This window comes from Clytia hemisphaerica, unplaced genomic scaffold (genome assembly GCF_902728285.1).
Source record: "Clytia hemisphaerica strain Z4C2 unplaced genomic scaffold, Clytia hemisphaerica genome assembly, whole genome shotgun sequence".
NCBI lineage: Eukaryota > Metazoa > Cnidaria > Hydrozoa > Leptothecata > Clytiidae > Clytia > Clytia hemisphaerica.
The window spans coordinates 1-57,630 of record NW_027104563.1 but is presented as its reverse complement, the minus strand read 5'-3'; the positions used below and the strand labels follow the sequence as shown (position 1 = coordinate 57,630).

The window sequence follows — 57,630 nt, the reverse complement described above, 5'->3', positions numbered from 1 at the left end:
TACCATGAAAAATATCCAAGAGAAATTCGTAGGAGAAACCTCGTCAATTCCTATATGGTAATATTTTATTGTCAGAATGAGACGGTAATTTTAAAGAATTCCTAGATAGGAAAAAAAATTCAGTTCATCATTTTAGAATTTTCCTAGACAAAAAATCCCTAGATGGTAAAGTTATTTCTTCATTACCTAGGAATTTGAATTTTTTTCCCTGTGCTTTGCACTTGCACTTGCACTTTGCACCTAATTTCCTTTGTTTTATTCATAAAATTCTCGTCATCAGATTGAATCATGATTAAAAACTAACTAGCGCTAAATCTGCAAATGCCAAAATTCAATGTGACTGAATGCCCTGAATACACCTTTATCTGAAAGTCCGCCACATAATTTAGCCGTTCAATATACACCTTATCGGAAAGGTCGCCAAAAACAATCGCGCTAACATTGAACACCATTGAACTCTCTAAAGAAGAACTAGATATACCTTATCCAGTAATTTTTGGAGTAATAATACATATGTTTTTCACTTTTGCAAGTTTTTTAGCTGGAAAACTGCATTTTGGACCTTTTTACCTTTTTACTGCCGCAAAAGATTTGCACGGTAACATTGGGCCATTCCAGAATTTGTCCGTTCGGAAAAAATCCATGGAATTTCTGAAGAGTTCTGGGATATCGATATTATTTCCGAGGCAAAAATACAATTAAAAACTTAGGCGGCAATCACAAATATGTTCATTTTGCGTCACCCGACCGACTCTTGAAAATTCTGAAAATTTGAGTCGTTTTATTAAATTATAGCGCGGAAACACACACGGAAAGTTGCTAATAAAAGGCCAAGTACGCTATGAGCGCTGGGCCAAAAAATACTAGAAATCTAATCATCTTTATATCTTCTGGGAGCAGAAACGACTCGACCTGATCTTGTGGCTCTAAGTTCGTTTTGAGGCTCTAATGTATGGAGTTAGATCGCCGCCAAAATTCGATCCTTCAAGTCGTCCCGTCGTACTGGAAGTCCTCCCGTCGCAATTTTCGGTAGTCGAATCATCCCAGGTTTCAAGTCGTCCCGTCGCATTAGAAGTTTACAGGTCGTAATTCTTTTAAGTCGAACCATACCAATTTTTTAGTGGTTCCTATCAGAAGTTAACTAGTCGGAACTTGGTACATGTTTCAATCATGTACGTTTAACTGTTTTCATAAGTGTTCATGTCATCCATCAGGTATATTATGGAGATAAAAATGTAAATTCACATTGTTTTCAATATTTTGACATGGCTCTAATCAATAAGTAAATTTCCACACGTGTGTTTCCACCAGCTTCCATTTTGAACATTGAAGTTTTCCCTGGTTGAGCTCTGCACGTGCACAAAAACTGCACACCACACGAACATAACATTATCTCCACAATTTTTTGATTTTTTATATACAAAACAACAAAGTTTTTTTTCGGAATAGCCTAGAGTCCAACTCTTTGGGATCAATATAAAAGGGGTTGCGCGCGTTTCAGAACTCTTCCGTCCCTCCACTCTGTTTGCATAGCAAAGACATCCGAGAGACGAGAGTGACAAAAAAAGCCGTAAATGTCATGTTTATAAATTGCGAAGCGATCCAGAGCTTCCTCGATTATTGCAAGTTGTAAACAAAAAATTTAATGACAAACAAACGCCGTATGTTAAAGTATGATGAAAACACTATAACACTCTTAGACAGGCAGCTAATTGCATCAAAAAAAGTGAAACAGTGAAAAATTAAGGGACAATTCACAAAGTAGATATTCATGTTACAAATACATTTTTGATACAAATGCACTTACTCGGCGTTCTTGAAATCATTTAAGGTCAATGATATTCACAAAACAAATCATAAAAAATACGATTCATCTCTCACTCAAAATCCGCCATCTTTTACACTTCTCTTCTGCTGTTTCTCTCTTTTTCTCAATCGTTCGATTTCAAAACATACAACAATGACGGGGGTTTGTAAGTTTTTATAAATCCCATTAAAATGTTGATAAACAAATTATTAAACTCAATCTACTTTATCAACTCTTTTTCTTATTTACTTTGAAATAACTCATTTAGCTTATTGTTATCAAACTAGTGTTACATTAGGAAAAGTAGTTAAAAAGAAAAGCAACATGAACCCCCTGAATTGTTTCTATTTACATTTCTAATTATTTTAACGCGGGAAAAAGTAAAAATGTGCGTCTTAGAAAAAAAAATTTCGGAGAGAAAAAGAAGATGGTGTTTTTTTTTTTGTTTTTTTTTCTGTAATGGAACTGCCTTCATCCCCTCCTTCGACCAAGAAGAAAAATAAAAGATTGGTTTTGACTCCTAAGAGAAGAAGTAAGAAAACACAGGAGCTTGTATCGAGATGTATCTTACACCACGCTAACTCTGGAGCAAGTGCCCAAAATTTGAAGTTGAGAAAGTTCTCGCAAAATGCTTTGGATAAAGTAAAAAATGCAAGGTGAGTGAACCTCTTCCTTAATTCATTAAAAGCTGGTTGTTTGATTTTTGACATTATAGTAGTTTTATTTTTCTACTTTTTAAACTTCTTACGTACTTTTTTGGGTGAGAGTGCAACAAACCCTCCACTAGCCTGGGTCCGTGGTAAAAAAATGCTACGGATTTACAACAGAGCAAGCTCTAGCCCGTATCCGCGCAAGAAAGAAACATTAGTCAAAGATTTTCGAGCAGCACATGACGCTCGAGTTTACAGTTTGATTTATAGGCGCGCATAAGAAGGAGTGGATGTGCTTTATTTACGGGTTTATTTATGGAGCCATAGCTTACTTATCTTATCAATAATTTTATGATCTTATTATGTCCGAAATACTAAACCTACGGAGTTATCTTTTCCTTCTACTCGCTTCTTGCTCATTTTTATCAGTGAAATACGCAAAGACGACAAAGTCATCCATCTGGTTCGTGATCTGAATCTTGAGATTTCTAATGAATTGCAATTCCATAACGAATGCTACGGCATTTATACCCATTCGACCACTCTCAAACGCATTCAAAAGAGGTACGCAGAGGAGAAAACCACTTCGAATGACGATGATGATGATGATGATGAATCCGTTACGCAGATCAAACCGGAAGCGAGATCGTTGTGGTAAGCACTTAAATCATTTTCAAGCTTACCTTTCCGAGTAACGGCACGGAGTTTACTCCTATTAAGTACTTTTTTTATAAGGCGAAAGGGAAAAATCGTTTTGATGCTACCCTTATTTTCTTCTAGTCAACATTTTCGAACCAGATTATTTGCATTCAAATTTTTAGGACGGGTATTGGCTGACGTGGAATGTTGTATCTGCTACAAAAAGAAATGTATGAAAGGTGGAGGCTATGAGCCAGTTACGAAATGTACCACGCGACAAGCTGCCGAGACACTTCAGAGATATGCTTTAGCATGTGATTCTAATCCCAATCTTCGCGCATATATGAGTGGTTTGAATTGGAATTCGATTGTCCCACAGGAAATTCATTACCATAGAACTTGCTATCAATCTTTCACACGGCCAATAGTTGAAGCTCCAAAAAGTCCTGAAAACGAGGAATCTTTACTCGCTGTTATCAACTACGTTCAATCAACAGTCTTAGATGAGAGAGAGAGAGTTAGTTACCCTTGACCGATTGGTAGAAGTTTACGAAAATGCTCTCCCTCGTAAGGGCAAAAAGTTGCACAAACGAACTTTGACGGACAAAGTCATTGCACATTTCTGTGGTAAAGTTTCGATGTGGTCACCTAAGTATGGAGAGGCTTTCCTCTTCAATGAAGAAATTGAAAAGGGTGAAATCATTGAGATCCTGTTTAAAAAGATTGAACAGGCTAAGGAGCAAAAAGCACCTTCCTTACAAACACAAATTAAAAACGTGGGAAAATTAATCAAGAAAAACATTAAAAATCTCCCTGATACATACACAAGTTGGCCACCGAATGAAGACGAACTCATTTCATCCAAAACACATATCCCTGCCGAGTTAGAACTATTCATGACGACTGTGCTCACGGCAACTCCTATCTCAAGACTAAGCGAACGTAAGAAAGCCATTATTTCATCACTTTGCGAGGACGTGATTTATAACAGTAGAGCTGGTCGTTTTCGGTGCTCGAAACAAACAAAACTGGGATTTTGTATCAAAAGGAAAACGGGCTCGAAAACACTGGTCGGTTGGATGAATAAGTTCGGCCATTGCATTTCTTATGACGATGTTAACTACCTTGAAACTATTCTCGCAATGGATGCAATGTACAACGAATCAATCCGAAGTTTTTGTCCATCACTAATTCTACCATCTATATTCGTTACGTTCGTCTGGGACAACAATGATATCAATCCGGAATCGATCAAAGGTTTGTTTATTATAGGTCGCTTTTTCATTTTAGTGTTTCTATACTTTACTGAAATGGTTTGCCAATCAATTTACACAGTCATGCGTTAACTTCGAGTCAAGCTAAAGGACTTCATAAAAGAACAAGTTGACCAGCATTGAAGCTTAAATTTTCAGTTTGATTCTTTAAGTGTGTGTGATAATTTCTTTCCTTTTTCAGCTTAGGGAGAAGCTCACCAAATTGGGCCTGTTAATCATAGTTAAACATTTCTTAACATGAATCGAACAATCAAACGAGAAGGATAAGTCAACGCCTAAATACAAACCGAAAACGTTCTTTCGAAGCTGTGGAAAACCCGCTCCTAAAATACAATTCAACAAAGAAGAGAGATGGGCCAGAGAACAAGAAACTACCTAAAGAGAATGAAAGTGACTTGTTTCGTGCTTGCGAGCTGCTGAATTTCTTTTGGGCATTCTTACGGGCTCATTCCAATCTTGTGCCAGGATGGAAAGGATTTAACTACCTCATAACACCAGAGCCTAACGACCAAGTTCACAATATTTGCTACTTACCAGCAATAAATAAATCACCAACCAAGATGGATGCTGTCTTGGAGCTGTTAACCCAATCAAAAATAAAAGCTGATAAACTCGGGTTAGCAGAAACTGATGTTGTCTTGGATCAGGCTATTTATGCCAAGGCTTGTGAGGTGGGTTCGCCATTGGCAGATTCCTCATTATTTAATCAAGTCATATCCCATGTTCAAGTTTTTTTTGGTATGTAATTTTATCTCAAATCGATTTGTCCTTATTTTTTAGATTTTGATGAATCCAGTCTACAAGGAGCTAAAAGACTTCATCGTTCTTCGAATGGGTGCCTTCCATGCACAATGCATTTTTATTGCTGTTATTGGGAAGAGGTTTACAGACGCTGGTTTGAGAGATTGGATTATCGAAGGAGACTTGATTGGTGAGAGAATAAAATAAAGTTTTGAATAATGCTAATAAGATCGTTACATGTCATGAATCCATAACTCGAGCGAACAGCTTAATTCTAAATGGACCTTATCTGTAATCAAGAGTTATTTTAGCATCTAAAATTTGTAAGTAACTTCTATCTGTTTTTCGATTTATGTATATTTTTCCTATTCAATCAGGGAGCGGATCGTTGGAAGGTGTTCTCAACGGCAAGCAATATAACTATGCAACAAGGGTGTTAGAGAACGTGTACGACGCTTTGTCACGCTTCAAGGTGGAAAATTTCAAAGAATGGATCCGTGAAAGAGGCAAGGCCAGCGAAAACATCCTTGAACGAGTGATTTCTTCATCAGACTTTGAGTTGTGTAAAGAAAAGGTACTTTTTGAATTTAATCAGACGTGTTTTTAGCAATGATTTTCATCTTCGGAATAAGCATAAAAGCATAACTTTGAAGTCTTTACCATTCTGGTTGCTCTGCGGTTTAGGAGACAAAGAGACAGGGGTGTTAAGAGTAGTTGTAAGTTTTTTTGAATTATTGTTCAATTTAAGCCAACTCTGGAAGCGCTTTCCGCCGTATTTGACGATACTGAGTTCATTGAACTTATCGAGCTACACGAAAAGGTTTTGAAAAACGAACGCGGTCCAACATCAACGTTTTGGTATTCATTCATTGAGATGATGGACATTCTCTTCAACTTTCAACGGTCCATCAAGCTTGGCGATTGGAACTTACATTTAGAGACGACGAAAAAGATGATTACCGTGGTTTTTCGCGTACGATCGCCCTAATTATTCACGCTTCTTTACGTATTACTGGTCAGACATGGTTCAACTTCCTACTTCGCATCCAAATATCTACGAAGAATTCAAGTAAGGCCAATTAATCATTATTTCACTTTTTCGGTCTTCATATTTGTCTTGTCATCACATACTTTTTGATTCATCCCTTAATTGCTGTTCAAAAAATCTTTCTCGGAAATCTTAAACTTAAGTTACGCTCTTTTTTAGAAACGGGAATTTTGCTGTCCAAAGAACTTGCGGAAAGTTTAACAAGGTTCCATCTGATCAAGCGATTGAACAAACAATCAACAGGGATCAGAAGTGTCATGGTGGTATCAAAGGATATAGCACTTCTCTTGGAACGATTCAACGTTGGGTATTGACTAGCCACATTGCTTCGAAATGTATTAACGACATTGAAAATTCTTTTGGTAAAACGAAGAAACCAACAATCCCTAAAGATTTAGGAAAATCTCGCCACACGTTCAATAACTGTACCGTTGAAAAAGCCTACGAGGTTTTGAATTGCTGGGGTTCCCCTTTTCAAAAGCGGGACGCCCTCATCAATGTATCTTCTGGGCACAAAGCATCTCCTTTGGTTGAAAATGATTTGATTAAGGCTGTTGGAAAGGGTGAGACTGCGATGAAAAGTTTCATTCGTGATCGTATTGAAACGTCACAGAAATTGTTCTACGATCCGATCACCAAACTGAAGCTCAAAACGTTTTCCTACATGACAACGAAGACAACGATGAAGATTAATGATAAATTAGTGACACTTGCTGCTGAAAGGTCGATGTTTGGTCGGCTTCTCGTCATCGCTAAATGTGAGTCAGGAATATCCCTACGTCAGGTGCTCCAGTATTCCCTCAGTCCAATTCCATGGGCTCTTGGTCTTCCTGATGGTACAATGGTGAAAACAATGAAATCCAAGCTGATGAGTAAGTAGAATGATAGCCTTGCTATTTTTGTTTTGAGTTTTCTGACTTATTTATGTCAATGTCAAATAAGAAATATAATTTTAATTAAGGAGTGATTATTTTCTTGTTTTGTCTCCTCCCCTATTTTCAGCTGTTTTAGAGAATCTGTAATCAATTTCTTTTTTGCTTTACCTTTAAGCTGCGATCGAATCTGAATGTTCTGGTCCAGTGACGTATACCCTTCCGAACGACATCCCCTATATCTTTGATGGAATGGTCCTTCTCCAACAAGTTGACCCGAAGAAAGTTGAAACGTTTGGTGATGTATCCAAATCAATTCTCGAGAGGATAGCAGTCAGCTCTATTGTATATTTTGTGACAGACCAGTATAAAGAAGGTTCGGTGAAGTCTTTCGAAAGACAGAGAAGACAGAACAACGGTACAATCAAAATGGAAGTAGGAAAACATCGTTTGTGTCCAAAACAATGGAGCAAGTTTTTTGCAGATTCATCCAACAAGTTGGAGCTGTGTGATTTTAATTTGAAAGATTGGATTAATCATCACTCAAACATCATTGAAGGTCGGACCATCTACTTCAACTTGGGATCAAAATTCTTCAAGCTAACTTCATCTAACGGCCAGGTTTGTGATATACTTACTATTCTTATAGCACTTTAGTACAAAGTTTGTGAAAAAGAATTAATATTTAGTAGATTATAGCTAATGATTTTTCTTGTCTCTATTGTTCAGGTACTCTGTGAAGAAGAACTCAACCTATCGACGGATCAAGAAGAAGCCGACACTAAAGTGTTCCTGTGTGGAAAACATGCTGCTCGTCAACATCTAGCCGAGAAAGTTTGCATCAAGACCGTCGACAGTGACATATCGATTTATGCCATCTATTTCCAATCCCATTTCAATGGAACAAAGTTGTACGTCGAGACTGGTTCGGGTGAGAATCTCCGAACCCTTGATATCACGGCCATTGCCAAGCATCTTGGAGAAGGTTGTTGTAAAGTGTTGCCAGCACTCCATGCTTTCACTGGCAATGACTATACCAGCGCTTTCCATGGTATTGGGAAGGTCAAAGCCATGAAACTGATCAAAGACTCAAAGAAATTTCGGAAAGCATTCAAACGAATCGGTGAGAGCTTTGATTTTAATGCGAAGTACTTTCCCATCATCGAGGAGTTTGTCTGCATGTTGTATGGTGCAAAAGGATGTACAAACGTCAACGAGGCGAGATACACAAAATTCTTTTCCGCCAAAAATGGTAGCACCGAGCCTCAAAAATTACCACCTACACGAGACGCACTACTTCAACACTGCAAACGCGTCTCCTGCGTCACTGCCGTCATCAAACGATCCTTGGAGAACAATCCCAATATTCCAGACCCTGATGGTTATGGTTGGTCGAGAAACGGTGACACACTTAGTATCAAGTGGATGCTTCTCCCCCCAGCACCTCCGCAAATCTTGGAACAAATTTCGTGTGGCTGTAAGAAAGGGTGTACGACCCGTTCCTGCTCTTGCAGAGCCCACGGGATTAGTTGTACAGAGTTTTGCAGATGTAAAGGGTGCACAAATGCCGCAAACGAAGACCACATTGATCAAGACGAAGGCGATGAACACGAGGAGGGCTTCAATGAGGATCAGCTCCAAGACATGTTGGAGGAAGAAGTGGACGCGAACACTGATGTTGATTTTGACGTTGATAACGAACGCTTTGAAAATGTTTTGAAAGTGTTGACATGATGAAATTTAAACTCTAGATTATGTATATATTATGTATATAATGATTTATATTGTATGTATGGGTGGGTACTTTTTCTATTGTCGGGTTTTCGGATTTAAAGTCTAAAGCTGTGCTAGTAAAGTACTCTTGATCGAGTTACAATTTTTACTTTTTCCTCCCATTTTCTTTTAAACCCATAGTAGTTTATGGTATTTCTCATTATTTTTTAGAATTGTTTTTAACCCAACTTGAGTGTAGATAGTGATTTCGCATTAAAAAGGTCACAAAACTTTTATTTGTATTGATTTTCGCAGAAAACGACATCCCTCAGCAAGAGGTCACGTGACATATTTCAATGGCTTATAACTTTCGATAGAACAGACCTTTTTCTTAATCTACGTTCAAATACGCGTCGATCGGTATATAATATGTCTATGTTTGGCGTCAACAATTTTTCGTTTTGCTTGTGACGTCATCAGGTAAGAAAATATTACCGGACGCGTCCGGTAAATATTTTTTCGGACGCCGAGTAAGTGTTTTCGGATCAGTAGACATATAGGAATAAGAAAAACAACTCGGCATTTGTCCCAAAGTCATCCAGATTTTGGATGTCGTCAGCTGCCTGTCTATCTCAGGGGATCTTGAATTTAAAAAAAGTTTTTAAACGCATGCAAAGGAAAAGTTATTAGTTCACGACAAAAGTTTTCCACGTTTTAATAGCATGTTGAAGAAAATCTCCTAATTCATGGCAAAAGTATTCCACATTTTGAACGCATGCAAAGGAAAATCTCCAAATTCATAACAAAAATATTCAACATTTTAAACGCATATGCGAAGAAAGAGTTCATAAAATTCACAACAAAAGTTTTCCCCATTTTAAATGCATGTGAAGGAAAAGTTAATAGTTCACGACAAAAGTTTTCGCCTTTTAAATTAAACGCATTTAAAGGAAAAGTCAATAGTTCACGACAAAAGTTTTCCACGTTTTAATAACACATTGAAGAAAATCTCCAAATTCAGGGAAAAAGTATTCCACATTTGGAACGCATGCAAAGGAAAGTCCATAATTCACGACAAAAGTTTGTAAGCGGAAGATAATTTCAAAGTTTGTGATAAAAGTGTTTGAGTATGCAGTGCCATAGGAAGCATTTTCATATTGGGGGGGCTGAAGTTTAGTGACAACGCGAGGGCCAACCATGGTTTGGCCCGAGGGAGGGAATTTTGAAAATTTGAGCTCTAGATTGCTTAAAAATACACTCAAAACATGCACATAAAAGACAATTATGACAAATCAAAAAAGAAAAACTTTGCATTTTGCAAAATTACCATTTTTGAAAAAATTATTGGGGGGGCATAGCCCCCCCCCTTGCCCCCCCAGTTGCTACGGCACTGGTATGTGTGTGTATATGTGAGGTGATTTTCAATTGTCTACATCCATATTCAATGGGATTAGCTAACTTTTTCAGAAGTTAACGTTCTTCGTTGGTCGTATCCCATGAGCGTTGTGTCAGTACATTCGGGTTGTCAGCGCTTTAAATTGGCCGCTATAGAATTTCCCTCACAAAGAGGTTTCACTTACCAGATGACTGACTGGATGAGTGTCATTATTGTTGTAGAAGAAGCACCAAGTAAAATTCAATCATCAATAATCAGTCAATTTCGCTACTAGGCTCAAATTTTTATACTTACTTACTTGGATAACTTGGAACATACATACAAAACTGCAGTTAGTTTGTTCTGAAAGTTGACAATACCATCCTGCTGTTTTTTTCAACAGGAAGGAATAATAAGAAAACTTCATCATCATTAACTATTTCTTGTGTTGTGACAATCACACAAAAATCATGATCCAATTCAACTCTTTATAAAGCACAAAAACCAAAGAAAAATTGTCAAGGAGCAACAGTTGTTGTACGAAGGTGGTACTTCCCTAGGCTATAGTTTGGCAACAGCCTGACAGCAGTTTAATCATCATGTAGAAGGTGTAGACAACTCTCTTTGTTCTTGAACCAGCAGAAGAAGGACTATGCTGGCAAGAAGAGAAAGTTTTTTGTAGGTAGGCAATAGCAACCGGTTCAAATGAATAAACGCGCGGGAAAACGAGGAAAACAAACCAATCATAGAAGTTCTCTTGCTGCAATATGAGGATTTAGTGCGAAAACGGAGCGATCTGAGGAAACACGAGAGTCATGTAGCAATGCACGAAACAAAAAAGTTTAGCCATATAAGGCAATTTAGTATATCGCGCGCACATTTTACCAAACGAAATACACGCTGCGCGCGCAAAAATTTTGGAATGTTTCGACTTCCAAAAGATTCCGACTTGCAAACTTCTAATGCGACCTGCGGACTTCTAGTGCGACGGGACGACTTCTAGTACGTCGGGACGACTTGAAGGATCGAATTTTGGCGGCGATCTAACTTCATACCAATGGCTCTCTGTATGGGATGGTTGAGTCAGAGTCTTCCTCTTGATCATTAGTCTCAAGGAGACTTTCTAAGTCTGAGTTGTCATTGACTTTAAATTGTTCGTCAGTTCATAAGAGATGTCCTCTGTTGCGTCGGATGGTCGTGTTTTTATCAGTTCTTATAATATACGAACATGGCTCTTTCGTTTGATTTAGAACCGTGTCACGTCTTGCCCAGGTGTTTCCATCGTGGAAACGTACGTGATCTCCTGGCTGTAGAACTGGCAGGGGTCTGCCTTGTTGAGTCGAAGGCTTCTTGTTTACTTTGGTTGGTCTTGATTCTGTGTTGATGGTCGGAATCAAGGTTCTGACTGTACGATTGAAGAGGGCTGTTGTTGGTGAACAACCCGTGCTGGTTGATTTCGACGTTTTCAGCTGGAGAAGTGCGAGGTGGAGATCTTCTCCGTGGCTTTTTTCAGCGTGCGTTTTACGGTTTGTACGGTTCGTTCAGCTAGTCCGTTGCTTTCAGGGTACTCCGGGCTGGTGTAGGTGTGTTTGATGTCCCATTCTTTGCAGCAGGTTACGTATTTGTTGCCAATGTACTCTGGTCCACCATCTGAGACAATTTCTTTTGGTATACCGTAACGGGATAGCATCGCTTTGGTGTGTTCTGCGACGGTTCTACTTTGGGTGTCTTCGATCTGGCTGAGGTCGATGTACTTTGTTGTGTAGTCGACAATGAGGACGAAGTGTTTGCGTTTGAGGGGAAACACATCGGTGGCGACTTTGGTCCAAGGAGTGTCCGGAATTTCCTGGTGGAGTTGGGGTTCCTTGGGTTGTTTTGGTTTTGGTTTCGAGTACGCCCTCTCGTGCATCTTCTGGATCGAAACCAATTTGTGGCAGACCATATTGTTTAGCACATTTTTCGCCTCTTCCTCAGTTTCTTCCTATGTTTAAAGCAATTCAGATTTTATTACGTATATTGAATATTAACACCCTTATAATAAAAAATTAAAGGATAAAAAATTCTCCGGTCTCATGTTCCGAGGGAAGAATTAAGTGAAAAGTCGGAGAAATTGACCCTTACAGGGAACGTTTCAAAAATATTTTATCCTTTTCGTTTTGAGTCTGCTAAATTACGTGGGTTACGTGCGTGTCGTGGGTTCGTGGGTCCGTGCCCTCGTGGGTGTTCGTGGGTTCGTGCCCTCGTGGGTGTTCGTGGGTTCGTGCCCTCGTGGGTGTTCGTGGGTCAAAATCGCTCGTCGGTCCAAATTTTCCCGTGGGTCTAAAATTTTCCGTTGGTCAGAAATGTTCCAAAAATCCCAATACTGTAAGATCGTGTAAGATATGATATTTTAAGCAGCGAGAGCTGTAAACATTGTTTACATTTCGCTGTTTCATATCTATTCTTAAATCCATCATCTTCTAAAACCCTAAAACACTTAATAATGATTCAATTATTTCTTTTGTAAATTTCTTTGCGATTCGCGTGTTTCGATATTTGAAACCCTTGCGCAATTTTACCGTCCGAAGGACCGCATTTCAGCTAAGTTGATAAAGAAGAATTGTTAATGTTATAACCCAATAGACATGACTTTTTATAAATACTCAGGAAATGTTTTTATTTTAATAATTTTAAATTAAACGATTCTTTTAAAAGACTGTGACCTCTTGTATTAATTGTGTGGTAGGAGGAACATGGTAAACCGTAAAGGGAGATAAAAATAAGATTCCTCATAGTGACGTTAATTGGGCTATATATATTATAAAGCTTTCGATGGAAGTCGTTTTTTTAAGGTCAGCGGTAGAAATATTAATATTAAAATCAGATCAGCTGGAAATGTTTTTTGACATTTTCCATTTCGCTCTTTCTTCTCATAAAAACTATTGAGTTAATTATCACAGGAAAAAGTATGGAAATCACATGCTTAGTAAAAATGATTTCTGTGCATGTGATTCTGAAAAAAATCACAAGCGTGTGAAAATGTAATTCACAAGCCATCTTTTCTCGACTTAAATGGAGTGTCTGACTAGATCTAAAATCACAAATAGGATTGTTTTTCTTTCTTAGAGAGAGAGGTTTAATACCCTAAAATTAACTCACTTCTATTCTATTTAACAAGTGAGAAAAGATGGATTGTGAATTACATTTTCACACGAATGTGATTTTTTGCAGGATCACATGCTAGGAAATTGGTTTTCACACGCATGTGATTCACAGATTTTTTCCTGTGTATAGGGTGAGAAGAACGAAGAACAATGAGGAAGTTTTTCAATTTTAAACTTTTACAATTTTTGCTTTACTATAGGTCGTAGATAGTGTTTTCGACTACTCTAAAAAATACCCGATGACCCATATGAATTTTTATTTTTTATTTTTGGAAAATTATTGGAATTCTTAACCCACGTGATTTTTTTGGACCCACGAACCCACGAACCCACGAGCAATTTCAACCCACGTGATTTTTGTTTGGACCCACGAACCCACGGACCCACGAGATATTTTGACCCACGAACCCACGAACCCACGAGACATTTTAACCCACGAACACCCACGAGGGCACGAACCCACGGCACGCACGTAACCTACGTAATTTAGCAGACTCTTTCGTTTTATAGTGCCTCAAGGTTACTTTCTAACCAAGCAAATGTCTGTTTTTCTTTGTTTATCTTTAGACGAACCTCAAACGACCCTCACTGTCCACACACTATATTTTTTCCAAGTGCCCTTTGCAAACACTGAACTATCTTTTGTTGTTGTATATGTTATCGATGAGGGCAGGAAGCTTGATGAGAATAGATAGCTTACCTTTGATGGAACTTTTGCCAAAAGAGGGGTGAATCAATGGGGGAAATCTTGCAGGTTCTGAATCCGCTAACTAACGACTCCGACTTTAATTTCTCATGCAGCTTGAAAAGCATAGGGGGAATTCTTGTTTTGGAATCCGACCTGGTGGATTCTACAATGAAAGAAAAACAAGAAACCCATACACATGTTTTATGTATACAAATTTAGCATTTTGAGCTTCCATTCTGGGTAATTTGACACCACCCCTAATATCATATTATTTTCATGCTATCGCATCCCTTGTCGGTCTTTATAATAGGGACTCTCACAAAACACAAGTCAGCTTTTCATAGAGTTTTCGAGTTACCACAAGTAGTCAAGTTTTTACCTCGCCACTCTGTGAGAATCTTTTTCCACTCATCAACCTTAAATCCACGGAAAACGGCACAGTCAAGCGGTTGAGCCAGGTGGGTTGCGTTTGGCGGGAGTGCAATGAAAAGGATCTAACGCTTAACACGTTCCTGAAAAAGAAGTATTTTGGTTCACAAAGTATAACTTATCTTCTTTAACACAGCTGAAGTAATCTGTGTCCATTCATGGATTTTTAAGACTGCCGGTAACCAACATTAGCATACTTATCTTGTATCGGTCCCCTAGTTCAGTTTTCAATTAGATCTTATCATTGTAAAGATAGCTGGTATCGAATCACCATCGATACCAATAAGATAGGGTTTGATACATACCTCAAGTATCTCGAGAAAGAAATGTGCTCCAAGGTTGTCTCTGATCAAGCAAGTAGGTTTGTTGTTATTGTTGACGTGCTGCAAAAACACCTTAAACAAGCACAATATTATTTATTCTCGAATAAATGCTTTGTACCCAAGTAAAATTATACAGCTCTACCTTTTTCAAGTGAATAGAAACAGTTAATCCTAATATTTTCATAATCTTTTTGAATTAGATCTTTGAATCTCGTTTATAAGTAGAAGGAACAAGCAAAAAGACAGTAAAGACAAAGAATCTAAGAAGAAAATGATGTTTGATATATAATATAACTGCTTACTACATGAAAAAACCAAATGCTCAAATGCTTGGCCATCAAACCATCCGTAGTCTGTTGCTTCAAACTCGGTGCCTTTTGGTGCACCTATTGTCCACTGGCCATATACATGCGCCGACTTGTAAATGACCGTGGGTGGGAGGTACTTCCCAGACGCATTACCACAATACATTATTACACTAAAAACAACAAAATTATAAAAATTAAACTTTCGATGACGTAACAGTAACTCTGAAGATTTCTGGAATTTTACGCTTTTGGAAATGTTAGCCTTTTGAAAGAGCAATCAAATTATTTTTACCTTGTATTTAGCATCGACCACTAATGAGTGCCGGCCAATAATGAGAACCACGGCGTTAATTTGAAGAGATACTGTATGACGTCATTAGACCTTTTGAAATAATACACCGTTTGACAGTGTCGACTGCTGCGCACGCGTATGAACAATTTTCCATTGTTTTGATTTCGGCAACCACGGTAAACTTCACTCTCCCTCGTAAAAAAATGGTAGGTAAACATCCAGTTCTCATAAGAAAAACCCAGCAGAGAAATGGTAGGTAAAGAACTCCTTTTAATCGTAACTTCTTTTCCTCTAGATGAATTTTTGTGAAATTTTCAGGAGAGATACATAAAATTGCCATTAATATCATTTTCAAATATGTAAAACATTCTCTTTAAAGGAAAGAAAAAAAATGGCAATGTTTACATTTCTCTAACCTTCCACAGTACTAAAGTGAGCATTTTTACCTACCGCCTCTACGGTGGAGATGGCGAGACTGTTAAACGTTGTATTGGTCAAATATTTAGAGGCTAGCATGGCTCCATTGCTGATATGCTCAATAATTCTTTAATCTAAAATACTACCAAATTGGGACAGATAGCAACGTGCAAATTACCTAAATGACTGCTTGGAATGCTCAACAAGCTTTTCAACGCGGTCAAATTGTCCGCTCCCCACTAAGGCTCGCTATTTCCCAGGATCATCTTGGAGATTGGTCTCGTCATAGTTGAAGATCAAATCGGGTTCGATATCCTTGATAGCGTTTTCAAGTTCTTTGTGATAATCCTTAAATAAAAGGTGAACTTATTGGCCAAATATGACTTAGCTATTTGTTTTGTTTAATCATATCAATGTCAATAAGCAATGTCAAATATTTTGCAGATTCGATGTAGAATTCTTTTGATGACAAACTACGTTCATCAGTAGGGTCTTTTTCTCGCAAATTCGGCATGAAAATTATTATATGCGCGAATATTAGCTCGAAAATTAAGCTTGTTAAGAAAATCTGAATAGTAATCAAGCAAAAAAAAGAACATCCTATTTAAAGCCAAAGTTTTCTGGTTCTTATAAAAATGCGTGTAATTAATAAACATACTATGATTTCTGAAATCATTGTGGCAAGAAATTTTTGGGAAATTACAAACTTATTATTTCTGATGAGTGATTTATTAGAAAGCGACTTAGAAGCAGCAACGATCCTAGTTTTTACATTACTTGTATTTCATAGAACATGTGCTGATATTTTTGGAAACAACTGAACGAGAAAAAAGCAAAAACTTTAAATTTCCACTTTACGAGAAAATCCAGGTTAAATTTCTATCCAACCTCATAATTCGCGAATTTGAATTCGCATGAAATATTTCATTAAGTCAAACTCGCGAAATTAAATTCCTGATTTCACTCGCAAAAATTTTCTGGCCGCAAAAATTCCTGACAACAAAGGAACCAAATCAATTCTGGTCTGGTTTTATACTCGTCGATGCTGTTTGGAAGATTTGTTTTCGAAAACGTAATATTCGCACATACCTTCAAAGTATCTCTTGTTACGACACATCCTTTGCCTTTTACTTTATCAGCGGTTCGTAACGTGACTTTATTTCGCGATTGAAATCCTCTCAACCATTTCGGATCGGGCAGGTTTTTCATTTGCTGTAGGCATAAGGGACTTCTGTTTATTTTGATCAGGCATTTTTGCACGAGTTCCCTGAACTCGAGTGAAGTTAATGGCATCTTCCGTTTCGCGGTAATTCAGTATCTAGTGTCAGAGAAAATTATTTTTTACATATGTTACATATCTTCTAATTCCCACGAAATATTTCATTAAGTCAAACTCGCGAAATTAAATTCCTGATTTCACTCGCAAAAATTTTCTGGCCGCAAAAATTCCTGACAACAAAGGAACCAAATCAATTCTGGTCTGATTTTATACTCGTCGATGCTGTTTGGAAGATTTGTTTTCGAAAACGTAATATTCGCACATACCTTCAAAGTATCTCTTGTTACGACACATCCTTTGCCTTTTACTTTATCAGCGGTTCGTAACGTGACTTTATTTCGCGATTGAAATCCTCTCAACCATTTCGGATCGGGCAGGTTTTTCATTTGCTGTAGGCATAAGGGACTTCTGTTTATTTTGATCAGGCATTTTTGCACGAGTTCCCTGAACTCGAGTGAAGTTAATGGCATCTTCCGTTTCGCGCAGTAATTCAGTATCTAGTGTCAGACAAAATTATTTTTTACATATCTTTTTACATATGTTACATATCTTCTAATTCCCACGAAATATTTCATTAAGTCAAACTCGCGAAATTAAATTCCTGATTTCACTGGCAAAAATTTTCTGGCCGCAAAAATTCCTGACAACAAAGGAACCAAATCAATTCTGGTCTGATTTTATACTCGTCGATGCTGTTTGGAAGATTTGTTTTCGAAAACGTAATATTCGCACATACCTTCAAAGTATCTCTTGTTACGACACATCCTTTGCCTTTTGCTTTATCAGCGGTTCGTAACGTGACTTTATTTCGCGATTGAAATCCTCTCAACCATTTCGGATCGGGCAGGTTTTTCATTTGCTGTAGGCATAAGGGACTTCAGTTTATTTTGATCAGGCATTTTTGCACGAGTTCCCTGAACTCGAGTGAAGTTAATGGCATCTTCCGTTTCGCGAAGTAATTCAGTATCTAGTGTCAGAGAAAATTATTTTTTACATATCTTCCTATACACTTTTCTAAAAAGAAATTAATTTGAAAAAAGAAGAAGAAGAACTATAGATAGAAAAGAGAAAAATACCATGGGGCACTGAGACAGCGGTGTAAAAATAATCGTAGTGCATCTCCATATATCAAAATCAAATATGAAGAAATTTGAAATAATTTTTCACGAGCTTTCATAACTATCATCGAGCCTTTTTTCATTCGGTGTTCGGTTGGTTTTTGGAGCACTCAATTTTGTCTGCCTAATTTACAAGCTAAGTATGTCATACATAATTTTACTTACTACGACAAAGCGTTGTTCTTCGGCACGTGTGAGAATTGTAGGGGCCCCTTTATCTCCCAAACTGCTCACACCACTGTTTCTTTCGCTTAAGGTGGATCTTGGTATACAAAAGTCTTTTGCAGCTTGGGTAATCGAGGAGCCAGCTCTTATTGCTTCCAAAGCATTTTCGATTTTTTGCTCCCTTTCCTCTTTTGACGGCCCAAACGTCCGTGGCATTCTACAAAAATCAAAAAGTTTACCTTCAATCAAACCTGTTCGCTCTGACTCGTGACCTCAGGGGGATTTCAAAAACTTAACTGGGTCACGAGACAAGGGTGTATCAAAGAGGAAGTGAAACATTTACTTACAGTTAAAGCTCAATAGTAGAAAAAAGTCAACTTACGTGCGGGTAAAACGCTGTTGTCTTGTCTTCTTGTATCTTGAAATTGGTTTGAGTTACCATTCTCAAAATGATGTTTTCATACCTTTCCTTTACATTTGAAACTTGCAAACCCGTTTTCTATTCAATGCTACAAAATTCTAATGAAATTTACTATTCTAACTTAATAGGGAATTGCAACATCCCCCCGAATGCCATGCAGTGTTCCCTCAAGTCAATCTTTACGATTGTCTGTTTGAGGTACGCCCTCTTTACCACCCATAAGTCCGGATGTTTAAATACGGAAGGCCCGCAATCAAGCCAAGTGCCAGTCACCAGTGTAAAGTAATAAAAACCTGGCTTGATTACGTAACGTTTCAAAATGAGCACGCTCGTACACAGACCTCTTTTATATTTTCGTGTGCTTTGGAAAATCAAAACATATCATTACTATTGATGATGTTGTTAATACTGTTGTCATTTATGAGGTTGTGCATATCGCAATAAAAAGATATGTTTTGTTATAAGAAGAAATTATTGTTATTTGGTTCAATTGGTTCAGTGTATTAAATCTCTCAGTTTAGTTGACACTTTGGTATCTTCGTTGCGTCACAGCGAAAGGTTTGTTTTTATTTTAGTTTGTATCTTTGAAAGACCCCATCGGATTTAGGCAGGGGTGTCGGATTTAGGACCTCTCACGGTATCTGACATGGTAGTGCCATCACAAAAAACACTTTTTCGCTTAGCTTCAGGAAATACAAGGGCTCGGTATTTGCGCCAGTGATCACTGTCGCGTAGGATGGCACATCGACGAAATCAAAAAGTTGGACAGCTCCAGACAATCAACACAGTCACAAGGTATTCTTGACGTCCTTCCCTTTGTGGTAAACAAACAGATGTTGCTTCATGCATTGCAAGATGACGTGCCCCTCCTTCTCACTTTCAAAACGTTTCACAGCGATTTCATCAGCTGAAAGATGTGTGTAACTATATTCTGGCTTATTTGCTGAAAGGTAGTCGACAATCGATTCGCTGTTTAAGAAAAACTGGACATTGCATCTATTGCACCTCTCCCTGGCTCATTCTTGCTTTCTCTTTCTGCTTGTAAGGTACAAAATGAAAGGGAAAGACATTAAAAATACGGTATTATTAAATTTATTCTTTGTACAAATCAAATTTTCAGTTTATATGAAAAGCAATAGAAGGAACTCAGAGATGCGAGTCTTCGACAGTTCAATGTAACGAAAAACTCTTATCCATTTGAACGTTTGGGGATCATAACTTACAGTGTGAACCCCAATCCCCCCCACCCACTTTAAAAGGTTTTTTTTAGCTTTTGAAAAAGAAAAACTAAAGTACTAAAGTTTATAAGAATAATAGAAATTCTAACTTTCATTGGCAAAACCTTTACCAACTAACTGAACATAAAAAAGATGTGATTCCTTGAAAATTTAGGTTATTCTTTCGCAAAATTACCTCTAATCAAATTGCGAAAGACGTTTTTAACGTATTTTGGGTCGCTGGATTTGAAAGGGCCTTCTCCATTGGACCCTTGGAGCATCTAATTTGACATGATCTAAAAAAGTATAAAGATGGTAATTATAAATAGTTTCAAATAATTAGGGAGGGGACACCGGAGTTTAGAAGTTTAGCATACATACATACGTTTTTTGGAACCAAACTCTAGTTTAGCATGAATAGCATAAATTTGACCTTTTTCAAATTGGAGGTATGCTTTAAGTAATCATCATAAGTGTTTTGAGAGTGAAACTATACCTTTTGTGCTCGGTTTTGTGGGAGAATAACGCCACCGAATCATAATTCCTTGTTGTCAAATCATCCATCTAGAAACGTAAAATAAGGCTTGTTATTATACATAACTTTTTTTTTAGATAATTTACTGATCAAATTATTCATCCAATACATTTCTGTACCCTTATGTGTCTAATTATATGGGTGATTACATTTAGCTCAGAGATGTTAGTGGTGAGCGGGGTGATTAATCTGTGATTAATCTGTCTGTTTTTTTGTAATCACTTAGCCAAAAACAAAAATTATTTTTTAAAGAAAATGAAACTCAAATAAAAAACTTACAATTTGCTTTATGTATCCCAACTAGCCAGTCTTCACTCCTCGGCTTGCTCGTGTTTACAAATTTTGACTTGCAAAATTTGCAAGTCTTTGCTGCCACCCTCACTTTCTCCTTACATGTAGAACATTTCTACAATAAAAGTATTTTTAGACAGTTAACAAAATAAACTACATGAACAATCACGAACACGGGTGGTTTCTTTCTGAGACAGCTTAACTAAATGAAACACAAATTACGAGGTAGGCAACTATTAGGTCAGACCGATTAATTTTTCTTTTTATAGACGAAACTTTTAGAAGAGAAAAAATAAAGAATCAAGTGGAAGTGAAGTTGAAAAAGTAAAAAAAAAATACTGTAAATTAGACCTACTTATAACTGAGACGGAAAAAAAGCGACGGATAGAAAAACAACTAAAATTAGCTTTCTAAAATTCTTTTTTCCGGGCGGCAACAAAAGTTTGAACCCTAAAATGGACCCCCAAAATGGACCCCAAAATGGAACCCTTTAAAAAACGATTTTCGGGTCAAAGTCCTGCAGGTTTTGATATTTTATATTTTTTTGGGTGTAGATTCCAAAAAGAATCATCTGAAGTCCTGGATTTTAAGTTACTGGTACATGTTATACTTTAAAATTTACTTTGCTATGTAGCTAATATTCTCCAAAGATTCCTTAAATATGAAATGAAAATCAAAAAAGGTCAATAAAATAAAATAAGTTATATAAGATAGATCCAGTTAAATATTATGCATATGGAAATTAATTGTATAAAACCTAAAATTCTCTTTTCTTTTCTGCTAGTCATGATACAAAGTTTCCCTTGTTCAGTAAATTTTCCTGAAATTCAGGGTAAGATTCGTAACTTCTCTTGGGTATATTGCCCCAAATATTGATATTATCATGCTAAAATCTCCTCTTCGAGCTGATATGTAAAACGAGGCGATCTCATAGTTCTTTTCTAGGTTTTCGATTCAGTACTTGGTATTGTTTACTCTACTATTTCACCCTTTGATACCGGTTGTTGGAATAAATCTGCCCCATATCAAACTAATGCATGGCTTGGTTGTATTGTAATATTATTCTATAGATCATTTTCAAGATTACGGAGGAATATTTGTTTCTCCCAAAACATTTATAGAAGAGAAATGCATATTTGTAACAATTGGGCATCATTTCTCCATCGCCCTCCATTATGTTTACGTTTATGTTACGTAGCATTATGTTGTACGTCAGGAGTGCTTAATGGTAATGATAATTTTGAATGCAGTCTTTGTTTCCATTATATTGTGAAGTGTAGGTTACAGTATTAACCTGAAAAAATATTGATATCTGTTCAATTATTCGTTAAATTTATGTCTTTACATGTTATTGACAAAATAAGCAAGACAAATAATTGAATAAATCTAACCTCCTTTGTCTCACTTGTTCACAAATCCAATCTGATTTGACGTCACCGCTGCTACTACCCGAAATATCAGCAGGTATAGATTTATCTAGAAATATTGATTTTTGGACCTACCCCGGTGGAGGTCCTATAAATTAACCTGTGTTTGTTCGTCCGTCCGTCCGTTCGTTCGTCTGTTACCAACTTTTCTCAGGATTTAATCATAGGAATCTTTTGATTTTTGGTACAAAGGTGCAAAATGGTGGTGGCCAAAATGTGACGGAGCCCGATTTTCGAAAAAAAAAATTTTTGGGCCAATTTGGGCCAAAAAACGGCTAAAAAACGGGTTTTTTAGACTTTGTGAAAAATTGGATCATTAATTTTTTCTGATTTTTTGTACGAAAGTAGGGTACCATCATAGGTAAAAGATGGCTCAAGCAGATTTTTGCAAAAAAATTTTGTTGGCTCAAAAAATGCATGTTTATCTATAAGAATCACTATTAATAAGCATACATCAATGTTCTTAGTCAAATTACTCAGTTTTTTTATGAGATAGATGTTTTTTTTGCTCATGAGGGCTTACTTTTAGAGAGTATGTGTGTTTAGACATGAAATTTTGGTTGCTTAGCGTGTTTTTATAGAAAAACTGGCCAAATTCGATATTTTTTTATAAGCACATTATCAATTACTTAGGTATTAGCTTTTCTCGAGATTGGCTCTTTCATTCTTTATGATTTTTTGCAAAGATGCATAACTTTAAACCCTCAAATGTGACGGAGCCCGATTTTTGAAAAAAAATGTTTTTGGGCAAATTTGGGCTAAAAAACGGCTAAAAAAAGGGTTTTTTGGACTTTGTGAAATATCGGATCATTGTTTTTTCTGATTTTTTACATTAAAGTAGGTAAAAGATGGCTCAAGCAGATTTTTGTGAAAATGAATTTTTCAGCTCAAAAACGCATCTTTATTTATAAGAATCACTATTAATAAGCATACATCAATGTTATTAGCCAAATTACTCAATTTTTTAATGAGATATATGTTTTTTTTTGCTCACGAAGTTTTGAATATGAAAGATTACTTCAAGAGCATGAAATTTTGGTTTCTAAACGTTTTTTTATAAGAAACAAACGACTAATTTTGATAGATCGTCACTATTTGTGTTCTGAATGATTTTTTAACGGTCATGCTCACGTAGATATCAATTATATATTTGTTAAATGCATAACCAGGTAGGTCCATAAAAGTATCACTTGTTATGACTTAATTCAGTCTTTTTATTTATAAAACCTGAGAATAATTTAAAATCATTTTCATTTATTGTGCCAGTATTTGAAATTAATCATGTACTCTGAATGGATGTGTATCTCATTTTACTTAACCTAGACCAACTTAAACGAAACTCTTAATAATTTTTATTTTTATAAAGTTTACCTTCAGTTTTGGTCATATTGAAGTTTTTCATTGCACACGATGTCACTTGCGCATCTAACTCGACATAAGTAAAATCTTTATAGTTATTGAATGCTTTGTCTGGGCCAGGTTTTGCGTTCGTTGTGTAAAAAGTTCAAAGCCCATGCCGTCCTACCAGCTTCATTCCTAGTCATACAAAATACAAATTTCTGACATTTTTACATTATGTTATGGGTAGTTTTGTAATTTTTGCACATATATGTAATTTCTGCGCATATATGTAATTTCTGCGCAAATATGTAATTATTTTCTTGCGCAGATATGTAAAAGCCGATCTTTCACATCAAGCAAGGGTATACCCCCTGGATATTTACCTAGACTTTTACTTTCTTTGGACTGAGATATTTTATCAAATACAAAGCAAAAATATAAATAAATATATAATTAAAAACGTCAAATACAAGATGAATCAATCCATTTTATTAGGTTTTCGTAAAAAAGTCTGATACACTTTGTTTGATACTGTCTTTGACCAAACCCTTGATGACAGACTATCGAAACTTTGAAAACCAAGGCAGACACACATAATTACTTACTATAAAACCTCTTTTACAAACTCAAAAGCATTTCAAAACTACTTTAAACTACATAATCCAAACATCAGCCACATTCATAAAGGTTCCTTTCCATTAGCCATTTTGTTTAGAAATGAACCTGTGTTTTCATTTGTTTATCTTTTTTTGCAATGTCAGCTTTTTCCATCTATCTATCTATCTATTTATTTATTTATTTCAACACATCAAAAGAGATGAAATGTACAGTTTCGTTGACGAATTCTACGGTGAAATAAATGATACAGATGTTTCAAGAAATTTCATTTTTTATTTATACGATGAAGAATACATACACGCTATGTTCTTATATGGAGTTGAAAGCGCTTTCCAAAAATCCAAAGGTTTCTATTATCATCGGGCTCTTGAGTTTGTTAAGGAGCTACAGCAGTGGCGTGACTGACTTAAGGCGCTACACCAGTGAAAAGTTTACTGTTCGTTTTTGTCCTGAGCTTGCCTGGTTACCACTTCATCATTTCATTCTTATTACTAACGGACCAAATCTTCAGCTTCGGTACATGCTAACACCTTACCCGCAGGTTGATGACAAATTTAACCAAAAACATAACGGTGTTCTTATTTGCTTCCAAAGTCTTTTAGGATTGCTTAGAAATCCAAACTTCAATCGATTTAAGTATCACTCAAACACGCTTCTACCAGACACACATTTCCCAAAGACAACTCAAAATTTAACTATTTATTTTCAAACAAACCTGCAAAGCGAATCTTTTGATGGCACATATTCCTTCATTAGGGAAGACACATCGCCAAATGACAAACGCCGCATGGATACTTTGGTGTGTGTACCATATTGTACAAGTTTTTTCCATAACTTATGCGTGCGCATAGAAAAATATCGGAAAAAGGCTGCGAAAATTCTGCTCAGTGACTGAGCGCGTATTAGCCAATTAGATGCACTCGCATATGCAGGGACAAATATCCCTGCAGAAGAGTTACTTGGACCAGACCGTAAACCAGAGACAAAATATAAAAAATCTAGACGGTGAAACAGTGTACAGTCTGGATATCCAGGCTAGTCTCACATTAACCTGGATATCCAGACCGTAAACTATTTCACCGTTTAGTTTTTTATAATCTTGTCTCTGGTTTACGGTCTGGTCCAACTAACTCTTCTGCAGGGATATTTGTCCCTGCATACACTGCAAAAACTCAAATTTGATTTTAAGAAGAAAAAAAACTTAATTTGAGAAATCGGATTACTTAAAAGAAGTAATGTTGATTTGTTGATTTGTCCATATGACAAGAGATTTTTTAACTAAGTTTTAGAATTGTTCAGAGAAAAAAGTTACTTAAAATAAGCGACAGCGTGTAAAAATCCAGATTTGACAAAAAGTTTGCCATATAGAGGAAAAAGCTGTGAAAAAATTTATTATATTGAGATATCTTTATTTCACGTAAGTAAAGATTAAATTTTGTAAGGTTAAATATAAATATATATGCTAAATAATAACGTTTTAACACTACATGAGCCATTTATTATATGTTGTTATTTTAATACAATAATTAGTTCAATTGAAGTATTTGTTTGCAAAGTAATGTACATTTAAAAATCTCCTAATAATGTACAAATACAACTTTATGGATTATTCAAAATGTATGTACGTGCGGTGAGGATTTTACAATCTTATGGACCCAAATGATCATTTAAAAAAGTTAGTTTGCTTCTAGCACGTCAGTGCACACGATGATAATTTTGAAACATAGTGGCCCTCATAAGTTTTCGTTTTTCGGAGACAAAAACAAACGTAAAATAAGAGCCGTTCCTAGAAATGTAGTACAATATCACAAAATTCTATCAAAGGAATCCTTAATAACAAAAGAAAGTAAAATTAACAAGTGAAAACAAAACAAAACTAAAAATGCAAACTATGAAAGGGATCGAGTTTCATCTCTGCTTCAAAAGTTCATAAAATTGGTATAGCCTTTGATATGGTTCCATCATTCAATATCAAATTGTGTAGAACGTTCAACCCCAACTCCAATTTGGCAGGATATAGGCATGTCATCGATTCTTAAAGCTCATGAAATTTGTTAAGTAACCTTCTGCGGCGTTTGATACGGTTCCATCATCTAATACCAAATTGTGTAGAACATTCAACCCCAACTCGAATTCGACATGATAGTCTGAGTCAAGCAGGTAGTACAATGAAATTAGTGAGACGATTGCCACATCGACTTTTGGGAGCAAGAATTGACAAATTATGGTATTGCCAGCAAACAAATAAATAGTCTGCCGGTCCAGCAAGAGTATGGGACTTTTCGACTTTAACTTTTTTATGCATTTGTTCACGCCATCAGATTCCTGAGAGATAGAGAAACGAATAGGTTATAAAGCAAATTTGGACATAGTGTTCAGATGAACCATATCGGACATTTTTTGGAAAGCACACCAACAGGGGAGTTGGAAAAACCATAGTGACAAAAAAGGGCAAGAAATTGCTTTGCTGCTCTAGCCCAAAATTCTCAAAAGATATTTTGAAAAGTGTCACTATGGTTTTTCCAACTCCCCTGTTGGGAGTATAACATGTAGGGTCTCTTTTCAGTACCAATATGACCTGGTGTCGTGGACTGTATCTTTCGTTCTAAAGTCCCTTCTTAAAAACTGTGTATTTCTGAACGACAATAAACATGTCCTATTTGTGTAACGACATTAATAGATTTCTCGAATGTATTAGAACACGTCAAAATTTATGATCGCGAAAATAAATACGTCTGAAGTACTTTAAACCCTTTATGAATATGGGAGTAGTAGTCAGTAGTCCGACACTTTCTAGTCCGACAGTAAAAATGTCCGACGTTGGATTTGACGAATGCGTCAGTATTCCGACAACAATTTTGTCCGACAACGAGTCAAAAAAACACATATTAAACGAAATATGAATCGCCGAAGAGGAGGCACATCTTTTATAAACAACCATGTGCTTAAAAAAATGCAAAGAGGTTGGGCCCCTAAACCCAACTTTTCTTAAATTTTGGGGAGCTTATTAGGATTAGGCTTTCATTTGTCAAGATATTGGATTTAGCTGTTTTTACGACCCTTCCATTTTTTTTGGGGGGGGGCTAGAGTTAGAGTTTGTGATTTACAACCCTTATGGCATAATTCTGAACATGCAAAAAGGAACCCTTATAGGCCGTGCATTCTTTTTTGCTATAAATTATCTTTACGCAAATTTGATTGGTCCTTTATTTCTAACTTATAATGTCAAAATGCCACCAAAATGAACTTTTATTAATATTATCTCAGTGGAAAACCCTTAGTCAACATTTGACACTCATTTGACACTCAATCTTTCGTTTTCGGACAGAAGTGACGTCGGAAAAAAAGACTTTTCAATTGTAATTTATTTTATAGATTCGGACTATTCTACTGTTGGACTAGAAAGTGTCGGACTAGTGACATGCACCCCTTTAAACCCTTTATGAATATAGACAGTTACATATCAAAACTTACCTCTATTCTAAGAATAAAATTCATTCTTGGTGCCTTTCTTTTGGTGCCTTTTCTTTAGGAAATATGCATAGGAATATGCAGGGAAAACTTCATTGAAGTTTTTCAACAAACACATTAATCTGCCTTCTAAAGAAGAAAAAAATGATCATAAACAGACGTCGGGTCTAGATAAGCCTAAAGCCTCTTTAAAAAAACTAAGTGTAAAATTAGAATGGAGACAAGCGTTTTTACTAATTACTACCTAAAACCACCTAACCATTTGAAGTCTCTTGAAAATAACACAGCAAAGTATGCAAGAATGTGTGATTTCTGTACTGAATCTAAGCTATCTGACATGGAAGTTCCATTTGTTGGCTCCTTCTGGTCAAAAGTTGGCACTTTAAATGTTGATTACCTTAATGGTACTAATTTTCGCGCGTACTAATTTTGCAAAATTAGTACCGAAACATACCGAAGCTATGTGCAGTCAGGGAGTGCGCGGAAATTAATACCTTATTTTAAAGCTGTATTCTTTTTGTTTTTGGAAAGAAAGTGGCAATTATCTTTAAAAATTCTTCATTTTTATTTAAAACTCTTCATTTTTATTTGTATGCCTAGAAGAAATATATAAAGGAGGCCTATTGTGTTAGTACTAGTAATCTCATGGTTTTGAGAGAAATTCGGGATAAATTTCCCGAGGTCAATCCTTATCCTTTGATTGATTGATTTGGCTGCTAGATCCTGAAACTGAAAGAGATGTGCTGTGAAGCAAAGAATGGGTAAATAGGCTGTTCAAGAAAAAAATTGTACACAGGCAAGTGGGGATGGAGGATATAAGCATTTTATTATTTACCCCCAGACATTTTTAATTTTTGACCCTGGACAACAGTTCTAGCCCTGGACAAGCGTTAATTTGACCCCCAGACAGCCAAATAGTTTGGTAGAAATATTTAAGATTTTGCTGAAACCTTGACAAAATTCCCAACACTCTTTAAATTTGGCACATAGGTCCGTAATAGGATAGATAAAAAATAACCCCATCAAAACGACATTGGGAGAAAAAGAATTTGACCCTTTCTTTGTGCCCAACCTCTAGGCAAAACCCCAATTTATGTTAATACCTTTTAAAGGCTCTCAGAATTATGATAGAGAAGACTTTCAACTTGATATGACAGATTTCTGCAGCTCAAGATAAAGGTGATACGAAAAACCACCAGATTAGCCCTAATCAAGTACTTTTTTAGCCGCAATAATAAGTGCATAAATCCTTGTACCATTTGAAAAGCTGATTAAATCATCACACCTTTTTAGTATATTTTATAGTAATTTTCATCCATTTTAGTGTCTCAAAATTTCCAATTCGCCAAATTAAATCCCCGCCAAAAATTGTATTTTGGCCAATCGCCAAATTAAATCCACGCCAAAATTAATCCACTTAAGGTATAAGGCAAAAAAGATATATGATATGCATAGAAATAGGTAGCCTAGTGTCTAACAAGAAGGCTCATCAACAGATAACTTTTAACCTGAATGATTAAAATGTAGAATTAACATTCCTGAATCTTGAAACCTGTAGTCTACTGTAGATGCATCTGATGTAGAGGCTTCATCATCTATTAAATCTTCAGAGTTGGCATTGACTGGTTGTCTTTCATACTTGTTGATCATCTTCTTTTCACTCTTTGGTTTGCCTTCGTCAGCAGCTAATTTTGTTTTATAGCTTTCATTGTATTGCTTTTTAATAAGTTTTGCAAAAATATCCGCCTAAAAAGGTGAAAAGAGTTTTTAAAGGGATTTAATTAACTTCATGTGTGAACCAGAAAAATGAACATATTCTGCCCAAAACACAGGCTAGGAGAATTCCTGCCGACTGCAATTTCTATTAGAGTTTTCACAAGGCAACATAAACAAAAAATTAATCTGATAAAAGTATTGCTCTTCCATTATCTGTGAATTGAAAGAAATTCTCAAGTTTTTGAGCTCATGATTTTTCATGTTTTAAAACTAAAAAGGTTTGAGATGAGACAAAATTAGCAGGTAATCCAACTTACAGCTGCACTTTGTCCCTTTCCAAGGCAAGGACTATAGTATGTCACCATGCTCTTGGACATCTCCTTCAGCTCTGAGCTGCTTGGAAGTCTTTGCATAACTGTGAGCTATTGCCTGCATATTTATATATGTACTCTTAATTAGATGTTTCTCCATTTTATCTGGCATTTTGATGTGACAATTTCTTTGTACTAGCAATATGTCAATATATACAGAATATTTCGGTGATTTCACGTCCAAACTAGCCATTTTAGCAGATGTGTTTGGTACTTCAGTTTCAGCAGATGTGTTTGGTACTTCAATTTCACCAAATGTGTTTGGTATTCAATTTCATTTCAGCAGATAGGTTTGGTATTTCAATTTCAGCAGATGTGTTTGGTACTTCAATTTCAGCAGATGAGTTTGGTACTTTAGTTTTAGCAGATGTGTTTGGTAGTTCAGTTTCAGCAGATGTGTTTGGTACTTCAATTTCAGCAGATGAGTTTGGTACTTTAGTTTTAGCAGATGTGTTTTTTGGTAGTTCAGTTTCAGCAGATGTGTTTGGTAGTTCAGTCGATTTAGAAGAGATGGTTGTTAAATCTACTCTTTTTGATGCGCTATTAAAAAAAAAGACAAAGCCTTGCATGAAATATTATGTAAAAAATGCAGAATTATTTAGATTTAATTTTGCAATTCATCAGTTTCGTTAATTTCGTGAATGAGTTATTTTACTAAAAATTTACTGAAATTCAATTTCAAAAATCTCTCATGGATTAACTTTTGGAATGAGCGATTCAACAGCTGTGAGCTATTGCCTGCATATTTATATATGTACTCTTAATTAGATGTTTCTCCATTTTATCTGGCATTTTGATGTGACAATTTCTTTGTACTAGCAATATGTCAATATATACAGAATATTTCGGTGATTTCACGTCCAAACTAGCCATTTTAGCAGATGTGTTTGGTACTTCAGTTTCAGCAGATGTGTTTGGTACTTCAATTTCACCAAATGTGTTTGGTATTTCAATTTCAGCAGATAGGTTTGGTATTTCAATTTCAGCAGATGTGTTTGGTACTTCAATTTCAGCAGATGTGTTTGGTACTTCAATTTCAGCAGATGAGTTTGGTACTTTAGTTTTAGCAGATGTGTTTGGTAGTTCAGTTTCAGCAGATGTGTTTGGTACTTCAATTTCAGCAGATGAGTTTGGTACTTTAGTTTTAGCAGATGTGTTTGGTAGTTCAGTTTCAGCAGATGTGTTTGGTAGTTCAGTCGATTTAGAAGAGATGGTTGTTAAATCTACTCTTTTTGATGCGATATTAAAAAAAAAGACAAAGCCTTGCATGAAATATTATGTAAAAAATGCAGAATTATTTAGATTTAATTTTGCAATTCATCAGTTTCGTTAATTTCGTGAATGAGTTATTTTACTAAAAATTTACTGAAATTCAATTACAAAAATCTCTCATGGATTAACTTTTGGAATGAGCGATTCAACAGCTGTGAGCTATTGCCTGCATATTTATATATGTACTCTTAATTAGATGTTTCTCCATTTTATCTGGCATTTTGATGTGACAATTTCTTTGTACTAGCAATATGTCAATATATACAGAATATTTCGGTGATTTCACGTCCAAACTAGCCATTTTAGCAGATGTGTTTGGTACTTCAGTTTCAGCAGATGTGTTTGGTACTTCAATTTCACCAAATGTGTTTGGTATTTCAATTTCAGCAGATAGGTTTGGTATTTCAATTTCAGCAGATGTGTTTGGTACTTCAATTTCAGCAGTTGAGTTTGGTACTTTAGTTTTAGCAGATGTGTTTGGTAGTTCAGTTTCAGCAGATGTGTTTGGTACTTCAATTTCAGCAGACGAGTTTGGTACTTTAGTTTTAGCAGATGTGTTTGGTAGTTCAGTTTCAGCAGATGTGTTTGGTAGTTCAGTCGATTTAGAAGAGATGGTTGTTAAATCTACTCTTTTTGATGCGCTATTAAAAAAAAAGACAAAGCCTTGCATGAAATATTATGTAAAAAATGCAGAATTATTTAGATTTAATTTTGCAATTCATCAGTTTCGTTAATTTCGTGAATGAGTTATTTTACTAAAAATTTACTGAAATTCAATTTCAAAAATCTCTCATGGATTAACTTTTGGAATGAGCGATTCAACAGCTTTTTGCGAAATTTATTTAATAGTGAAAATAGCAAACATATACTTTGAAGGAAAAACTTAAAAACAACTTGGAAAATCTAAGAATAGTTTTACATTTCACGGGAGGACATAGACTTTTAAAACTGGTGAAAAACATTGATAGTAACTTAAGGCTTATACTTTGCTCTAATCATTTTTTTCACAATAAAATTAAACTCTTTCCAAGGTCGTGTGGTTCAATACTTGGAAGACAGTATTACCTCATCCTCAAATGAAATTTTCCGCTTCCTTGGTGTCACCGGGGGCGTATCTGCAAATTGGCTTTTCCATTTATACAAGAAAAAGTTAAATAGAACCATGCGAAAATCTTATCTTAAGTACACAAGCAATTTTTTGACCTGCACAAATCAAGTACCCACCACTCACACACAATTCGCTAACTCTCTTCATTCGTGTGAAAAAAATTCCTGTAAAAAGCTAGTGCTATTGCCTCTCTTTTCATAAGAGGAAATATTATTGGATGTTTTCTCTGACTGTCTATACCAAAAATAATGATGTAGAAATGTAGAAACACATGCTTATTTTGATGACACTCCACACTCTTGACCGGCCTAACAACAATCATACCAATTGGGCCACTTGAAATGATAACAATCATGCTTTCGTAACTCAGGCAAATTAAGGCCTGTCCAGATTTTTCAAATTTACCTCGATTTTTTATTACCGTTTCCACTTGTCATATCATATCACTTCATACATCGAAAGAAGCGTATTGGAGTGCAGATCACTGGAATGGCCGTGCCATAATTAATTTTTTCACCCAAAAAAAGATATTAGGCAAAAACCAAAAAATGCCGACGTCAGCAAAACTTGTTTTTTGAATAACTCCAGTTTGGCTTATGGTAAAAAACATGAAATTTGGACCAAAGTTGCACAACATTAAAAGGACCATTTTGAAAAAAAATTTTTTTTTAATTTTGCTGACATCAGCACTTTATTGAGAAATTTCGTATTTTGCCGATTTCTGCTGACGTCAGCAAAATTTTGAGAAAAAAAATTATGCAAAAATGTTCCTATTAATGATATGCAACTTTTGTCCAAATTTCATGTTTATACCATAAGCCAAAGTGGAGTTATTCAAAAAACAAGTTTTGCTGACATCAGCATTTTTTGGTTTTTGCCAACCTCGTGCCCGTGTATCCCAGGATTTATTTACACTACTGATGGACGCCAGAGAATACCCTGGTGTTGGCTGATCGAGTTCCCCCTCTGAGAGGGGGAACTCTACGTAATGCTTTTCTCGGTGAAAATTTACCAGTGACGACGTGGGAGGCGCAGAAACATTTGAGCGCAGCAACAAAAAACAACAAAACATGGCTGGCTTCGTAGAAGTTGTAACATTTTTAAAAACTCTACAGAAATCATTAGAAAAAAACAGTATATAATAAATATAACTTGAAGGTAAAGCAAATAATTGCAATTTATAATGTGTTCAAAGGACGAGATGTATTTACATTGCTTCCTACTGGGTATAGAAAATCTATTATTTACCAACTTCTCCCTGACATGTTCGATGATGCTAAAATCATTATTGTAGTCTCTCCTTTAAATTCCATCATTAAAGACCAAATGGATTCATTAACTAAGAAGAATGTAAAATCCAGTGTACTAAATTGCTTTGAAGAGCAAGGTTTAACTAAACTTTTTGAGGATGAGTTGTCAGAAGAATCACACAAGAAATCTGCTGGAATATCAAAAGTGTTGACTGATGGTAACATATCAATTGTCTTTTCACATCCGGAATCTTTATTGTGTGAGAAAGGACGAAAACTTTTAAGGTCTTTCAAAAAAAAGTTCTGGCATGTGTTATTGATGAAGCTCATTGTATAAAACTTTGGCAAGTATTGACCGATTTTTCACATTTCAAAGAAAAATTTTATCTGAAGGCTTCATTCAAAATATCTGTAAAAATGCTTGCCTCTTTTCATCTAACTTAAGGTATGAGGGTGCTAAATCCAAATCTGAATTAACTGCCAAGCCTGGGAAAATTCTTTTTTTTTTTAGACATCAGGTATATAAAGTTAGCTAACTAATGCCACTGATATTTTTAAAAAATTGAGATTTACTCCTGAGTTCTGTGTCAAATTTTTTCTGATTTTGATTCAATTTGTTTTACATGATTAGGGGACATGATTTTCGGAAAGACTTCCTTGAACTTTCATCATTAAAAGTAATTTTCCCAAACATACCAATATTGGCCCTTACAGCAACCATTTCACCTCAAGATGTTGGTAAAATGAAGAAAGATCTGGTCGTAATTAATCCAAAAATTGTTAGGGTTTTTCCAAATCGGCAAAATTTGTATATTGGTAAAGCTATGAGACTTCCAGATTCAGAAGGCTTTAAAGGTTATGATTTAATTTTGACACCCATTGCAATAGAGCTGAACAACCTCCGTAAGAACTTTCCCATGACAATAATTTACATGAATCTGAAATACCTTGGCTATGCTTATTATATCGTTTGTTTGAGCGATTGATTTCAAACATTTACGTTTTTGATGTTCCAACACCCACCACATGCCTCTTTACTGAATTTCATTCTGAAATAAAAGACAACACCTCAATATTCGGGTAATTTTTGCAACAACAGCACTTGGAATGTGTGTTGATGCCAATTTCATCAGGCAGATCATTCATATTCGCCCCCCAACAACCATGGAATCTTTTATTCAAGAAATTGGCAGAGCTGGTAGAGACACAAAGGAAGCATCAACTCTACTCTACTACAATAATTCTGATTTGGCTTCCCCAGTTATTGCAAAAGAAGTAACATCTTTTTGTCAAAGTTCAGGCTGTTTGAGGACGTTTATCCTCAAATATTTTGGTTTTAATGAAGACTCACAAATTCGGTGTTGTTCGAACTGTGATATGAATGGGTTAAAGACTGCAATAGCTGAAGTAACTCTACATTCAAATGAAATTCAACAAAAGCTTCGTTCCTTTTCCTCAGAAAATTTGTCAATGTTTGGGATGAGGAGCTTTGTGTCAAGATTTTTGATTTGATTTTGCTGTTTTCAGAGTAATTTGCAATGAATTTTTCCAATCTTTTTTTTTTTAACTTTTTTTGTCCTTTTGAGAGTTTTTGATTTGATTAGGTCAATCAAAACTATTAATTTCTCTAAAATATCTTAGGTTTTAGGCTTAGTGTTCATTCCCAGAATTATAAACCAATTTCTAGTCTCCTGTCAAAATCAACACAGGCTAGTTTTTTTTACTTTGAATCGATCATTATTTAGTGCCAAATGCAAGATTTGCACATTAGTTTAGGCTTTATTAAATAGTTTCCTGTGCAAGGTTCACACAGGAATAGGAGTATCAGCTTTATTATTTCATTTAGTCTCCTGTGCCAGGTTCACACAGGAATAGGAGTATCAGCTTTATTATTTCATTTAGTCTCCTGTGCAAGGTTCACACAGGAATAGGAGTATCAGCTTTATTATTTCATTTAGTCTCCTGTGCAAGGTTCACACAGGCTTAGTTTCTGTTGTCCTTCACACTTGGCAATCTTTAAGATTACAGGTGTGATTGCAAGAGAAATCTTTAAGCTATAATGTGAAATTTCCTAATATAATTTGTCATAGTAGTATATATAAAAATGTATGATTGTAACATTTATAAAGTATTATTTTGCTACAAATTTTTCTAGTCAGGGTTTTAGGAATAATTATTTAAAATATAAATTCTGAAAATTATCCCCTTCTTTTGCAAAGATTTCAGGAAACTTTGAAAGTTAACTGAAATAGAAGCTAATAGAAAGTTTCTCTTTTCATAAATAATTTATCAATCCTGAAAAAATATTGCACTTCTCCTAAATTCAAAAATTATATTCTAGTTAATATACTCATCAATCTATAATATATAAACTTCCACGGCATATAACCGCAAACACCATCCCATGGAGTCAAAAAGATCAACATCTATACTAAATCAAAATAAAATGATTTAAAAATATTCAACTCAACCCGACTTTCTTTAACAATGTCCATATTGCAGAAATTGTATGAAACAACATCTACTGGACCATAACAACATAACAATAACAAATTAAAAAGTAAAAATTCTAAACAATAATTTTATCAAAAAATCTTGCAAATTAGATAATTTTGATCTAACAATCCAAATACATAATTGTTTTCTCAATAAATTGTAAGCTAGAACACTTTTTTTTTAAACAAGGATATAATAAATGTCATCTAAAAAACAGCAAGATGTAAAAAAGAGTACAAAAGTTTACATATACAAAAGATATTTCGATTATTGAAACGTTTGAGCTACATCAGTTACCAATTTTTTCAACCATTTGTGAAAATAAGGAACATTTAAATAACGTAATGGAGAACGCTTGATATTCTCGAAACATTTGAAAGCACGGTTCTGTTCATAGTTAAACGGGTTAATTGTTTGGATATCTTTAATCATTTCTCTCTCATCTTCAAGTGTGTGACTATGGGTGTGCTGAACTGATCTCGGTGTCATATCAGTTTTCTCATCAAAATTTTGAATTATAGCCTTGATGCCATTAGTAGCTCTGGACATTTTTTATATTGACTGAACTGTTTTATTTGCACCCATTCTCTTAGCTATGTCTTTCGAAAGTCTATTCGATATCTCCTGGACCATATCATCTTCTATGTTTCTTCCTTTACCTCCACGCCAATGAGAAAAATACCCCCATTTAAATTCTTGAGATAGCCTTGGGGTTAAAAGACACTCTGTATACAGCAAGGCATAAAACATCTCTTGGGCATATTTGCTGTAGGAATCTGTAGACTTGAAAGCAGATATCAAAATCTTCTGATGAATCAGATTTCTGTCACCGTCAGCCTCATTGCATGCACCTTTCATGTTGAGAAGGAGAACGGTGAGATAGATCGTCATCATATCATAATTTCTAGTATGATCATCTTCACAGGCGCCGCGGCTCGACATTTTAAGTGGTCGGGCCACATAATATAGTGTCTAAGGAGGCGCCACCATGGTTGGCGCCGACGGGCTAGAAAATTTGCGAATTTCACTCCTCTAGATTGGCTAAAACAGCCCCTTTTCTTGAAGAAGATATCTTCACAAATCCATAAAATTTGTTCCAAAAGAGAAATTTAGTCAGCGAATTTATTAATGTTAGACTGTGTTTTGTAGAGCCTTAAATGATAATGTATATAAAATATATTCATACAATGATTAGTCAAGATGGATGAAATATCTGAAATAAAAAGAAGTTTACAAATCGTTTTCTGTAAATTTGCCGAAAATATTTAGTCGTTCAGGTTGAACTCTAACAAACTCATTGGCAATATCAATCAGTGATAGTGAGTCTAATGTTTCTTTGTGTTCGCTCATTATAGCCAAAGAATTGAATCTCTTCTGCTTCATGGTTGATCGAAGCCATGTCTTCAGTTGGCGCATCGAGGAAAACGATCTTTCCGGGGTAGCTGAGGTTGCTCCCATTGTCAATACCAATCGGATAACGATGACAACATTTTCGATCATCCTGCGTCTACCCAATGACAATGATTTGACAACACGAACAATGTCGTTAAAATTGATGGTATCCTCTCCTTTGAAAAGGACGGGCAACATTTCCAATTCGGAGGGAAGAGAATCCTTGTTGAAGTCGCCGGCAAATTTTTCATTTACTAATTTGATCTCCTCATCTACTGGTTGTTTTTTGATGGATTTCAAAATGAGCTGCTCAACATCTGATAAAATTTTGAAAGCTGGCTGGGCAAACCTTTCTTTGATAGAACTGGCGAGAACATCGAGGGCCTCGAAGAATATCTGCTTGTAATAAGCTTGCGGTGTTTCTGGATTATATGGCTCCGATCTTTTCGACTCTCTTTCGTAGCCTTCCAAATACTGGAGTATATCATACTTTGGCCGTTTGCGTTTCCTTGGTGCTGTTGGAGCCGATATGAATTTGATAGTATTGGCTGATTTGGTGACTAACTCGAAGAAAAGATCAAAATCGCGGTCGTTTCTCATTTCCATCAACGTTTTGACGGTATCTTCGGCGATTTCCTTCCCATCAATGGCAGACAGTTTCTCCTTCTGCAAGGTTTGCGATAGCTTGTCTGTGTGATTGTAAAGCTTATGACCTAAATTCAGACCAAAGAAGAAATTGAAAGATTCCATCTGCTTTTTACAACCAATTATCCTAGCCTTGGTTTCAGCATCTGGTTTGTCTTTTAAGCTTTGCTTCCACAAATCCATTAGTGGGTCGTAATTCTCAATGATCTTTTTAAAACTGTCCATCTTGTGGCACTCAGTTTATCGAGTTTACTTGCCTGTTTGTTTAAATCATCGGAATCTCCCTCGATGTTTTCATTAATTTTACCAAGTAATTTTTCCCGCTTTGGGGAATATTTTACCAGTACGCAGATTTCTCTAGCTGTTCCCATGGTATCTCTAAGAATGGAGCATTCAGCTGTCAATGACTTGACGGAAAGGCTTAGGGAATGGCCTAAACAGTGGATTTGTAGGGCCTTCGGCTGTTCTTTCATAAAAACTGTGGCAACTCCTGAACGTTTTCCCATCATATGTCTGCCCTCTACAATCTGAGTAGTGTTAGGGAGCACCTTATCAAAATGTCTATTATAGCGTTCACAATAGTTTCACTCTTAATGTTATCAATCTCATAAAAGCCTAAGAAATCCTCATTGACATTTAACGCCTCATCTACCGATCTCACACAAAACGAAAGTTGCTCCGAATTACTTACACCGGTGCCCTCATCTGCAATCATGGAAAAGAATCGACGGTCTCGAACGACATCTAACCTTTTTCTTAAAACTTCAGAACCCATCAAATTCAAGAGTTCGTTTTGAACATCGTGCTGATTGTATTTGTGACCAATTTTCCCGTTGATATGATCAGTTATGTTGTTATCTTTACTTCCGAAAAGAAGGAGAAGCTGTGTAAAGTTATCATTACCGTTATGTCCTTGTAAAGCAATACCTTGTCTCCCGAGTTAACGAAGGCATCTGATAACATCCAAGAGATATTTCCGTTCGATTTTCCTTTTGTCATTCAATTGGTTGTCGAGTAGTTCACCAACATCAGCACACTTTGGTGTAACAACGTGGTAAGCGGAAGCAGCAATGTGACAAGCAGATTTCTGATGTGCTCGAAAAGATTCGGTTGCATTTTTCCAGTACGAAAAACCTTTTGATATATATGCTTTCTCTTTATTTCCCTGGTCATCTATGTTACCAAGTTTTTCTTGTGTATGGCAATAGAAACAAAGCACGACATCGGCCCTAAAAAGAAAGAAAGTGCTTATAAGCCACAACCTGAGTGTAAGCCTAAAGATTTAGAAGAAGAAATCCAAAAAGGTCACAGAAAAAACTGTTTGTTGGTTAGCATTTCATTATCGTGGATTCGATACAGAGGAGTGAAATTTCATGTTTTGATTATGCTGTTTGTATGGGGTTTAAATGACCTCTAAAACAATTTGTATATACTATACATAAATTACTTACTTTTGATCATAATGTATCCATTTATATTCGTTAGTCCAATGGGTTTGGAAGTTTCGACTGTGATGGTTTGTCTCACTCAATCACAGGACAATATTGTGCATCTTGCACACTTTCGACGTTACTTGTGCTGGAAGTTGGTTTTGTTTGTTGCTCTAAACGAGGCTCTAAATCACCTTTTGAGGTTTTTGAACTTACAAAAAAATCTGTCAGCTTTCTCTTTTTACTCATTATTCGACCAACTTTACTTTCTTCTTCTCTTATCTATCTTATCTCTCATCTTTCTCGTTATATCACTTTTGCTTTTTCAAACTCAAAAGCTCATAAAGCGCTTGAATATCATGCGCAAGGTAATGTTTTTATATTGCAAGAAAGCAAAAAAATGGAAAAAAAGAAAAGAGAAATACAAACAAAAAGAGAAATATAAACAATTAGATTAGATTTAGGCATGAACGTCATAGTTCAATTTATTTTTCTAACTGACTTTTCAAAACATTTGAAAAATTAATTTTTTACTTCAAAAAAATTCTTTACTCTGAAAAAAAGACCGGCCCTACCGCTGCCGCGGCACCTGAATTCATTGTAAAAATTCCTTTGCAAAACAAATTCACCACAGAAACTTTCCATTACTTTTTCAAAGTAAGACTTCCTGACCTTATTTGAATCGTGTATTTCTTCTGGGAAGGGATGGAATTTAGGATATTCGTTTACATCACTCATACCAAAAAAATGGAAGGCTGCATTTATAATGTATGCTTTACCCATGCTGATGAAGAGCTCTTCACTTCCTTCAAAACTATCAATGAAACATGACTGGCTTGAATGGAGAACAATGCTCGAAACGGTCTGACGGAGTGTGGCCAGCTAAAGTAACAACAGATAAAACTAAATTATTAATCTTTCTGGATAGTCTGTACATGTGCGGATATCATACTCCAGGATGCAAGTGAAATTTTTGAAACTTAGTCGTATTGCTTGGGGGTCAAGAAACAGGGAGTGACACAAATAATTGACAAGGTAAAGTTCAGTTCTTACAACTTTTTCTTCTTTGTCATGAAAGACGTCTGCACTCTCTGCCAAGCTTGCAACTAATAGGCTCTTGCCTCGCTCAACATAAACCTATCAAGGTAGATCACTAAAACGTCGTTATGACGTTTTATTAAGGTCCATGCCACACTTATTCCTTAATTACTCATGATGCAATTACTTAAATTCATTTTTCAAAAACAGTTTGTTCTTAAACATGTCAAAGAAGAGAAAACATAAGGTTTTATCTTCAAATTCTGAAATTGATTTTTCACTATGACCAGAGCCCTTAAGAATAAAGCCATACGTGTGATTTGCACTTTTAAATGATCGATCGTCAAATCATACTTTACATTGAGGCTGAAGCAAAGATGAATACGTACTTATGTTGAACTGATTATTTTTCACTGACAACAACAACTTGCTCACTGGTGAAAATAATTTTCTTCTATCAAGTAAAAAAAAACCTCAGCGAAGAATATATTTCTCATTTACTCTCATTTCAAATTTACTCAAATGGAAAAAAAATTGAAGATTGGCTAATTCAATTCAGATAAATAGAGCTTTGTTCAAAAGTCACAATAGAAATAAAAAAATGTTTTACTTCCATTGTGTGAAGGGCTCAGGAATATTCTGAAGAAAAAATTACTTTTGATAACTTTTCAGAAGAACTTTTTTCTTGAGAAAAATTCCAAGAAAAAATTTCTTTAGAGAACTCAAGTTTTCTTCTCATAAAGAAATCTTTTCTTTCAGTTTTGATCTGAAAAATTTCAATAATATGCTAAGATTAATTTACTCGTACGAAGTTTTTCCCATAGAATAAGAATGTTTTTCTTTAGGAGAGAAATGGTATCTCTAGCAAGAAAAGTATTTTCACCAGTGCTTTCAATCGTCACGTAATGGGTTTCGATAAAAATTTCAAAACTGAATCTCAACAAAATGAATTGAAACAAAAAACAACAATAACAGAAAAAAACAGAATATCAACGTGAAAAATATTGTTACGGAGAAGATATCATTGCCCTTCATCCCCGCCTTCAATACTGTCATTATATTCAGCATGAGTAACTTTATTGATGGATTTCAAGCCAACTTGTTGACAATATGAGTTACACTTGTGTGTAAGAGCAAAGGGCTTTATTGCTTTTTGCAAATTAATGTCAAATCACCATCCAAAAAAGAAGATGTAGCGATTTCAGGATCGGTAAGTTTTAGTCTGACATTTTTCAAAAACAGTTTGTTCTTAAACATGTCAAAGAAGAGAAAACATAAGGTTTTATCTTCAAATTCTGAAATTGATTTTTCACTATGACCAGAGCCCTTAAGAATAAAGCCATACGTGTGATTTGCACTTTTAAATGATCGATCGTCAAATCATACTTTACATTGAGGCTGAAGCAAAGATGAATACGTACTTATGTTGATCTAATTATTTTTCACTGACAACAACAACTTGCTCACTGGTGAAAATAATTTTCTTCTATCAAGTAAAAAAAACCTCAGCAAAGAATATATTTCTCTTCCGCGGAGCAAGAAAAATATTATTGATCAAGAAAACAAAAAAACAATCTTAAGAAAAAACTCTTAAATCATAAGAAAAATAAACTCAAAGTAATAAGAATCATTTTCTTCACTGGTGAAAATAATTTTCTTCTACGAAGAATTGTATACTACTCTCAAGAGAATTTTTCTCTTCTGCTGAGCATGAATGTAAGAAGGCTTTTCTTCAAGCGAGTCATTTTTTCTTGAAAATTCAGTGCATTTTTCTTTTCGAAATTTTCTTCGGTAAAAATTGTTTTCTACAATGCTTATTGTTGTCGAAACAACAGTAGCTGCTCATTTTAGTTCCAGGTCAATTCAATTAATATTATGAATTTCTGCTGTATTCTTTATTTGTATCTTTCACTTTAATTTTAATGTAACTGACTTAAATACTACATGATTTTAGTATAAATTGATTTAATATTTGGCAGCTCTACTCCACGTCGTCAACACTAATTTTTAAAATCGGTCAATTGATAGTTAAAAAAAGCTTTCATCTTTTAGCCTCGTCAATCTGAAAAACAATCAAAATGAGCATATTAAAATTTACTTGTATTGGAAGGAACCTGGATAGCTGGATTGACCTATGAGTAGAAACGAGAGCCACTATAGCTAATATGGGGGAATTCTATAAACAAAGTAAAATTAATCAGATAAAAATACACCAAAGTGCATGGCAAAAGTAGTTTTTACCTGCTTTGAATGTTGGTAACTTATGGTAGCTTGGATGCTTTTTTGGCGTTATCTGTTCTATGATCGTCACGTTGTTTTCTGTCAGCTACGTCCAGTTACTATCGGTTGTCCTGAAAAAAGGAAAAGAGAGAACGACATGTAAACTTCACTTTTTGTAACCCTAAACTTAATTGAAGCAAGGACGAAAAATATACAAATATGCCTTACGTATTTTCAAACTACAAACGAACCTGATGAAACATGTTTTAGGTCATTCGAGTAAAATGTTAACCCGCCAGAAGGCTGACAAGCACAACAAAATTAGCACCCGCCATAAGGCTAGCAAGCACTGAAAAGTTAAATTTACTCAAATGGAAAAAAAATTGAAGATTGGCTAATTCAATTCAGATAAATAGAGCTTTGTTCAAAAGCCACAATAGAAATAAAAAAATGTTTTACTTCCATTGTGTGAGAAAAATTCCAAGAAAAAATTTCTTTAGAGAACTCAAGTTTTCTTCTCATAAAGAAATCTTTTCTTTGAGTTTTGATCTGAAAAATTTCAATAATATGCTAAGATTAATTTACTCGTACGAAGTTTTTCCCATAGAATAAGAATGTTTTTCTTTAGGAGAGAAATGGTATCTCTAGCAAGAAAACAAAGTTAACAGTTAACATTTTACTCGAATGACCTAAACATGTTTCATCAGGTTCGTTTGTAGTTTGAAAGAAAGAAAGAAAACCTATCTCCACTAAGAAAAGTATTTTCATCAGTGCTTTCAAGGGGCTCCCCCAGGGGCTGGCGTGACGCGTGAATGACCCTTTTTTCTGTCGTGAATACGTGAATTGGACTTTTTCAACGCGTGAATACGTGAATTGAGATATCCGCGTGAACGTGAAAATAAGATTTTACCAGCGTGAATTCGTGAATCAAGATTTTGAGCGTGAACGTGAAAAGCAAATTATTGTCTAAAACAAAACTGAATAAACCTGAATATGTAAAATTTTCTTGCTCGCTTCGCTCGCATAATCCTTGATATCATATTGACCTATTGCCATTGTAAAGTTATTCAAAATAATCAAAAATTGAAACCGAAACAAATATTTTTTCCTTATTTTTCTAAGGGCGCATTTTGGGATGCAAATATTGCATTCAGCAAAAGTGTTTTGAGCGAAAACAAAAAAGTCTACATGAGAAAGTTTTCTTCGTCGGCGCTAATGATGGTCGTCTTTCTGTAATCGCTTATATTGTTACTAAATGCAGTACACAAAATGATACCGCATGAACTTGGAGACAGTGAAGGGTATTTGATTCTTCGATAATTTACAAAAGTAGGTAGATAGTTCTAAAAAATTCTATATGATTGCATCATCGAACATTCAGAAAAAAAACTCTTGTGACGCCGCACCGTGTAAGGCAGGTACGTCACTCGCCGTACCAGATTTGTACCAGTAAATGGTCAGTGTTGAAAATAATCAAAGATTCTGAATGAATTTTTTGACCAAACAAGGCATTAGGGTAACAATAGTGTGTTAAGGCCGTTTTCTCAGCAATGAAAGAGTGAAAGTCGTCAAAAAATTTTTGCGCTCGCTTCGCTCGCTTTTTTCTTTCCACAGTTTTTCTTTCATGAGACAGGGATTCAAACTTTGGAATTTGTGTCCTCTGGTTGTACCACCTCTTTGAAGCTCGCGACTTTCCAGACCATGAATTTGGGCCAAACCTCGATTTAAATTTATTCTCAAAATAAAATAAAAGAAAATTCGGGGGGAAACCTTAAAGCTGACCCTTAACTTTGCACTTACCTCTCTTAAAAAGCAAATTCAGGCAGGGTTTATACCACCGTACGCCAGAGAGGTAGTTATTTGTAACTTTGGCGTGATAGACGTGGTAGACAGACCCTAAACATTGCCCTATGAAAGCTCCAATAATTGTAAGAGGTCTCAAAAGGTCGACGTTGTCGAGAATAAGGTCAAAAAACTGCAGAAAACTTTATGTTGGCCATAAAAAGGTCAAATTTAGCCCAATAAGGTCACAATCGTTTAACAAAAGAATTAAAAGCAAAATCAGCGCGTGAACGTGAAAATGGTTTTTCTCGCGCGTGAATACGTGAATGAGCAAAAAATCTTGCGTGAATACGTGAATTGAGGGTCGACTGGGGGGGCCTCTTTCAATCGTCACGTAATGGGTTTCGATAGAAATTTCAAAACTGAATCTCAACAAAATGAATTGAAACAAAAAACAACAATAACAGAAAAAAACAGAATATCAACGTGAAAAATATTGTTACGGAGAAGATATCATTGCTCTTCATCACCGCCTTCAATACTGTCATTATATTCAGCATGAGTAACTTTATTGATGGATTTCAAGCCAACTTGTTGACAATATGAGTTACAATTGTGTGTAAGAGCAAAGGGCTTTATTGCTTTTTGCAAATTAATGTCAAATCACCATCCAAAAAAGAAGATGTAGCGATTTCAGGATCGGTAAGTTTTAGTCTGAATCCTTGAACGTCCGTTATAAGCAATTGGAGCTTTGTCTTCTTAAAAGAGAAGTGGGCGAGACATTGTGCCTCACATTCGAAATCACCCACCTTCTCTTTGCAAATACCTTCGTTATTTAGGTATTTTGTAAAGTCACCATCGACTTGTTCTTCAATAGTGGCGTGCTCATTGCCTTCATCGTTGACGAGGACAGCATAGAAAACATTCACGTATTTGAAGTTTAAGCCTGAAATTAAATCGTTCAAATATGAGAACAAAAGTTATCTCGTAACTTCGTCATTCAAACAGCATTTTTATTGTGGTTCTCCAATGTGTTTTCCCTTTGAGAGATGAGATTGAGTTTTTCATACCTTGACAACCCAGATGTAGCACTGTATACATCTCGAAATGTTCCGTGTCCTAGAGGATACTTCCGTACGTCTCTCTTGAACAATATTAACACACCATCATTCTAGGAAGATAAACTCAGAAAAAAGTTATTCTGTTTTGATTCTGAAATTTACTCTGATATAGATGGGGTATGATGGGGTACTCTCAGCAATCGTGACAGATCCGAGAGACATTCATGAGAGATTAAGGGGAGCTGAAGGTTCTCCTACAAAATCAGGTAGCAAAATGAATGGTAAAGGCAAAAAGAAAAAAAGCTGGGACAAAGGCTTTTTGGCCTCAGTCTATTGTAACAGACATAGCTCTGACTACTTTTGTGAAGAGGAAAGGAGCTGAAGTAAGACCAAAAGGTAATTAAAAATATTTTTTCGTCCCATCAGGTCCATGAGAAGCCTAAATATTTCTGAAAACTTTTATAAATATCGATATGAAAATAGCCACTCTTCAAATATTTTCCATTCATCAAACTAGCGAATTACATAAAGGCGCGAAGCGCCTGATTTGTAATTTTGATTTTATGAATAAAATCGGAGGAGATGTAATATTGGTTACTTCCGACCTAACCGCGAGAATGACTGGAACCTAGTCTAACGACTTTAATGAACATCTAAAATATTATGTAGCTCGGAATGCTTTTAAGGTTTCAACTGCAAAATAAACGCAATTATCCTCCTTTGGACTGCAAAAATTAAGTTAATTTCAATGGAAGGGAAACGCCACCTGAATTTTTTTGTTTCAGAGGTTTTTGAAATGGTACGATTTCAGTATTCCTTTGTTATATTTACCCTTAACACTAGGTTTGCGAAAAAAGGAAAGAATTGACAAAAAGTAAATTAATGTGATGTTGTTTGTCTTTCACAGTTTCAACAATGCACTTGCGGTGAAAAAGTCTTCCGTGTCGACAGATCACCCTGAAGAAAAAAGAAAATAAAACAATTCGTAAAATAGTTGCAACAATTGATCGGGCGAGAGGGTGGACAATATTACATCTCCTCCGATTTTATTCATAAAATTGGAATTACAATTCAGCCTTTATGTAATTCTCTAATTTTATTTCATAAAATCTCCGTCGATGTAATTGTAATACTGGATTCTTACAACCTAATCGCCGAAAGGTAGACCAAGAGTATAAAGAATTAAGTGATAATGATACTGAAATACAGTACTAAAGCACCGAAGTACCCCTACTGGGATTTGAACCCAGGTTTCCCTCACTAAGTGAGGTTGTCTTACTGCTGAACGATAAGGGCGTTTTTTTTGTTTTTTTTTTTGTTTTGTTTTTTTCTTTTCTTTTCTTTTTAATAATGATATATGTTTTTTTAAATACTAATACAAATGTTATATCATACGTTCAATAATTTGTCTGTACACAAACCCGATTCTACGGCTAATTTCAAAATTCATTCCCGTAGAGGGTCTGTTGTCATTGTCTTTTCTGGTTTGAGATTTCTCAAACCAGGCGCGGCAGAGAGTTTTGCGTTTTTTGTGAAATGCCGTGATAGTAAGGGGAATTTTGTTCGATTTTTTGGAATCGCTCGAATGTTTTGTTAGAAGCACTTGTTATACATTTTGGAAAGCTAAGGGGTAGGGGAATCGAAATTACGATGTTTCCAATTTTTTTTCGGACACTTTGGTGTGATTTTCGGACAAATAGACGGTCTCAGGCAAAAATCATAGGGTTAAAAATTAATGAAAATTTTAGCTCGAGAAAACGGAGACCTGTTGTATATTTTTGGAAAGCTCTCAAAAAATTAAGATTAGAGATATCTTGCAAGTATAGGTGATATCTGTACCCAACTCGAGATATTAACCCTTGAAAACCGTGTTTTTCAGCCAGAAACAGCTATTTTGTCCAGTTTTTGCGCTTTTTGAAGCTCAATATCTCGAGATTTTTAGATACTTGTATTGTAGTACTGTATTATTTAGATTGCATTTAAATTAGTCTATATGTCCCATTTTTAAGAAAACTAAATTGTGTTCAGGGGAGTTTCACTTAAGAATTCAAATAATACTAGGTTTTTTGGAGGTATTTAAATGTTGACAATTTTTTTCAATGGGAAAAAGAATAATTTTCATATTTTTTGAATAATTTCTACATCAGGTAAGGTGTCAAAAGTAGATTTGGACAAAATATTTTGTATTTTAAAACTGACATTCTCATGTTTTATTTTTTGAACTCGTTTTTACAAATGAAATATAACATACTAACAACAAGTAAAACCTATGAAGGTCACGTTTGGTGATGACAAATATAATAAAAACATAACAAGCAACATGCTGAATGGACCTACCTAATGATTAACATCAGATGAAAATAAGAAAAAAGTGACAATAATTGTACAAAAATTCAGAATGGAAAAATAAAGCTTGTGTGTTGAATAATGTAAAATGGTAAAAAGGAATTTCCCCAAATACGAAAATCACTTAAACCATTCAGGCCCAAAAAACCTTTTAAGCTGTTTTTGGCCCAAATTTGCCCAAAAAAAATTTTCCTTAAAAATCTGGCTCCTTCACATTTTGGGCATTGCCATTTTGCATCATTGTGCAAAAAATCAGAAAAAAATTATGATTCAACATTGAGAAAAGCTATATTTTCTTATTTGGTTAAAGGGAATTTCCCCAAAATACGAAAATCCATCTTTTAAGGCGAATAAGAATTTTCCAGGAAAAACCACTTCAGCCATTCTTTAGAGAATCTTGCCCTCCATCTTTGTACAAAAAATCAGAAAAAAGTAATGACAGGATTTTGCACAAAGTCCAAAAAACCCTATTTTTAGGCAGTTTTTGGCCCAAATTTGCCGAAATATATTTTTTTTCGAAAATCGGGCTCCGACACATTCTAGGCATTGCCATTTTGCATCGTTGTGCAAAAAATCACAAAAAAATAATGAGTTAACTTTGAGAAAAGCTATATTTTCTTATTTGGTTAAAGGGAATTTCCCCAAAAATACGAAAATCCGTTTTTTAAGGCGAATAAGAATTTTCCGGGAAAAACCACTTCAGCCATTCTTTAGAGAATCTTGCCCTCCATCTTTGTACAAAAAATCAGAAAAAAGTAATGACAGGATTTTGCACAAAGTCCAAAAAACCCTATTTTTAGGTAGTTTTTGGCCCAAATTTGCCCAAATAAATGTTTTCTCAAAAATCAGGCTCCGTCACGTTCTGGGCATTGCGATTTTGCATCATTGTGCAAAAAATCAGAAAAAACTAATGAGCCAATCCTGAGAAAAGCTGGTAACAGACGGACGGACGGACGAACAGACGAACAGACGAACGGACATGGGTTAATTTATAGAACCTCCACCGGGGTACCCGGAGGTAGGTCCAAAAAGTATTTAAAACTCTATATAAAAAACATTATTATTATTATCATTATATTAATATCAAAAATACTAAAAATGTTTCTCTCACAAATGTGACACTAAATATAAGGTATCCAATGGTTGGTTTTTCCATGAAACTAATTTTGAAAATAAACTCCTATTTAATATATTTTAGAGTTTGGATTTCGATCTGCTAACATGATAATACACGTTTGTTTTTTTAAGAAACACACTTTTAAGACACACGAGGCTCAGAATGCCTAAAATCTAAGAAACATGCTGAGGCTGAGAATGAGAAAATAAACATTTTCTAATTCGGTTTCGTTTAAGAACCTTCCAATTCAGCCTTCCATGAGGCTGATTATGTCAAAAAGTTTAGAAACATTTAAGACTCAAAAGGTTGATTTCTTAAGAAACATTAAGGTTGCTTGATAAAACTAGTTTCTTAATAAAAACGTGTACCACTGCTTCTAAGAAATAATAATATTAACGTTGTTTTCATTTCAGAGAATAAATGAAAAGAATGAGTCTATCTTGCGGCTCTAAGAGTAATGATGTTTTTTTGTTGTTGTCAATCCACTCATACAATTTATGGAAGTTGAATTGGTCCAGCAAACTCGGGCTAAGAGCCTTGAAGAAATTGTATTGCCTTGGCTCACTGGAGACTGTCAAGGCTTTCTGATGTAAAAGTTCATCTGTTGCCTTGATTTCGCGATGGTGGCCAACATTTACAAGTTTAGTCAAAGTTCTCAAGAATCGCTTTGTTAATATTCAAGGCAATTACAAGGGCTTTGCAAAACCTATCTACTGCCTTTTGGCTTGAATTGTTTGGCCCCATGTTTCGTATGCCGTTTTTGAGGATTTTATTGAAGTGTTCCAGAGCCATATCCAATGGGATATTTTCTCCTGGTCCATGAACCGACTTGGAAAAGCGATTCCAAATCAGGCGTTCAGCAGTTTGTGGGGCCAGGAGAGCGTAATATTGGATCAGTAAGTAGAATGCCTCAACGCAGTATTTCGAGCTGTGTGGGTCATCTGCTTTATAAAACAGAAGCATGAATTTCCATTGACGCAGAATTCTGTCCCCATCTCCCTCAGATATCGCGTCATGAAAGTTGTAGATGACCATGGCTAACTGCATAAAAGAAGTTTGATAGTTACACATATCATCATCATCATCATCATTTGACTCATACTTGACCTGGCTTGATGGCTCTAGATGGCTCTTCGTAAACAAAACCATTATGGGTAAGTTCATGCTTTCTGCGCAGTACACCGTCATCCTTGTATCTAAAAAGAATTATTGATTTCATCCTTTTGCAAAATTTAATGCTGAATGATAAAAATGTTGGCAAAAATTTAATTTATATTCGCCTAACAAAATGTTGAGATGAATTGGAAAAGCTGGGTTTTTTAAGTAACATATAGCAGAACTTCCAAACAGCAAAATAACAGCAATCCTGAATGTATGATAGTTAATCCTTTTTAACCAGTTTAGGTCGATAACAACTATTAGTAGTCCCTCATCATTAACAAAAAATATTGGACAGTCTCTCTTGGATTTAGAAATTTTGCGGTAAAGTGCAAATTATTGTCAAAGTAGGATTTCTGAATGAGTCTAAAAAGTTTTTGAATAGGAATTAAGTACTGTTAACCCATTTAATTGAAGTAACCTGCTTATGTACTTAAAAATAAAGAAACAGTCATAAAATGTCATCTGTTGATGGAAATGACCTGAAATCTTTTTCAGTTGTTCGCCTAATGCCAATGATTAGTTGGCTAGAGAAGATCAACCAATATTTTGACAAAAATTATCCTGTTAGAGCCCTTAAGTGGGCCTGATTTAGCATTTTAAGAGGGAGAAAACAACGAAGTTAAGCAAATTTTCAATCTTTACGAGACTTCAAAAGCCCACTGAGATTTTTTGAGGCTATAAACTAGACCTACTAAGGAAGCCTTGCTGAAAGTTTCAAAAAAGTTTGGTGTTGCCTTAAAAAGAAACGCCATCTTGAATTTTGCTCCAGGCCTACCAAAATAGCAATCTTTTCGGCCATTTTTGACGGTTATGCAAAGATGGCCAAAACCCACCATTAAACCACTCCAGGTCAAAAGTTTACTTCAAAAAAGTCCCAAGGACCATCAGCAGCCAGCTAAAAGTGCTTCCAAACCTAGATTACGCAAAGTTTGAAGCCCTCTACAGGAGGTGCTAGAGATTTTCGGGGAAAATTTTGGAGACTCAATTTGATTTTTTCTGATTCCCTACAAAAAGTTCTTGAAATCCACTGTAAATCAGCTTTCTAATGTACTTGAATTAAAATTTATTGGCTTTCAAAATCTGCTTCCCACCAGAGTTCATAATTTTTAGGTGTCAATATCGCTTAGTAACCTTTGAGACGCTGTATCTTCAAAACTTATTTTCTTGTGTGATAGATCATTTGGTCTAAATTTCAGCAAAATCCAAGAGGGTGAGGTATCACACCCTGAAGACTCTAAAAAAAATAGCTCTTAAAAAATATTGAAAATATCAAATTAAGAGTTTCTAATTCCAAGTTTAAAACACAGGTATAATATCCATTCTAGAATGAGACATACAATTTTGTTTACCTCATGGTCTAACGCATTGGTTGAGAATTCTACTTCAAATTCTTGGCATGCTGCAGCAACTATCCTTGCCTCAAGCTCAAGTTGGACAAACTTCTTACAATGGTTATAGTTTTTGCTGACGTCACTCTTCAAGTTCTTTCGATTGATCAAGACTTTATCAGAGTATAACGTACACTTATCTGTCGACGATTTTGATTGGTAAAACCTGTCCATAGTAAGCTAAAAGAGAACATAATCATTATACGATTTTTCCCAGATTTCAATGAGATAACATGACAAAGTAATTGATGGTTCATTAATTTTACCTGTCAATCCCAAGTACAGAACAAGATGAAAGGGAACCCAACTGCAATAGCAAGTAAGCTCACGTTACATTTTTAATTTAAAAAACAAAACATCTTTGAAATATAAATTGAAAGGGAAGCACAATTATAGGTAAAGAGAGAAGGTATGTAAACTAAAGCAATACAGAGAGAAAATGAGACCTGTAATAGCTTCATTGAGGTGTGAAAATCGACAACTTCCACGTGAAGACCATCACATCTTTGCTCTGCAGTGAAACCATTTCTTAATTGATCAAGGCCATTTGCAGCACGTTCAACTGTGAGCTACAAAGTAAGAAATAAATAAGACAAATAAAAAGACTTTCTACATATACCTTAACTCTCTAAAATTTCGTGGGTAATATAATAAATTCTCATGTGTACTTAATAAGGGGTACTTAATTTCACAATTGTTCTGGTTAAATTTCACGAAATTGCTGTTTTTTTTTTCAATTGCTAAAAGCTTACCTGATATCCAACTATTCCTTGATCGCCATACACCATTTCACCATCATCTTCATATTTTGGTTGGTTTTCTTGGATACGTTTGAGACACTCTTTCATCTTCGTTTTGATAAATCATACCAAGAAAAGTCTAAATTAAATTTTTGAAAGACATTTAAAGTTTGTAATAATTATGATTTTTATTGTTTGAAAAACAAGGATAATTTTAATGTTAAATGTTGCCAAAGATAACAAAGGTATCCTTTCGTTAAACTTAAAAAATATCACGTTTCAATTGACTGATAGAAATTTAATGTAAAACAGACTGTTTCTGTTGGTTTTTGTTGTCAATTGTGAGAATTTGTGTTTAATGTGATTCACAACAGCATCTTTCAAAAATTCCAAGCATTTCAAGTGTTTCACAATGACACGAGCAACCAGTGCAACATAATCTTTTCGTTGGTTGACGTGGTCTGAGATTTGCGGTAATAGACAGCCATTTTCCAATGTCTTTACAGATCGATCGTTTTCAGTTGACAGTTCTGGAAAACCCATTCGATTTTCTGTGGCCATCCGTGAAACCCAGTGAAAATCCTTCAGAATTTAAATTTATTTAAAAATCACAATTTTTTGCAGTAGAAAAGTGTTATGAAATATTTTGAGTCAAATGATTGTAATAATTCTTGAAAAATATAATATGTAAAGGAACGAAGAAAAAATATTTTGGGAAGATTTCCTAAAATTGCCTACATTGTTATTTTAATAAGGTGTAGAATTTAGAAAAAATCTCTCTAAATTAGATATGTGATGCAGAAAGTCCTTAGGAATAGAAAAATATACTACATATCTGTAGATATAGATATACCTGGTTTTTATGAGTTTCTGTTTCATCATTGACGTTTGTTGTGAAGTCGAAATTGTCAATGACTACCTTTCTCCCATCAGTCTCTTCATTTTCATCCATTTCCTCTTCAGGCTCAATTACTGACGTGTTGTGAAGTTTCAACTTAAAAACAAAAACCTTTTATTACTATTATGATATCCATCATTTAAATGTCTTCAATAGACCCAACATCTGATTAGCTGTAAGCGACGTAAGATCAGCCTCTGGTTCCATGATGTACTTTAAGAAAAGAAATTTTGGCAATGTGTCAATTTTCGGTGTAATTTGGTGTAATTTATCTTGGCAATATATTTTTAATAAAATTTCTAAATTTAGCAGGAATTAATTTTGCCGAAAGACCTATTTCTGGTGAATATTTAATTTGAAAAATCGGGAAGAAGACTTAAATGAAAAAAATTCGTGCAAATTCATTTTGGCAAATGACCTATAAATTTAATTCTTTTTCCGCCTAAATTTCTTCCCTTAAGGTAATTCTAGAAGACATTATACTGGTTTGGTGAGCAAAGAAAAGTAGATTCCCTTTCCTGATCCATTTACTTCAATCATTTCTGTTATAAAGTATGGGCATTCCTAACCTCCTTCAATACACTCTTGGATACAAGTGCTGTCTCATCTTTATCCTCTAAAATTTTGAATTTCCCAATATACTGATGTTCTACTGGTTCCTCTTGTACAACTTCCATTGGTACATCTTCATCTAACTTGGTGGTGACCGGTTCTTTGACCATACGGATTGTTTTGTCCACTTTCACCTTCTTCTTTGGTACATAACCATGTCGTTCAACCAAATTCAATTTCGACCCTCCTTTTCACATCAGCGTCAAAGTCTTTTTCCAAACTCATTCATCTTTCTATAGTATGTCTTTAAAGACGTTGTTAGTTTCAAAAATTTCAAACGGTTAACACAACCCTGAAGAAAATGTTTGAAAATTATTACAAAGTAACTTGTGAATTACTGTGGAGAGGCTAAAATGATGTTTAATTTTTTGAATACTTATAAACTGCCAAATTTCATTCTGTGAATTTTGAAAATACATTTCATGAAGACAAAGAGTATGTATATAATTACGGGAAAATCAGTAACTTACTGTTAAACTGGAATGTTGGACAATACTATTCACCATTACTTGCATTGCATTCATTTATTGATTCCTGTTCTTTAATAGTGTTGCAGCTGCTACACAAACTGCAAGTATATGCAAATCCTGATCATGTCTAGCTTGGTATCCATTGAAGCAAATCAAACTCAAAACTTTTACCAAAAATGGTGCACGCACTGATAATTTCTCGTATAACTTAACTAGATTAAAGGATTTAATGTCATCTTTTGAAGTTTTTCTAAGGATGGATGGGTCTTTCTTGTTGCACAACCCTTCACTTCCTTTCTGTAGGATTTTACAAAAGTTCTCTTTCAGGGAAATTTGCAATACCGGTGTGTCGAATGCTGCTTTGGACACTTCCCTCAATCTACTGTACAGCAACGATTTGCCAAGCTTTTTTAGTTGAGGTGGTAAGGTCTTTCTTGTAAAGTTACCTTGTGTGATTTTGATTTCTTCAAATTTACGTTCTGCTACAACTTCAACTGTGGTTTCAAGTCCAGTTCTCCATTTGATGTTAACATTTTTCAGTTTGTTTACATCCCTCTCCATTTTTTTCGCGAATTGCTTATAGATCCCTAATCCCAATAACACTTACTACATATGTGGTCTGATTTCACTTCAATTTCTACCGCCAGTTTTTGTATCTCTACATAAGGATTAATTTTTCTTATTTTGTCAGGTATTAACTTAAATTTTTTATCCTTGTCATCAATCTTGTCTGAGCATATAGCACATTCCATCTAAGAAATTAAATAATATATGATATTATAGATTGTCACTCAACTAGATGTTGGTTTGAAGCTAGCCTTGTTTTAAACAAAGGGATACTATTAGAGCGTTGTACATAAAAAACAGTATTGAGCATTATCCTCCTAACTTTTTGGCATATCTTGAGTATGTTGTACAAATGAAAATAACACCCTCAAACTTAAATGGTTTCTTAGAATTGATACTTCCAAGATAGCTGGTTCAAATCAAATCTTTTCAAACAAAGAGATGCTATTGGAGCGTCAATGAAGTAGCATTCTAGGAGTCTCCCAGGAAAACCTTTGATTGAAACTGTTTTGAAAATTATTAAAAAGAAATTTGATTAAAAAATGAAACGTTCAGACAACAGGATATATGCACAAATTAAAGAAGGGGAACCATGGGAAAATTTGACCTAAAAGAAATTCATGGAATACACTGTGCACAAAGCCAGCACGAAAGTTTTTAAAATGCAAATAAATTTAAAGAAAAAATCTGGTACGTATAACAATCATTACATAGCCATTATAGCCATCCCCCAGCAGTATGCGTGAAATAGGAAAGCTTTTTGTGAACAAAAATTGTGTGAAATGTGAAAAACATTGCGTGAATGCGTTAAGTTGGAGAAGAAATTGTGTGATTGCGTGAATTGAAGGTCCGCTGGGGGGCCTCATTATATTACACAGGCTGTAGTAATGTTCTTAATTTGATGTGTCTGGATTAAAACCTGGTCTGCTATCGCTGTTTGATTAATTCTTAGCTCTGGACAATCATTAAGTTGATACATTATCATAGCGTCAACCCCCCTAACATTGTGGGAGGGAGTACACCCAAAATATTGCAAGCGAAAACTTAGAGCTAAAATACAGCTAAATATTTGGGGCTGCAAAACATGTGCTGGAATTTCAATGGGGGCTGATTATTTCTTCTAATTTTCTTTTTTTATATCACCGCATCCAAAAATCTTTCATTTTACAGTCTATTGATTCTGTTTGTTGGACCTACCGGGAGGTCCTTTAATTTGACCGTTGTCCGTTCGTCTGTTACAAGCTTTTCTCGGGATTGGCTCATTAGTTTTTTTTAATTTTTTGCACAATGATACAAAATAGCAATGCCTGAAAAGTGACGGAGCCCGATTTTTGAAAAAAAATTTTTGGGGGCAAATTTGGGACAAAAACTACCTAAAAATAAGGTTTTTTGGACTTTGTGCAAAATTGCTTCATTAGTTTTTCCTGATTTTTGGTAGAAAGATAGAGTGCAAGGCACCCTAAAATGTGGCTGAAGTAATTTTTCTCGGAAAATTTTTTTTCGTCGTCAAATACGGATTTTCGCAAATTTGGGCCAAAAACTACCTTAAAAATAAGTTTTTTTGGACTTGGTGCAAAATTGCTTCATTAGTTTTTCCTGATTTTTGGCAGAAAGATAGAGTGCAAGGTACCCTAAAAGTGGCTGAAGTAATTTTTCTCGGAAAATTTTTTTTCGTCGTAAAATACGGATTTTCGTTTTTTGGGGAAATTCCCTTTTACCATTTTCCTGTTAGCAGCTTTTCTCGGGATTGGCTCGTTAGTTTTTTTTAATTTTTTGTACAATGATACAAAATAGCAATGCCTAAAAAGTGACAGAGCCCGATTTTTGAAAAAAAATTTTGGGGGGCAAATTTAGGCCAAAAACTACCTAAAAATAAGGTTTTTTGGACTTTGTGCAAAATTGCTTCATTAGTTTTTCCTGATTTTTGGCAGAAAGATAGAGTGCAAGGCACCCTAAAATGTGGCTAAAGTAATTTTTCTCGGAAAATTTTTTTTCATCGTAAAATACGGATTTTCGCAGTTTTTTTGGACTTGGTGCAAAATTGCTTCATTAGTTTTTCCTGATTTTATGCATAAAGATGGAGGGCAAGGTTCTCTAAAAAGTGGCTGAAGCAGTTTTTTTCGGAAAATTTTTTTTGGCCGTAAAAATCGGATTTTCTTATTCGGGGAAATTCCCTTATATCATTTTTAGGGAAAAAGAGCATTTCTTGCGATTGGATTGATATTTTTTTCTGAATTTTTGCACTTTGATGTAAAATGGTAATATTTAAACTCTGATGAAGCCTGATTTTCAAAAAATAATTTATTTGGGCAAATTTGGGCCAAAAAGTGCTTAAAAATGGGATTTTTGGACTTTGTGTGAAATTGGATTTTTTGGACAAAGATGAAGGGCAAGGTTCTCTAAAACGTGACTGAAGTAGTTTTTTTCGGAAAATTTATTTTGGCCGTAAAAATCGGATTTTCTTATTTGGGGAAATTCCCTTTTGTCATATATAGGGAAAATGAGCATTTCTCGAGATTGGCTTGGTATTTTTTTCTTATGTTTTGTATAGTGGTAATTTGGGTAGAAAAGTGCCTAATGTTTGTTTCTTTAGACTTTTTTGACTAATTTGAGCTCTGATACTCACGGTAATCTATTCAAGCTGCTCACTACACTTTCTTATTCCCTTGCTATTTGTCCTATTCTTTTCTGTTTTTGATCGACAGGTAGGTCCATTCAGCATGTTGCTTGTTTTCACTTGTGTCTACCAGTTTGAATTAACCATTATAGTCTAATATAAAAAAGTTGTTATGGAAATATCTCTATTGTCTTTATTTCTTCTCCAAAGCCACTACCTTAAGGGAACTAATTTTTGCGGACCAACAAAAAAAGTTTTTTTTTGCGGAATTAATATTTGCGGTCGTTAAATTATCTCAATATTTACGGGAATTAAATTTTGCGGTCAGCTA

The 57,630-nt window shown here is 35.2% G+C and overlaps 4 protein-coding genes and 1 long non-coding RNA gene across 7 annotated transcripts; 1 reads left to right on the top strand and 4 right to left on the bottom strand.

The window, feature by feature from the left end:
- Positions 1–6,462: 6,462 nt before the first annotated feature.
- On the top strand, positions 6,463–8,827 carry LOC136823329 (uncharacterized). The gene is made up of 3 exons (XM_067079509.1): positions 6,463–7,031; positions 7,210–7,652; positions 7,761–8,827. Exons 1-3 carry the CDS (start codon positions 6,734–6,736, stop codon positions 8,763–8,765), a joined length of 1,746 nt encoding a protein of 581 aa, XP_066935610.1. The 5' UTR covers positions 6,463–6,733; the 3' UTR covers positions 8,766–8,827.
- An 11,275-nt stretch (positions 8,828–20,102) lies between these two features.
- On the bottom strand, positions 20,103–20,978 carry LOC136823357 (uncharacterized). The gene is made up of 3 exons (XR_010849017.1): positions 20,734–20,978; positions 20,416–20,483; positions 20,103–20,215 (listed from the first exon to the last, which is right to left on the bottom strand). It is a non-coding gene; the product is annotated as an uncharacterized lncRNA (long non-coding RNA).
- An 8,959-nt stretch (positions 20,979–29,937) lies between these two features.
- On the bottom strand, positions 29,938–36,757 carry LOC136823328 (uncharacterized). Its single transcript, XM_067079507.1, has 4 exons — positions 36,549–36,757; positions 31,148–31,602; positions 30,448–30,951; positions 29,938–30,251 (listed from the first exon to the last, which is right to left on the bottom strand). Exons 1-4 carry the CDS (start codon positions 36,755–36,757, stop codon positions 29,938–29,940), a joined length of 1,482 nt encoding a protein of 493 aa, XP_066935608.1.
- A 288-nt stretch (positions 36,758–37,045) lies between these two features.
- LOC136823327 (zinc finger MYM-type protein 1-like) lies at positions 37,046–38,077 on the bottom strand. Its single transcript, XM_067079506.1, has one exon. The coding sequence runs from the start codon at positions 38,075–38,077 to the stop codon at positions 37,046–37,048; it is 1,032 nt and encodes a 343-aa protein (XP_066935607.1).
- Positions 38,078–49,137: 11,060 nt separating this feature from the next.
- Positions 49,138–55,004, bottom strand: LOC136823349 (uncharacterized). 3 transcript variants are annotated; one of them, XR_010849009.1, is made up of 7 exons: positions 54,116–55,004; positions 53,603–53,937; positions 52,989–53,129; positions 52,148–52,717; positions 51,842–51,964; positions 51,357–51,575; positions 49,138–50,042 (listed from the first exon to the last, which is right to left on the bottom strand). XR_010849009.1 is itself a non-coding variant. In XM_067079526.1 (7 exons), the coding sequence occupies exons 4-7, from the start codon at positions 52,241–52,243 to the stop codon at positions 50,031–50,033; spliced, it is 450 nt and encodes a 149-aa protein (XP_066935627.1). In that variant the 5' UTR covers positions 52,244–52,717; positions 52,989–53,129; positions 53,603–53,937; positions 54,116–55,004; the 3' UTR covers positions 49,139–50,030. The 3 variants fall into 3 exon arrangements, 1 of the variants encoding a protein (XP_066935627.1); XM_067079526.1 differs by having other exon boundaries at positions 49,139–50,042; XR_010849010.1 differs by lacking the exon at positions 54,116–55,004 and having other exon boundaries at positions 53,603–54,076.
- Positions 55,005–57,630: the final 2,626 nt, after the last annotated feature.

Coding starts and splice junctions, on each gene's coding strand:
- LOC136823329 (XM_067079509.1), top strand. CDS start 6,734: ATGAAAAGTTTCATTCGTGATCGTATTGAAACGTCACAGAAATTGTTC. Junction 7,032..7,209: donor AATGAAATCCAAGCTGATGA/GTAAGTAGAATG, acceptor TTTACCTTTAAG/CTGCGATCGAATCTGAATGT. Junction 7,653..7,760: donor TAACTTCATCTAACGGCCAG/GTTTGTGATATA, acceptor TCTATTGTTCAG/GTACTCTGTGAAGAAGAACT.
- LOC136823328 (XM_067079507.1), bottom strand. CDS start 36,757: ATGTCGAGCCGCGGCGCCTGTGAAGATGATCATACTAGAAATTATGAT. Junction 30,952..31,147: donor GGAGAAACATCTAATTAAGA/GTACATATATAA, acceptor ATTTCATGCAAG/GCTTTGTCTTTTTTTTTAAT. Junction 30,252..30,447: donor GGAGAAACATCTAATTAAGA/GTACATATATAA, acceptor ATTTCATGCAAG/GCTTTGTCTTTTTTTTTAAT.
- LOC136823327 (XM_067079506.1), bottom strand. CDS start 38,077: ATGGACAGTTTTAAAAAGATCATTGAGAATTACGACCCACTAATGGAT.
- LOC136823349 (XM_067079526.1), bottom strand. CDS start 52,243: ATGAAAGAGTGTCTCAAACGTATCCAAGAAAACCAACCAAAATATGAA. Junction 51,965..52,147: donor AAGGAATAGTTGGATATCAG/GTAAGCTTTTAG, acceptor CTTACTTTGTAG/CTCACAGTTGAACGTGCTGC. Junction 51,576..51,841: donor CCTCAATGAAGCTATTACAG/GTCTCATTTTCT, acceptor GTTCTCTTTTAG/CTTACTATGGACAGGTTTTA.